The 72,089-nt window shown below is 37.9% G+C and overlaps 1 pseudogene; it reads left to right on the top strand.

The window, feature by feature from the left end:
• The first annotated feature begins 54,725 nt into the window (after positions 1-54,725).
• Positions 54,726-69,680, top strand: LOC132608122 (probable disease resistance protein At4g27220; annotated as a pseudogene).
• The last annotated feature ends 2,409 nt before the right edge of the window (positions 69,681-72,089 follow it).

Raw genomic sequence — 72,089 nt, 5'->3', positions numbered from 1 at the left:
GGACGCGCTGGTTGCTCGTCGTGTGTCTCCAACTCTCCATGCCATTTTTATATATATTAGATGACCCGTGCCCGTGCTGAGCACGGGTGTATGCCCGACATTGCTGGTCTTAGAGCAGAACAAATTTAAAATAATAGCACTCATATGAAAGTCAGTGTATTACAAACCAATCTGCTATAATTTAAATTTTACAGTAGAACACAAATTCATACAAAAAAAGTTTCACTTAGAAGGGAGTAGCCACTTCATAAATTTAAACACAACACATCAACTATTTATATGAGCTTGTCTATAATCTAGTGATTAGTCAATCAGAACTGAATGTTTCATGCTTCTAGAAATCTTTTAGCAGCATCAACTAATGTTGCACAAATAGTTTCTTTCTGGATGACTTCAATGGTAGACCTATCAAAACCAGCACAAGTAACACGAAAAAAACAAAAAAAGAAATCATCAAACTTGAAATTGAAAAATAAGCTCAACCTTTTAAGTGAAAGCTTGATCACCCTTTTATTCCAATCAACAAAATCTTACATTGAAGTTGAAGGCAAGAAGCAATCTAAATCACATCTTTATATTAGACGCGCGCGCACACACACATATATAGAGAGAGAGAGGGGGAAGAACATATGAAGTTTATGATCATTCAGATAAGATCGAAAATTTCTCTCAACATTATATCAAAATAAACCTGCTTAGTTTTAAATTGTTTACGGTTTTGGTCCACAATTTCAACTATGTAAAAAATTTGATGTGCTAACGACACACACCAAATGCATCCTACGCTTAATAATCATTCATTACTAATGCAATATTCCATACCTTACAAATTCTTCAAAACAGGTACTCAAATACCCTAGCCGACAACCCCCAATTTACACTATTATCTTCGGGTGCCTCCTTCAATATTTCCAATCATGGTGTGTGTTTTTCCACTTCCAATCTATAAAGTTCGAGTCTTTTTAACATTTCGATGTGAAAATTGGGCAGTGCTGCTGAAAGTAAATATTGGAGATCTTAAGCAATATAAACTGAGCAACATACTTGGCCTGAGACAAGCACGCAACTATTGTAGTCTCCCATGCAATTTTACACTGTAGGTACTCCAGTAGCTTAAGGAGATGTAGCAGCTCTTGTCAACCTAAAGAAATGAAACGAGACCACAACAAAATACATGAAAAAGTTAAGACAATAGCCAAGAAAAGCAGACCTGAGTAACATTCTCATCTGCAACCATGTCAAATGTAAAACGTGATTCTGTATGCGAGTCCGGAGCCTAAAGGATATAAAAATACACGGTCTTTACCAAAAGGGAATGTCCAAAAATCAATATACCAAAAGGGGTATATCGTGGGCTGATCCACGATATACCCCAATTTTTTTTTTCCGTGTCAGACTTGTCAACGAAAAACAAAAAAAAAAGTTTAATTGTATAAAATTGTATAACGTGGATCAGTCCACGTTATACAAGTTATAATTGTATAACGTGGACTGATCCACGTTATACAATTTATATATTGTATAACGTGGATCAGTCCACGTTATACAAGTTATAAGGTATGGACTGAAAAGTGGATAATGGGTTTCTGATACAATTTCTAGTAGTGTACTTCTCCCATATCTTCAAATAGTACTTGATACATAACAAAAGGTGGCTTTATACAAAAACACTTACTGATTTCTTTCTTCTCCATTAGCTCCTTGCCGCGCCATAAAACATGTGCGACCTGGTTCCCTTCTCTAAATCAATGGCGGATAAGCGGATTCCCCAATTTCTTTAATTACCCAGTACCTGCATTGAGATGTGAGATTGTTATTGTTATATCCTGCATTTTCGAACGTCGAATTATTTGTAAGCTGAGGTGGGGCCCACACATCAATATTTTTTTTGGGACATGTGAAAAGTTATATGAATCGTATATGTAAAGTTAAACACAACCCGTGAAGGGCCCTGGAGCCAAATCAAAGTGGAAGCCCTCCAAACGAATATTTTTAAGAAAACGTTTTCGGATGACCTGACTTGGAGGGGCAAAAACGGCATTATAAGTTTAGAATTTGGGAAAATGCCCAGAGATAAAAGTTGTAGATAATTGAAATAGCTTTCCAACGGTAGGTCGTGGGCTCCCAGGCGACGTCGGTACAAGGAGATATGGACATTTTAAGGCGGAAAGGTCAAGCTGGGCAGTGAAATGGGCCCAACCCGATTCCAATCCGGGTCAGGCCCATTTCCTTATTATTTAAGGGAGTTTTCAGCCTCCTCCTCCACATTTCAGATCAGAAAAGATCCAAAAAATTCCATTAGAGAGAGAGAGAGAAAACTTCAAGGCTAAGAAGATCATTTTGATCAAAATCCGAGCTCCGAATCCCGAAGCTCATGAAGAGAAAAACGTTGTACGTTGCGTTGCCTTCAATTTGAGATAAATATTAGTCTTGGGGGATGATATTTTCGTGGTGGATCTTCTGATAAGGTATTTATAAAATTCCTTTTATGTTATTAAAGTGTTTATTTAGAGTTTTAACGAATTAGAACGGAGAAAACAGCATTATAAACTCGTTTGTTGTTTTGTTGAAATTTATGGGTGAGGGGCTGTTTTAATTGAAATTGATGGACTGATTTGAATTAATATTTTGGTTGTTTTAATCATGGATTATGTGAGGAGAGTGAAGGAACTTAATGGTTATTAAGTTGTTGTAGGAAAACATACAACTTTGTTATGGTTTATGTAAAAATGGAAATGAAAGTATCAAGAGGAAAATTATGATTATTGTGGATGAATTTGGAAGATGGAAATGTATAATGAATTTGTATGTTGAAGGTTAGGAAAAATTGGAAAGTAGTGGCTTAATGGAAAGTTTGAATGTTCGCATACCTTATGAATATTGGGTGAAAATGGTATGGATGCTTCCGATGTATGTTGTAATGAATTTGGTGGGTGATGAATATCAAAATAACAAGTTTGGTTCGGAAATGTAAGTTTGAAACGAAAGATGTGTCGTTATGCCGAAACGATGGCTAGTGATGCCATAGTGTGTGTTTTAATGTCTGTTGTTGTTTTTGCTGTTGTTCTGGGTTGTTGTGTAGTGAATTGAGCCGAGCTAAGTCTCGGGGATGTCTTATATACAGAGGAAATGCTGCCGAAATTTCGGTAGGCAAACATGTGTTAAGTTGGATTATTGAAAAGTTTGAAACTAACAAATGGTAAACTTGACAATTTCTAGATTTTGGACGAGATTGGGATCGACGCCAAGCGAGCGTAAGGCGCTATCGAGGTATGTGAAGCATTTTCCTTTGTTCCTAGGCATGTTCTGGATGTGATAGGCTCGGCCGCGAGCCTTAAGTACGACTCCGTTCCCCGGAATTCGAGACGGAAAACCGCTCCAATTCCTTCAATTCAATTGAAGCTATTTTCTTACAAATTGCCTTTAAAGTGATTTTTTGTACAAAACTCCCCTAAACGGAGTCGGAACACTTCCAAACGATTATGGATGACCTCATAAGGTCTATTAGCGATAATTTACATATGTTGCCTCGAGTTGGTCCGAGGCGGGCCCGCAAGGCCCGATATCTTCTGTAATACTTTAAATACTTCCATTTTGTCCGATTTTCTCAGAAACCATCTGAACTATTATTTTGATTATGATACAACTATTTTTATGAAATTCTTATAAAATAACTTCTGAACATCTGAGAATCCGATTCTGATAATATTCTGTCGTGCCTTCCCAAGTAGGATATAGGCGGGTACTATGCATACTATCCGTATACTCTGATTTTGGCTCGCCGTTTGGCACCCTTTAGTCTGATTGAGTCTGTATGTATGTGTTTTCCCATGGATCTGTTCGTGGCTGTCTCAATGCATTCCTTCACTGCGTCCCGGGCCAGGTTCTGTTATCGTGCATATTTCTCTGCATTGTTCACCGCGTCCCTCGGCGTACGGGCCGGGATCTGTATGTCTGTATGATACTATGATCTGTGTATGGGGATGGCGGCCAGGATGGCATATGATCTGATCTGATTCTGTCTGTCCACCGCGTCCCGTACTAAGAGGGCCGGGTTCTGTTTACCGCGCCCCCAGACAGGGCCGGGATCTGTATGTCTGTATGCATGTGCCATCAGTATGTATATAAACACATGCCTCTGTATGATTCAGTATGATTCTGCACTACTCTGCATGCATAATTCTATCAGGTATACTTCTGTCTGTCTGTCTGAACTACGACTATGTCTGTATGTCCGTATGGATTCTGATTCTGTATGTCCGTATGGATTCTGATTTTGTATGTCCATATGGATTCTGATTCTGTCTGTCTGGACCATGATTATGTCCGTCTGTCGGGACTATGACTCTGTCTGTCCGGCTTATGAGCCAGTCTAGTATATTTATGCGCTTCCGGTCCAGATCATGATTATGTTTGATATATTTCTGCTTTACATACTCGGTACATTTTTGTACTGACCCCCGGTTCTTCGGGGGCTGCGTTACATGCCCGCAGGTACAGGCGCACTCGGTGACACGCCGCCAATCTAGGGCACAGGTTCTGCTATCTTGAAGAGCTCCTTTTGATTCGGAGCATGTACTTTGGTATATATATCTTTTGTTTTCCGTATGTTCTGTATGTATGGAAGTTCTGGGTACGGCGGGGCCCTGTCCCGTCATATGATTCTGTATGTCTGTAGAGGCCTGTAGATAGATGTGTGGGTTACGGGTTTCGTCTGTATGTTAGCCTTATCGGCTTATCTGTAAATGTCTGCATGTTCAGGTATATATATATGTTTGCGCGCGTGCCGTATCTGTATCGGCCTACTTCTGTAATATCCGTTTGAAAAAAAAAAAATCTGTACGATACGAAATTCGGTCAGGTAGGTATGTACGGGTACCCAGCTAGGGTGCCAGTCGCGGCCCACGGGGTTGGGTCGTGACAGAAGTGGTATCAGAGCGGTTAGTCCTCGGAATGTCTACAGGCCGTGTCTAGTAGAGTCTTGTTTATCGATGTGTTGTGCACCATATCTATAAACAGGAAGCTACAGGGCATCTAGGATGTTACCCTTCTTTGAATCTTAGATCATGCGATAGAGCCAGCTGTAGGATATGAATTCCTTTCGACTAACTTTTAATTTCAGCCAAAGGACGGCATCGACAGAAGGCAATGGCTGATGATATTGGAGGCCGCACAGTACTCAGGTAAGCAATAATATGAAAGCTGTGTGTCGGAGAAGTTGTTTGATGTGTGGTAGAAATATAAAGCTGAAGATTGAACAGAAAAGTGAACAGGAAGGAGCCTCCGATGTTGTTCGAGTTGGGCATGTGAGGTAAGCCTCGACATCTGTATAATTTTATCTGTAATTGTTAGCCCCGTGTGGCTACGAGACGACATGATATGATGTATATATATATGCGTATATGTGTTGGCCCTGTGAGGCATGGTTGGTATTTCTTGTGTACAGGTTTCGGATAGTAAGAAATACAGAGAAACCTCTGCCCAAATTTTTTTCCAGAGATATGGAAGTAAATATATATAAAGTAAGTACAAACAGGTTCCGCGATACTTGTCGGAATTTAGTTTTCTTCTGTCGGTGGTTGGAGAGCACCTTATGGTGATATTTTATCAGATTTCACCGACTATTTGGAGACGGAATTCGTGGGACGAAGACTTAAATCTGTGGCCTGTCTGTAATTGTATGTATATGTGTATGAAAGTGAATATCGGAGATCCAGCAATATGGTAATTGTGCAACTTAGCTGGGGGTGGGACCCACTACAAAAAAATTTCCGAAAATTTGCTAAGACCCCGAACTGCCCTAAAATTATGTGACAAAGGTCCTGCAGGGCAATTGACGAAATTATATCAGCCCTAACGCGTCAAAATGCATGAAAGTTTCGGGGTTAAGCGTGCTCAAGCCAGAGCAATTCTGGGATGGGTGACCCCCCTGGGAAGTAATGCAAAATTTTGCACAAGTGTAAGTATGATAGATATAAATGAAAATTTGGGGTAATCTAAAGGAAAAGAGAATGTGTGGAGTAATTAGTGCCCTTACAGGAGTCGCGCAGAACGAGGCGGACTAAATGGGCAAAAAGAAAAGGTGCAACACCGCTCGGGAAATTGAGCGGATTTGAATAACAATCAGAGACGTTCGCCAGTAAGATACTAGTAAATATATCTGTATGTGTGTATGTGTGTGTGTATAATTTTCGTTTGGTGCCCATATGGATCAAGAGCCGAGTCCCGACAACTAATGTTGTGATAGACGAAAGGTTTTACTAAACCGAATACATGAAACGACGCGGAGACGGGGATTCGAATGTCATCAAAGGATAGAAAAACCCCTATTCCATTATAACTCGGTCTGGTATGACGATGTCTGAAAAAGAAAATGAGTATGGATAGTAGGAAAGATGAAAGATAAGAAGTGTGAATAAGCGGAATCTTTGAAAAGGTCGATAAGCGACACGTAAGACGATTTGTATGATAACTTGGCGAACAAGTTTACAAATAAGGGAAATTTTCATAAAACACTGGAGCCTTAATAGGAGTGATCTGATTCTAATTCAGATCCTATCTGTTATACTTCTGCACCCCCGATTCTGATAAGGCTCTGCCTATTACGCCTCTGTACTTCTGAACTCGATTATGTTCCCGTCTGATAAATCTTTGTACATCTGATTCTGAATACGTTTATGTTTGACACACCCCTATACGATTGACTCTGATTACGAATCTGTCTGACACGCCTCTGTGTGTCTGATTCTGGATATGAATCTGTCTGATACATCTCTGTATGTCTGATTTTGATCACGCGTCTGTCTGATACATCTCTGTATGTCTGATTCTGATTACGACTCTGTTTGATACATTTTTGTACGTCTGATTCTGATTTCGAATCTGGCTGATACCTCTTTGTACGTCTGACTCCGATCTCATGTTTGTCCGACATACTTCCGTACATCTGGCTTCGACTATGAATCTGTCTGATATGCTTTTGTGCGTCTGGCTCTAGTTATGAACCTGTTTGATGTAACGTGAAATTATGATAACGTTGTAAGGAACCGAGAAGTGTGACAAGAGGTGAAAGATGCTGATAGCAATCGTAACGTTGAAAGGAATTTTGAAAGAAAGGAAGGAACCTCCCCGAAGTGTCACGAGGCCCGCTAAGGTCAATCGAACATTCGAGGACGAATGTTCTAAAGGGGGGGAGAATGTTATATCCTGCATTTTCGAACGTCGAATTATTTGTAAGCTGAGGTGGGGCCCACACATCAATATTTTTTTTGGGACATGTGAAAAGTTATATGAATCGTATATGTAAAGTTAAACACAACCCGTGAAGGGCCCTGGAGCCAAATCAAAGTGGAAGCCCTCCAAACGAATATTTTTAAGAAAACGTTTTCGGATGACCTGACTTGGAGGGGCAAAAACGGCATTATAAGTTTAGAATTTGGGAAAATGCCCAGAGATAAAAGTTGTAGATAATTGAAATAGCTTTCCAACGGTAGGTCGTGGGCTCCCAGGCGACGTCGGTACAAGGAGATATGGACATTTTAAGGCGGAAAGGTCAAGCTGGGCAGTGAAATGGGCCCAACCCGATTCCAATCCGGGTCAGGCCCATTTCCTTATTATTTAAGGGAGTTTTCAGCCTCCTCCTCCACATTTCAGATCAGAAAAGATCCAAAAAATTCCATTAGAGAGAGAGAGAGAAAACTTCAAGGCTAAGAAGATCATTTTGATCAAAATCCGAGCTCCGAATCCCGAAGCTCATGAAGAGAAAAACGTTGTACGTTGCGTTGCCTTCAATTTGAGATAAATATTAGTCTTGGGGGATGATATTTTCGTGGTGGATCTTCTGATAAGGTATTTATAAAATTCCTTTTATGTTATTAAAGTGTTTATTTAGAGTTTTAACGAATTAGAACGGAGAAAACAGCATTATAAACTCGTTTGTTGTTTTGTTGAAATTTATGGGTGAGGGGCTGTTTTAATTGAAATTGATGGACTGATTTGAATTAATATTTTGGTTGTTTTAATCATGGATTATGTGAGGAGAGTGAAGGAACTTAATGGTTATTAAGTTGTTGTAGGAAAACATACAACTTTGTTATGGTTTATGTAAAAATGGAAATGAAAGTATCAAGAGGAAAATTATGATTATTGTGGATGAATTTGGAAGATGGAAATGTATAATGAATTTGTATGTTGAAGGTTAGGAAAAATTGGAAAGTAGTGGCTTAATGGAAAGTTTGAATGTTCGCATACCTTATGAATATTGGGTGAAAATGGTATGGATGCTTCCGATGTATGTTGTAATGAATTTGGTGGGTGATGAATATCAAAATAACAAGTTTGGTTCGGAAATGTAAGTTTGAAACGAAAGATGTGTCGTTATGCCGAAACGATGGCTAGTGATGCCATAGTGTGTGTTTTAATGTCTGTTGTTGTTTTTGCTGTTGTTCTGGGTTGTTGTGTAGTGAATTGAGCCGAGCTAAGTCTCGGGGATGTCTTATATACAGAGGAAATGCTGCCGAAATTTCGGTAGGCAAACATGTGTTAAGTTGGATTATTGAAAAGTTTGAAACTAACAAATGGTAAACTTGACCATTTCTAGATTTTGGACGAGATTGGGATCGACGCCAAGCGAGCGTAAGGCGCTATCGAGGTATGTGAAGCATTTTCCTTTGTTCCTAGGCATGTTCTGGATGTGATAGGCTCGGCCGCGAGCCTTAAGTACGACTCCGTTCCCCGGAATTCGAGACGGAAAACCGCTCCAATTCCTTCAATTCAATTGAAGCTATTTTCTTACAAATTGCCTTTAAAGTGATTTTTTGTACAAAACTCCCCTAAACGGAGTCGGAACACTTCCAAACGATTATGGATGACCTCATAAGGTCTATTAGCGATAATTTACATATGTTGCCTCGAGTTGGTCCGAGGCGGGCCCGCAAGGCCCGATATCTTCTGTAATACTTTAAATACTTCCATTTTGTCCGATTTTCTCAGAAACCATCTGAACTATTATTTTGATTATGATACAACTATTTTTATGAAATTCTTATAAAATAACTTCTGAACATCTGAGAATCCGATTCTGATAATATTCTGTCGTGCCTTCCCAAGTAGGATATAGGCGCGTACTATGCATACTATCCGTATACTCTGATTTTGGCTCGCCGTTTGGCACCCTTTAGTCTGATTGAGTCTGTATGTATGTGTTTTCCCATGGATCTGTTCGTGGCTGTCTCAATGCATTCCTTCACTGCGTCCCGGGCCAGGTTCTGTTATCGTGCATATTTCTCTGCATTGTTCACCGCGTCCCTCGGCGTACGGGCCGGGATCTGTATGTCTGTATGATACTATGATCTGTGTATGGGGATGGCGGCCAGGATGGCATATGATCTGATCTGATTCTGTCTGTCCACCGCGTCCCGTACTAAGAGGGCCGGGTTCTGTTTACCGCGCCCCCAGACAGGGCCGGGATCTGTATGTCTGTATGCATGTGCCATCAGTATGTATATAAACACATGCCTCTGTATGATTCAGTATGATTCTGCACTACTCTGCATGCATAATTCTATCAGGTATACTTCTGTCTGTCTGTCTGAACTACGACTATGTCTGTATGTCCGTATGGATTCTGATTCTGTATGTCCGTATGGATTCTGATTTTGTATGTCCATATGGATTCTGATTCTGTCTGTCTGGACCATGATTATGTCCGTCTGTCGGGACTATGACTCTGTCTGTCCGGCTTATGAGCCAGTCTAGTATATTTATGCGCTTCCGGTCCAGATCATGATTATGTTTGATATATTTCTGCTTTACATACTCGGTACATTTTTGTACTGACCCCCGGTTCTTCGGGGGCTGCGTTACATGCCCGCAGGTACAGGCGCACTCGGTGACACGCCGCCAATCTAGGGCACAGGTTCTGCTATCTTGAAGAGCTCCTTTTGATTCGGAGCATGTACTTTGGTATATATATCTTTTGTTTTCCGTATGTTCTGTATGTATGGAAGTTCTGGGTACGGCGGGGCCCTGTCCCGTCATATGATTCTGTATGTCTGTAGAGGCCTGTAGATAGATGTGTGGGTTACGGGTTTCGTCTGTATGTTAGCCTTATCGGCTTATCTGTAAATGTCTGCATGTTCAGGTATATATATATGTTTGCGCGCGTGCCGTATCTGTATCGGCCTACTTCTGTAATATCCGTTTGAAAAAAAAAAAATCTGTACGATACGAAATTCGGTCAGGTAGGTATGTACGGGTACCCAGCTAGGGTGCCAGTCGCGGCCCACGGGGTTGGGTCGTGACAGAAGTGGTATCAGAGCGGTTAGTCCTCGGAATGTCTACAGGCCGTGTCTAGTAGAGTCTTGTTTATCGATGTGTTGTGCACCATATCTATAAACAGGAAGCTACAGGGCATCTAGGATGTTACCCTTCTTTGAATCTTAGATCATGCGATAGAGCCAGCTGTAGGATATGAATTCCTTTCGACTAACTTTTAATTTCAGCCAAAGGACGGCATCGACAGAAGGCAATGGCTGATGATATTGGAGGCCGCACAGTACTCAGGTAAGCAATAATATGAAAGCTGTGTGTCGGAGAAGTTGTTTGATGTGTGGTAGAAATATAAAGCTGAAGATTGAACAGAAAAGTGAACAGGAAGGAGCCTCCGATGTTGTTCGAGTTGGGCATGTGAGGTAAGCCTCGACATCTGTATAATTTTATCTGTAATTGTTAGCCCCGTGTGGCTACGAGACGACATGATATGATGTATATATATATGCGTATATGTGTTGGCCCTGTGAGGCATGGTTGGTATTTCTTGTGTACAGGTTTCGGATAGTAAGAAATACAGAGAAACCTCTGCCCAAATTTTTTTCCAGAGATATGGAAGTAAATATATATAAAGTAAGTACAAACAGGTTCCGCGATACTTGTCGGAATTTAGTTTTCTTCTGTCGGTGGTTGGAGAGCACCTTATGGTGATATTTTATCAGATTTCACCGACTATTTGGAGACGGAATTCGTGGGACGAAGACTTAAATCTGTGGCCTGTCTGTAATTGTATGTATATGTGTATGAAAGTGAATATCGGAGATCCAGCAATATGGTAATTGTGCAACTTAGCTGGGGGTGGGACCCACTACAAAAAAATTTCCGAAAATTTGCTAAGACCCCGAACTGCCCTAAAATTATGTGACAAAGGTCCTGCAGGGCAATTGACGAAATTATATCAGCCCTAACGCGTCAAAATGCATGAAAGTTTCGGGGTTAAGCGTGCTCAAGCCAGAGCAATTCTGGGATGGGTGACCCCCCTGGGAAGTAATGCAAAATTTTGCACAAGTGTAAGTATGATAGATATAAATGAAAATTTGGGGTAATCTAAAGGAAAAGAGAATGTGTGGAGTAATTAGTGCCCTTACAGGAGTCGCGCAGAACGAGGCGGACTAAATGGGCAAAAAGAAAAGGTGCAACACCGCTCGGGAAATTGAGCGGATTTGAATAACAATCAGAGACGTTCGCCAGTAAGATACTAGTAAATATATCTGTATGTGTGTATGTGTGTGTGTATAATTTTCGTTTGGTGCCCATATGGATCAAGAGCCGAGTCCCGACAACTAATGTTGTGATAGACGAAAGGTTTTACTAAACCGAATACATGAAACGACGCGGAGACGGGGATTCGAATGTCATCAAAGGATAGAAAAACCCCTATTCCATTATAACTCGGTCTGGTATGACGATGTCTGAAAAAGAAAATGAGTATGGATAGTAGGAAAGATGAAAGATAAGAAGTGTGAATAAGCGGAATCTTTGAAAAGGTCGATAAGCGACACGTAAGACGATTTGTATGATAACTTGGCGAACAAGTTTACAAATAAGGGAAATTTTCATAAAACACTGGAGCCTTAATAGGAGTGATCTGATTCTAATTCAGATCCTATCTGTTATACTTCTGCACCCCCGATTCTGATAAGGCTCTGCCTATTACGCCTCTGTACTTCTGAACTCGATTATGTTCCCGTCTGATAAATCTTTGTACATCTGATTCTGAATACGTTTATGTTTGACACACCCCTATACGATTGACTCTGATTACGAATCTGTCTGACACGCCTCTGTGTGTCTGATTCTGGATATGAATCTGTCTGATACATCTCTGTATGTCTGATTTTGATCACGCGTCTGTCTGATACATCTCTGTATGTCTGATTCTGATTACGACTCTGTTTGATACATTTTTGTACGTCTGATTCTGATTTCGAATCTGGCTGATACCTCTTTGTACGTCTGACTCCGATCTCATGTTTGTCCGACATACTTCCGTACATCTGGCTTCGACTATGAATCTGTCTGATATGCTTTTGTGCGTCTGGCTCTAGTTATGAACCTGTTTGATGTAACGTGAAATTATGATAACGTTGTAAGGAACCGAGAAGTGTGACAAGAGGTGAAAGATGCTGATAGCAATCGTAACGTTGAAAGGAATTTTGAAAGAAAGGAAGGAACCTCCCCGAAGTGTCACGAGGCCCGCTAAGGTCAATCGAACATTCGAGGACGAATGTTCTAAAGGGGGGGAGAATGTTATATCCTGCATTTTCGAACGTCGAATTATTTGTAAGCTGAGGTGGGGCCCACACATCAATATTTTTTTTGGGACATGTGAAAAGTTATATGAATCGTATATGTAAAGTTAAACACAACCCGTGAAGGGCCCTGGAGCCAAATCAAAGTGGAAGCCCTCCAAACGAATATTTTTAAGAAAACGTTTTCGGATGACCTGACTTGGAGGGGCAAAAACGGCATTATAAGTTTAGAATTTGGGAAAATGCCCAGAGATAAAAGTTGTAGATAATTGAAATAGCTTTCCAACGGTAGGTCGTGGGCTCCCAGGCGACGTCGGTACAAGGAGATATGGACATTTTAAGGCGGAAAGGTCAAGCTGGGCAGTGAAATGGGCCCAACCCGATTCCAATCCGGGTCAGGCCCATTTCCTTATTATTTAAGGGAGTTTTCAGCCTCCTCCTCCACATTTCAGATCAGAAAAGATCCAAAAAATTCCATTAGAGAGAGAGAGAGAAAACTTCAAGGCTAAGAAGATCATTTTGATCAAAATCCGAGCTCCGAATCCCGAAGCTCATGAAGAGAAAAACGTTGTACGTTGCGTTGCCTTCAATTTGAGATAAATATTAGTCTTGGGGGATGATATTTTCGTGGTGGATCTTCTGATAAGGTATTTATAAAATTCCTTTTATGTTATTAAAGTGTTTATTTAGAGTTTTAACGAATTAGAACGGAGAAAACAGCATTATAAACTCGTTTGTTGTTTTGTTGAAATTTATGGGTGAGGGGCTGTTTTAATTGAAATTGATGGACTGATTTGAATTAATATTTTGGTTGTTTTAATCATGGATTATGTGAGGAGAGTGAAGGAACTTAATGGTTATTAAGTTGTTGTAGGAAAACATACAACTTTGTTATGGTTTATGTAAAAATGGAAATGAAAGTATCAAGAGGAAAATTATGATTATTGTGGATGAATTTGGAAGATGGAAATGTATAATGAATTTGTATGTTGAAGGTTAGGAAAAATTGGAAAGTAGTGGCTTAATGGAAAGTTTGAATGTTCGCATACCTTATGAATATTGGGTGAAAATGGTATGGATGCTTCCGATGTATGTTGTAATGAATTTGGTGGGTGATGAATATCAAAATAACAAGTTTGGTTCGGAAATGTAAGTTTGAAACGAAAGATGTGTCGTTATGCCGAAACGATGGCTAGTGATGCCATAGTGTGTGTTTTAATGTCTGTTGTTGTTTTTGCTGTTGTTCTGGGTTGTTGTGTAGTGAATTGAGCCGAGCTAAGTCTCGGGGATGTCTTATATACAGAGGAAATGCTGCCGAAATTTCGGTAGGCAAACATGTGTTAAGTTGGATTATTGAAAAGTTTGAAACTAACAAATGGTAAACTTGACCATTTCTAGATTTTGGACGAGATTGGGATCGACGCCAAGCGAGCGTAAGGCGCTATCGAGGTATGTGAAGCATTTTCCTTTGTTCCTAGGCATGTTCTGGATGTGATAGGCTCGGCCGCGAGCCTTAAGTACGACTCCGTTCCCCGGAATTCGAGACGGAAAACCGCTCCAATTCCTTCAATTCAATTGAAGCTATTTTCTTACAAATTGCCTTTAAAGTGATTTTTTGTACAAAACTCCCCTAAACGGAGTCGGAACACTTCCAAACGATTATGGATGACCTCATAAGGTCTATTAGCGATAATTTACATATGTTGCCTCGAGTTGGTCCGAGGCGGGCCCGCAAGGCCCGATATCTTCTGTAATACTTTAAATACTTCCATTTTGTCCGATTTTCTCAGAAACCATCTGAACTATTATTTTGATTATGATACAACTATTTTTATGAAATTCTTATAAAATAACTTCTGAACATCTGAGAATCCGATTCTGATAATATTCTGTCGTGCCTTCCCAAGTAGGATATAGGCGCGTACTATGCATACTATCCGTATACTCTGATTTTGGCTCGCCGTTTGGCACCCTTTAGTCTGATTGAGTCTGTATGTATGTGTTTTCCCATGGATCTGTTCGTGGCTGTCTCAATGCATTCCTTCACTGCGTCCCGGGCCAGGTTCTGTTATCGTGCATATTTCTCTGCATTGTTCACCGCGTCCCTCGGCGTACGGGCCGGGATCTGTATGTCTGTATGATACTATGATCTGTGTATGGGGATGGCGGCCAGGATGGCATATGATCTGATCTGATTCTGTCTGTCCACCGCGTCCCGTACTAAGAGGGCCGGGTTCTGTTTACCGCGCCCCCAGACAGGGCCGGGATCTGTATGTCTGTATGCATGTGCCATCAGTATGTATATAAACACATGCCTCTGTATGATTCAGTATGATTCTGCACTACTCTGCATGCATAATTCTATCAGGTATACTTCTGTCTGTCTGTCTGAACTACGACTATGTCTGTATGTCCGTATGGATTCTGATTCTGTATGTCCGTATGGATTCTGATTTTGTATGTCCATATGGATTCTGATTCTGTCTGTCTGGACCATGATTATGTCCGTCTGTCGGGACTATGACTCTGTCTGTCCGGCTTATGAGCCAGTCTAGTATATTTATGCGCTTCCGGTCCAGATCATGATTATGTTTGATATATTTCTGCTTTACATACTCGGTACATTTTTGTACTGACCCCCGGTTCTTCGGGGGCTGCGTTACATGCCCGCAGGTACAGGCGCACTCGGTGACACGCCGCCAATCTAGGGCACAGGTTCTGCTATCTTGAAGAGCTCCTTTTGATTCGGAGCATGTACTTTGGTATATATATCTTTTGTTTTCCGTATGTTCTGTATGTATGGAAGTTCTGGGTACGGCGGGGCCCTGTCCCGTCATATGATTCTGTATGTCTGTAGAGGCCTGTAGATAGATGTGTGGGTTACGGGTTTCGTCTGTATGTTAGCCTTATCGGCTTATCTGTAAATGTCTGCATGTTCAGGTATATATATATGTTTGCGCGCGTGCCGTATCTGTATCGGCCTACTTCTGTAATATCCGTTTGAAAAAAAAAAAAATCTGTACGATACGAAATTCGGTCAGGTAGGTATGTACGGGTACCCAGCTAGGGTGCCAGTCGCGGCCCACGGGGTTGGGTCGTGACAGTTATATAATGGGGAGTTAGTATTGATGGTATTTAAACACCTCAGTGGAGTCCGTTTCGATCTCCACAGGACAAGGTTGGTGGTCAGTTGCTAGTTGAAGTCCCTGGACAAGTGCTTTAAGCTCCATTTCCATGGTTAAGAGCATGAGCCCGAGTACAGAAACCCATTATCCACTTTTCATTCCAATCTTGTATAACGTGGACTGATCCACGTTATACAATTTATATGTTATACAATTAATTTTTTTTTTTTTTCGTTGACAAGTCTGACACGGAAAAAAAAATTTGGGGTATATCGTGGATCAATCCACGATATACCCCTTTTGGTATATTAATTTTTAGACATTCCCTTTTGGTAAAGACCGTGTATTTTTATACCCTTTAGGCTCCGGACTCTTCTGTATGCCCTGTCCAAGTGATTGTGTGAGAGCTTTCTTCTCATGCACATTTACGTCCTTGTAAAGATATCTCAGAGTTACTCAAGGAGCGTATTCTTACAATAACTTGCATAAATCAGCCAAACAAAAGAAACCTACCTCATGAGTTCAATTAGAAGATATATAGCCAAAAAACTACACTATATAGGTTTTGCCAAACACCACACAATCAACTTTTATTTGACTCTGAATATTTGGACCATATCTGAGAATATTTTACTTTTTAAACATCCAGTTTATCGAAACTCTTGTATAAATTTTGAATATACAAATTTGTATTCATAAAATCAATGAAATGATGGTATCCTAAATGGAAACTAAGATTATACTATTTTGACTCTTGCACCAAATTGAATAATTCTTTGGAACTTAAATTTTTGAAATTACAACTACACCTCAATCCCAACAAAATTAAGGAAAAGGAATTCTAGCTTACCTGGAATGTTCACTTAACTAATAGAACATAAACACCTAGATACTCACTCATTCAAGTGGAAACAAAGTTTAACGAAATTATTCTTATTTTCTCAAACACCAAGTAATTCCCCCCCCCCCCCCCCCCCGGCCGTCTTCTCTTTGTCCTATTTGGTTTATAGTTACTCTTCAGAGACAGAATAACACGTACAAAAAGATATTTAGCTCCATTACGTAGGTTCTCTCTAACATAAGATCAGGGAGCTAATAGATTCCAAAAGATGATCACTAAATTTTAAGTATGATTCATATGCATTGTGCTTTAATCAACTATTCATGACAGAGGATAACCTTGCTCTCTAGAAAAGAAGACCACCAAACATTGCTCAACTGGCACAAATCATCCTAGAGAAAATCAGAAAAGACAATCCATTTACCCCAAGGAACTGGGCAGAAATTACCTCTTCGATGAATAATTCTGTCCTAAATTTTCTTAAGGTTAAACTGCTACGACAAATCCTTTCCCGGGATGTATGGTGGAATAGTAGAGAGCAGAAGTAGCCTTGGTAAATGCCGAAATGCTTGGCACAAAAATAACTTTGAGAAGTAAATACATGTAGAAGGAACATTCATATTTCCTACGTATCACTGCTCTACAAAACCTCTTTGTCATTTAACGGAAAGATTTATATGCATTCTGGTGGACTCCACAAGAATCCACCATCTGTAAATAAAATCAAGCAAGTCAATTGACAAATACTTGCGTAAAGTTCCTTGGAAAGCATAAGAATAGCCTCCACTCAAATACTATCTGATTCCCCAAACCTAGAGTGAGACTAACAAAGCTCCACACCTCATTTTCTTAAATGCCAATTGAGACAGAATGTATATAGTGCAGTCAACCTGGACATGTTAAGCTTAGAAAATAGAACTACTTATTAATCGGTCAATTTTTTACCCAAAAATGCTACCATGATAGATTCTATATATGGAAGTAGTTAACTTTGTGTGTCGAATCAATCATTAAACTCGTCATATCGTTATCCCACACAAATCCTCGATGCACGCCTAACTGCAACCAGTACATTGACTTTTCAAAGAACTTGTCAACATGGTTGAGTAAATTACTTCAATTTACTTGCTAAACTACTGAAATATTTTTTTCTTGACTGTCAATTTTCTTTTTCCATCATATCATTTTAGTCTTTTAACGAATTCAGAGAAAACTAAAGAGGAAAAGACCGAGAGACTTGTACCTGTCATAACACTTGTAAATTGTATTCTATTATTTTGCCTGCTCCACTAAATGAATCTCCCCGACATTGCAACTTCTCCAAATCATCTTTCGAAATGTCCCCATCTCTGACAACAGATTTAGCGAAATTCCACTCTACTTAAGAACAACTAAATATATGAACAAGAAGCAATAAAATGTGTCTCAAAACTATGACAACAGATCCTAATTAAATCAAGATTACAAGGTAAAAGTACCTTATGAATATCTAGAATTATATAAGTTAATCAAACGACGCATGATAGGTCATAGTAATTAATTTAAGTAATAAAAAGCTAGCGTAAACTTGTTTGTGAACAAGAAGATTTTCACCAAAAACTGGTTAGGCAACTTAAAATCATGGAAACAAAATATCAGTTGCCAATATAATTGGTATGAGTTTTTCTTTCTTTTGTTCAGTTAGTGAGCAACTGAGTTTTCATGGCACAAGTTTAACCTCTTTCCTCTTGTTTCTTCTTTAATGAGAAGCTGAACAAGATAAGCAGCTCCAATTCAGTCACTATTTAAACCTTTCTACTTTTTGAAATTAATGTTGAGATCGAAATAACAGGGCGTCATGCTGAAGCTTATAATTGCAAAATCTTGAACGGCGATAAATAAGACGACAAAGAAAAGTATACTAAAAGACATAATATTCTAATAAGGTTTGGTCAATTGACCTACATATTAAAAATAATATAAAAAAATATAAAATTTATTGGGAGAATTATCTCTCCCTAAACAAGACTCTTCAATGACTACATTGTGTATGCTATTGTGTTCTAGTTGTGGGAAGGAGGTCTTCAATTTATAGATGTTCAAAACTTTTTCTCCAAGAAAAGGGATACTCAAATATGAAAGATTTATATTTTCCTTTTGGAAAAAGTAAAAGCAATTATGGTAATATTTTGAATTTCCTTCAAGAGAAAAATAAACTCAAATTTGGTAAGAAAATCAGGGCAAAACCCTAACAGATCTCCCCTTTTGGCCTGAATTTTCTTGACAAAACTTGATCCACTTTCTTCACATAATCTTCATCACTGCTGCTTGCTATGGTTAAAAGGATATATGGGTTAAAAATTTGAGTCTTGTGCGTTAAAAGTGAACACAGGTTGAAAGTGGAGCTCATGCGTTAAAAGTGAACATAGGTTGAAATTGACCTAAGCGTTTAAAGTAAGGATTGAAAATTTGAGCTCATACGTTAAAAGTAAGCATGAGTTAAAAGTTGTTTTTGTTTTAAAAATATGCAACAGCAGGTTGTTGAAAATATGATTGAAAATTGTCTCCACATGTAGTACTCCAGATATCTTTTTTTTTTTTTTTGGGACAAAAATCATCATTATCGTCAAATTGGCTGCATCATGATATGAATCTGCCTTAAACCTGTCTTCAAGCTCTTTGTGCCGTTAGAGCTGATACCACTTGTTGAGATCGAAATAACAGGCGTCATGCGGAAGCTTACAATTGCAAAACGACAAAGAAAAGTATACTAAAAAAACATTCTAATAAGGTTTGGTCAATTGACCTACATATTAAAAATAATATTAAAAGCATAAAATCTATTGAGAGAATTATCTCCTCCTAAACAAAACTCTTTAATGACTATATTGTGGATGCTATTGTGTTCTAGTTGTGGGAAGGAGGTCTTCAATTTATAGATGTCCAAAACTTTTCCTCCAAGAAAAGTGATACTCAAACATGGAAGATTTATATTTTTCTTTTGGAAAAAGTAAAAGCAATTATGGTAATATTTTAAATTTCCTTCAAGAGAAAAATAAAGCTCAAATTTGGTTAGAAAATCAGGGCGAAACCCTAACAATTAAACATCGGCGTGCTAAAATCAGAGGCGGATCTAGGATTTGGAGTTTCCAGGGCCCACATATTTGAACGTAAACATATTACAATTTACATGGTTCAAATAGAGTATACATTTAGTTGGTTTGATTTATTTACGTTTCGGTTCGGGTTATTCGTCTTTTCATTTATATAAATAAATCGATCAAGCAAAGAAATTTACGTACTAATTATGATAACTTGGAAAAAAGTATAATTATTCAATTGGAGTATGTATTTTGTACAAGAAAAAAGGGCTTGGTAGCAAAAACTTATATACTAATAAAAGCAAGTTTAGAGACGTTTTTCAACTCATCATTTTTCATGAAAATTGACTCATTCAAAACTATATACAATTATCCTTCTACCAAAAGATTATCTAGCAAAAAAAGAACTTTCATCTTTGATAAAATAGTAACTTATTCAAGAGTTTCTATTTTCTAAGTCTCTAGAAAATACATTTACCGGAGTTATGCTCCCGGAGAAAAATAATAATTTTCTATCATCTACTAATAAATCATCGAAGGAGTTCGGAAAGCACATCAGTGAGGAAGAAAACCTCTATATTTTATGTTTAATGTTTAAAGAAAAATGAGAAAAAATATTCAAAAATGAATTAATAAGACCAGAGAAAAAGTTAGTAGAACTAAGCAATTAAAGAAAAAGAAAGAAGAAACAAAGGAGAAACCCCTGTCTTAGTTGTGGTTGTCCTAACTCCTAGATGCTAAACTGCTATAAAATAAAGCTTATATAAAAAAAGTGTGCTAACAGTATTCGAACTCCTGCCACTAAGGTGAATATTCAACGCATTGCCAGTGGCACCACTCACCTTTTGGCGACCCGGGTGCCAAGTAAGCTGTTTACCCTATGTTTTCTATATATACATGTGTATGCTAAGTCTCGACCAAAGTTAGCGAGTGTCATGACACTCCCTCCCATACACATAGATCCGCCCCCGCTAAAATAACAACAATTTGCACACAATACTATATTTGACTGTTATCCTATGATGTTAACCAATACTATGGCTGGTCATGTTCTCTTCTAAGCTTCATATCTTCTCAGAATTTCAAAGGTATAAACAAAATTTAAAAAGTAACTGAGCTTACCAATAATGTTTAGTGCTCAACCTACCATATAGAAAATGCTACCTGCAAAGTCCAATAAAAATCAAGTATGAAAACAGGAGTTACAGAAACACACGAATCTAGAAAATATAGACAAGTCAATGGAATAACTCTAGTTCAGTGCAATTTCAATCAATTCACATAAATAAGGAAGGAATTATAACCTCAACCTTAATCCAAGAAAAAATGGGTCATAACATTAGACAACTGTAGTAGAGTTCATATGTCGTAACATGCAGTTAAAGAATAAGATTTTATTGTACAACAGGCGATGGCGCAGAACACATAACATGCAGAGGGGAAAAACAATATGACGTTAGAGACTTAACCTGAAATGTGAAAATCATCCAGTGACGTTACAGGGAAGATTAGGGTTCAGATTTTACTATGAAGAAGATGACCACACTATTACAGACCGAAACCTTGAAATTAAAAAAGGAAGAAAATCAATTACCTCCAAACGCAAGCATCAAAATCTTAGAATGTTGTACAAAATTCCCTCCATATGGAAAAAAATATGGAAGTCTAAAACCAACAGAAAAAAAAATTAAAATTTAAATTAAAAAAACATGGTGTATACGGTAAAAATCGGATACGCGTTAAACCGGTGAGACCAGAAACCGAAGGAAGAAGGGGACAAGAACATGCACGAGGACTTTCATTCTGAACCGGAGGAACGCTTGGACCGGAGCCAAGGAAGGGCATCATTTGATCCGGTTTCTTCATGGCCGAGTTGGTCGTTGTCGTTGGTCCGTTTGGTCGTAGCCATTAGTCCGTTTATTCGTGGTCGTTGGTCCGGGAGATCCGTTGCGCGAGTGCCACGCGTCGATAACGTCCTGCCATACTCAACTGCCAATCGTACGGGTGTCAGACCGTACGGCCAACCTAACCCAACCTAATCCAAGTCAGAGTTTTTCTTTATTTTTAGTTTTCTCTTATTGTATGGAACCCATGAGGCAACACTATACATAAGGGCCATTGCCCACTTTTAAGGGGTTGTCTCCCTCATATCAAGAACTCTTGTAATTGTAAAAATTATATAAACTCTCTCTCAAATATCTGATTTCGGTCCGCTCTTGTGTTTATCTCTTAAATTTATTCAATCAAGCAACACTCACATATTAGCAAATACACAAATCAATAGCAAACCACCGATTATCAATTGCTTCTTCATAGTATACTCATATATTTCCCTTCTCTATCAACTAGATTCAAGGCATAACCACATATCCTATACCCCATTCACAAATTTAATTGATTATCTAAATTCGGGGTAAACAGTTTAGCGCCCATCGTGGGGCTAGGATAATAGTGGTCTTTTATCTTGATCTCTACCTTACCCATCAAAATCGAAAACATCTTCTGTTCGTCACTGAAAAAACGGACTAAATGGCTGACAGTGGGCAATCTGGTCACGTCAACAACAACGAGATCGTGGCCGAAAACGAAGGTAGCGGTCCACGAGGATTACCAAACCCCGCTGATTCTAACCCCGTTAATTCGAGGGAAGGCCTCAACCATCAAAACACCATGGACCAGGAGAATGCCGCCCAACCGGCTACCGACCCTTTAAATACGCACAATTCGATTACTTTATCCCGGACTCAGGGCCGGAAAGAACCGGATACCCCGAATGATAACGTTGACTTACGTTTAATCTTTGAGATGTTGCAGGAACAGAGAGCGGCGATTGCCGAATAGGGAATCGCAATAACCCGGTTGCAAAACGGAGGGAACAAAACGACCTCGGAAGAGGCAAAGGGTGTTGCTGAACCTAGATAAGATGAGGCGCGGATGGTTGAGAGCGATGGGTCCGGAGCTGGTCCTCCACCGAGGCTCTGAGAATGCTCGAAACTTTGGTAAAATGGGTAGACTCGACTGAGAAGAGGGTGGAAACATACAACTCTCGGGTAGACCAAATCCCGGGGGCTCCGCCTTTACTGAAAGGCCTTTTCCTCCGAGTGAAGCTCCAAAACTAATCCCGAAGAGGTTCAAGATACTGGATATCCAGAAATATGACGGCACAACGGACCCACACGAACACGTGACCTCATACACATGCCCTATAAAAGGCAATGATATGGAGGAGGACGAAATTGAATCGGTATTGTTGAAAAAGTTCGGGGAAACTCTGTCAAAAGGAGCATTAACATGGTACGACCATCTGCCCGAGGATTCGATCACCTCTTTCGAAATGCTCGCCGATGCCTTCATCAAAGCTCACGCCGGTGCCAAAAAGGTGTAGGCCCGTAAGGCCGACATTTTCCGTATAGCCCAAAGAGACGACGAGTTACTGCGTGAATTCGTCAACCGATTCCAAAGGGAACGGATGGAACTCCCCCCCGGTTCCAGAAGAATGGGCTGCACAAGCTTTCACAAAGGGGCTCAATGTTCAGAGCTCAACGGCTTCGTTCAAATTAAAGGAAAGCTTGCTGGAGTACGAGGCTGTGACATGGGCTGATGTCCATAACCGATACGAGTCGAAGATTCGGGTGGAGGATGATCAATTCGAGCTTCCCCCGGGGCCGATAAATATGAACAAAAGTTTTGAGAGACCAAGGAAAGGTTACGAAACGAAGGCCGAATCGTCGAGGGAAAGGTATCGGCCATACTCTCATTCGGAGAAGCCAAGCTTTAGGTCAGAGAAATCAAGGGCTAGCCCAAGCCATTTCTCCGGTCGGGGTAATAAACGGGTCGAGCGCCCGTCAAACAGTCGGGGTCTCTCATTCAGGAGCGATGCCGGAAGCTCTGCCGGTAACAAGGATTTACAAAAGAAATCGGAGTACAACTTCAACGTCAGTACCTCGGGCCTCGTCTCGGCTATTGGCCGTGTCCCGGATGTAAGATGGCCAAGACCTCTAAGGTCGGATCCGGGCCAACGGGACCCGAGCATGGTGTGTGAATACTATGGAACCCATGGTCACAGAACCGAGGATTGTTTCTAGCTAAGAGAGGAGGTAGCCCGGTTATTGAAGAATGGTCATCTCCGAGAATTACTGAGTGAACGAGCCAAAAGTCACTACAAGGAAAGGGAGGCTCATCGAAGGGCCGAGCCAGTAGAACCCCAGCATATAATCAACATGATAGTTGGGAGCACCGATGCCCCTCGAGGGCCGGTGATGAAACGGGCCAAGGTTTCTGTTGTTCGCGAAAAGCGCAGCCGGGATTATTTACCCGAGGGTTCCATCTCTTTCAGCAACGAGGATGCAAAAGGCATCATTTAACCGCACAATGATGCATTGGTAATTTCTGTACTTATCTTTAAAACTCAGGTTAAACGTATTTTGATTGACCCAGGTAGCTCGACCAACATCATCCGGTGGAGAGTGGTCGAACAGCTAGGGCTGCTAGATCAGATCGTACCGGTAGCCCGGGTACTCAGCGGGTTCAACATGGCGAGCGAAACCACAAAGGGGGAGATCTCGTTGCCGGTGAACATCGATTGCACTATCCAGCAAACGGTGTTCTATGTAATCGAAGGGGACATGAAGTATAATGCATTGCTAGGTAGACCTTGGATACATAGCATGAGGGTCGTGCCCTCAATATTGCATCAACTGCTGAAATTCCCAACCTCGGAAGGGATAAAAACCATCCAAACAACCCGCTACAAGGGAGATGTTCGCGGTCGAGGAAACCAACCCCAAAAAATCGGTTCACCAGGAAGCGGATCCAACCGGAGGAGCGAACACCAAATAGCAATCAAAGCACACGGGTTTGGACCCGGGGTATGAAGAGGACGATTTCGATGTACCCAGATCATTCGTCAATCCGAATGACTCGGATGCAACCAAGTCGACAGTAGAGGAGCTGGAGCAGATCGTCTTGTTTGAATACCTACCAGACAGAAAGGTATACCTGGGCACGAGGTTAACCCCGGAGCTCAGAAACAAGTTAATTGAATTTCTTCGAGCTAACGCAGATTGCTTCGCATGGTCCCATATAGATATGACAGGTATATCACCGGAAGTAGCAACTCACAAGCTCAGCTTAGACGGGAAGTTTCCCCCGGTGAAGCAGAAGAGAAGGCCCATGGCGGAAGCAAAACACGCCTTCGTAAAAGATGAGGTAACAAAGCTTTTAAAAATAGGTTCTATCTGGGAGGTAAAGTACCCGGACTGGCTAGCTAACGTGGTAGTGGTGCCCAAGAAAGGTAATAAATTTCGAATGTATGTTGATTACAAGGATTTAAATAAAGCATGCCCGAAGGATTCATTCCCGTTGCCTCACATCGATAGAATGATCGATGTGACGGTCGGGCATGAGATGTTAAGTTTTCTCGATGCCTACTCCGGGTATAACCAGATTCGGATGCACCCGGAGAATCAAGAGAAAACATCCTTCATCACCCGATATGGGACTTACTGTTATAATGTCATGCCTTTTGGACTAAAAAATGCCGGTGCAACTTACCAACGCCTAGTTAATGAGATGTTCGAAGAACAAATAGGGAAAACAATAGAAGTTTATATTGACGACATGGTGGTCAAGTCCCTGGAAACAGAGGATCATTTAAAACATTTACAGGAAACCTTCGACGTGCTCCGCAAGTATAACATGAAGCTCAACCCGAAAAAATGTGCCTTCGGGGTAAGGTCTGGCAAATTTCTGGGTTTCATGGTGTTATGTCCCGTATTTTCGTATAACGGGAAATCAAGAAATAAAGAAGACTTGTGTGTTGAGGAAATATTTTGATTTTGGTGAATATGAATATGTTGGTTATGGAGTTATTAATGTCAAGACCTCGGGGAAGGCCGAGGGTAAATTCGGAATTTTAGAAATTAGTTTCGGGAATTACAAAACGGGACGTTTTATGAATTGGGCCAAGAAATTGAACAAAGAAATTGGGCCCAAGATTTTGTGGGGTGGCCGGCCACTTGGTTGGCCCAAGCCTATCTTTAAATGTCATGTGCTATGCACATGACACTTAGTAGTGGATATATATGATATGGACTTAACCTTATCAAGATCAAAACAAAAAAAAATCTCAAGAACACCATTGAAGGTGCTCTCGGCCGAAAAAGAAAGAGAAAGAAAAAAAATAATTCGTGGCTTGTTTCTAATCCAATCACCTAGTCTCTTTTGGAATGATTGATGAGTTCGAGGTGCTCTTCGTGGTGGTACAATTAGTTTGACGAGAGGACGACGTTTGCGGCGAATCGGAATTTAAAGAAAGAGGTAAGATTTCAATGTTTTTATGTTATGAAAGGGATACATATGTGTTAGTGATTGAATTAGCATGAAGATTTTGGAATGGTGTTGTGTTTGTGCATGGTGTGTGTGTGTATAAAGGGTGTGTTTGGCCGAAAGTGAGGGAGGTGAAAGGCCTAAGAATTTGAGCTTGTTTAGTTTGAATAATGTGTTGTTGTGGTCATTATGTTGTAAATGATTGATTAAGGAAGTGAGTTGGTATTAGAAAATAATTTTTGACGTTATCGGAAAGTGTATACCCTTGGTATATTTGTGTATATCATAGTATATTTATGATACTAAAGACTTTGAACATGATTTATGGTTGATGATAATGAGTTTGGAATGAAACGACGCAAGTTAGAACGTTCGTCGTAACTTTTGGTGTTTTGAATGAAAATTGGAAAGTAGTGAATTTTGGGGATGTTTGTATGTGGTTTGGAACTTGTTTGTTATGTAGTGGGATAATCTTGAATGAATGAATACAATAATGTGGATATGAGTTGAAATTGTGAAGTTAGGAAATAGGATTACCAACTTATGAAATAAAGTGCAATTGTGAAGTTGGTGTGTTTGATTGTGATTCGTATTGTGTAATGATGTTTGGGCTGTTGATGTTGTTATATTTTGAGCCGAGCTAAGCCTCGGGGGTGTTAGATTTATAGGGGAAGTGCTGCCGAAATTTCGGTAGCCAAATATAGCCCAAAGACTAGAATGTTAATTCTCATGAATAGTAACTGGTAAAAGTGACCATTTGCAGTTTCTGGGCGAAACGGGAATTTCGATTTGAGGAGCGTAAGGCGCCAACCAGGTATGTAAAGCCTACCTATCATTCTTTTGGCATGTCCTAGATATACTAGATTAAGATCGGCCCCTCGGGAATAATCCTACTCTTGGAAATCGAGGTTCAAGTTCGAGCACTATTCACTCAGCGCGATTGAACCCTCTTTGTCACATTTGGTTAAAAGAATGTTCGTACCTCCATAACTTGTGCTGTTGTGTCCGAAACTCTTCGAAACTTTTGTAGATGGCTCTATGGAGCCGAAAGTCTGTGATTTGTGTCCGCCACCTCAATTTGACTCGAGGTGGGCCCGCGAGCCCCGAGGCTCCCCTTATTCGGTTTGTTTGATTCATTTGTGTCCGTTATGATCCGCAACCGTCTGTTTAGGACCCAAGGATGTGTTTGAAACTTTCTATGCCATTAATGTACGTTCTGTACTTTGAATGATGTGAGATTTTCGGAAAATGACTTATGAACAGTTTTCTTGCGAATTTGGCAGTCTGGAACTTCGTAACTTTTATACGCATACTTTGATCAGTCTGATTCCTACTCCGATCCTTCGGGCGTCAGTATATACCTCTACGTAAACTATATGTTAAGTCCGACAAATTATTTTTGATATGCATATGATTTCTGCGCTACTCTGTTCGTGCTGTCTGCTATGATTTCGTTCGTCGGTACCCGGGCCGACTTTGTGATCGTGCGCACTATAATATATTCGGGAGTTATGATGTGTTACGGTTTCCGAGGCCTAGCCATAGGGCCGGTTACCGTTTATGGAGTTATGATGTGATATGGCATTTGATACGTTCTGATGATATGATGTGTGTGTGATATGATGTGTCTGGAGATTGTACGGAGATTTGAAACCTTCTGGAGTTATGATGTGTTGTGGCACCAGCGTCGGGGGGTGACCACGTTCCTAAACCCTATACATGATTTGATTTGCATTTGTACATTCGCCTCCCGCACAGGTTTGCTTTGTTTGCGATGTTGGTGTGTTGGTTCTTTCTGACTCCAGCTGTGTTTGTGATTTCTGTACCTTCTGCTTTACATACTCAGTACTTCTCCCGTACTGACCCCCGTTTCTTCGGGGGCTGTGTTTCATGCCCGCAGGTACAGAAGCTCGTTTGGGTGGTCCTCCAGTTTAGGCTACTCATTCTGCTGTGTTGGAGAGCTCCCCTTTGATCCGGAGCCTACTTTGGTACATATCTTTGTTTGTGTCTGTATTCTGTATATTTGGATGAGTGGGTACGGCGGGGCCCTGTCCCGTCCTATGTTCTTATGTTCTGTTTTGTCTAGAGGCCTGTAGTCAGATTTGTGGGTCGTGGGTCCGGTGTGTTTGCATGTGAGTCTGTTTTGCATTCTTAAGCGGCCCGTACGCTGCTATGGCCAAGTCAGCCTCTGAGTTTGTATGTATGTGTATGTACTTGGGGGCGATGTGCATTCCGCCACCCTTCTGATGTGTGTGTGTGAAATTTGGCGATGTATATTCCGCCTCCTTTCTGATTTGTGATTTGTCTGATCTGTACGGGCGACTGCTTAGGATAAGTGTTCGGTAGAGATCTGATTACGATGTTGAGTTCGAATAACGTACGTTGAGTTTGGTCGAGTCTGATTACGATGATCTGGGTGTGAGTTCGTTTGGGGTGTCCCGGAAGGGCACCAGTCGCGGCCCACGGGGCTGGGGCGTGACACATGGTGTCAAACCGTGGGATCGAAATCAACCCGGACAAGATCAAGGTCGTCGAGGATATTGAGGTGGTGAATAGCGTCAAAGGAGTACAGAGGCTCATCGGAAGGATAGCGGCGTTGAGTCGTTTCATATCGAGGTCCTCGGACAAGAGTCATCGTTTCTTCTCCTTGCTAAGGAAGAAGAACGACTTCGTTTGGACATCGGAGTGCCAAAGAGCTTTACAATAATTGAAGAGATACTTGTATAGCCCCCCGTTGTTGCACACACCAAAGGCGGACGAGCCGCTTTTTCTCTACCTTACTGTCTCCGAGGTGGCGGTAAGTGGCGTTCTGGTCCGAGAAGAATCAGGTACGCAATTCCCTATCTATTACGTAAGTAGAACTTTGGGGGATGCGGAGACTCGTTATCCCCACTTGGAAAAATTGGCATTAGCACTGGTAAGTGCTTCTAGAAAGCACAAGCCCTACTTTCAATGTTATCCAATATGTGGAATAACTACTTACCCCCTGAAAAACATCATGCATAAACCGGAATTATCGGGTAGACTAACTAAGTGGGCCGTCCAAATTAGCGGATATGATATCGAGTACAAACCTCGAACGGCCATCAAGTCCGAGATCTTGGCCGATTTTGTGACATATTTCACCCCGGTTATGGTCCCCGAGGTTGAGAAAGAGCTTCTGCTAACCTCGGGGAAAGCCTCGGGTATTTGGTCGCTACATACGGACGGAGCCTCGAACTTCAAAGGTTCCGGGCTAGGAATCGTCCTTAGAACCCCGGCCGGGGACGCCGTTCGACAGTCTATTAGAACTGCTAAATTGACTGACAATGAAGCTGAATATGAGGCTATGATTGCAGGTTTGGAATTGGCCCGAAGTATGGGGGCTGAAATAATCGAGGCAAAGTGCGATTCGCTCTTGGTCGTAAACCAGGTGAACGGCGTCTTCGAGGTCAAGGACGAACGGATGCAGAGGTATCTTGAAAAAATCCAAGTGATACTACATCGGTTTAAAGAATGGACCATGCAGCATATACCGAGGGAGCAGAACAGCGAAGCCGATGCATTGGCAAATTTGGGATCCTCGGTCGAATGGGAAGAAATCAACCCCGAGACTACGGTGCACTTGTTGAACACGGCGATAGAAAACGGACATGCCGAAATAAACACAATGGGTTTAACTTGGGATTGGCGCAACAAGTACATCGACTACTTGCGTGATGGAAAGCTCCCGAATGACCCAAAAGAATCACGGTCATTAAGGACCAAAGCTGCGCGTTTCTGCTTGGTAGACGGTCAATTGTATCGACGATCTTTCTTCGGCCCCTTGGCTAAGTGTTTTGGTCCCGAAGAGACGGAGTATGTGTTGAGAGAGGTGCACGAAGGAACCTGTGGCAACCACTCCGGTGCTGAAGCTCTGGTTCGAAAGATCATCAGGGCCGGTTATTACTGGAACCGGATGGACGAAGACTCGAAAAATTTCGTCCGGAAATGTGACGGGTGTCAGAGACATGCTCTGATGATTCACCAGCCCGAGAATTTGCTGCATTCGGTGGTTTCACCTTGGCCTTTCATGAAGTGGGGAATGGACATTGTCGGTCTGTTACCATGGGCACCAGGTAAAGCCCGTTTCATTCTGTTTATGACTGATTATTTCTCTAAGTGGGTTAAAGTGCAAGCCTTTGAAAAAATCAGAGAGAAGGATGTCATTGACTTCATATGGGACCACATCATTTGTCGCTTCAGCGTCCCTGCTGAGATAACCTGTGATATCGGACCCCAGTTCGTGGGTGGCAAAGTCAATGATTTTCTTGAGGGATTGAAGATTAAGAAAATTGTATCAACCCCGTATCACCCGTGTGCAAACGGATAGGCGGAATCCACGAACAAGACAATAATCCAAAATCTGAGGAAAAAACTTGAAGCGTCAAAGTATCACTGGAGGGAAATATTACCGGAGGTGTTGTGGCCATACAGAACCACATCAAAATCAAGTACGGGAGAAACTCCTTTCTCGTTGGTCTACGGGGCTGAAGCCCTTATTCCCGTAGAAGTTGGTGAACCCACTCTCCGGTTCAGCTATACTACCGGGGAGTCAAACGAGGAGGCCATGGCCGTAAAACTCGACCTCACGGATGAAGTTCGCGAAAACGCGTTAGTCCGTATTGCAGCCCAGAAGCAGAGAATGGAAAGGTACTACAACCGAAGAGCCAGTTTTCAGCATTTCCAAGTTGGGGACTTGGTGCTTCTAAAAGTTACCTTGAACACCAAGAATCCCAACGAAGGAAAACTGGGTCCAAACTGGGAAGGTCCGTATAAGATAACCGGGATAACGGGCAAAGGATCGTATCAGTTGGAGTCCATGGATGGGCAACGGTTGCGCAATAATTGGAACGTGGCTCATCTGAAAAGATACTACTGTTAAGGTATGGACTCCCCATGTTTTCTATTTAACCTGGACTCCCCGTGTTTTCTATTTAACCTTTCTCTTTTGCAGAAAAATCGAGAGCCGGATAGAGTTAGAATTTAGGCTTGAAAACACGTGTTGCACTCTTTTCCTTAGTGCGATTTTGTCCCAAAAAGGGTTTTCCGACAAGGTTTTTAATGAAGCAAAAAAGTACAACGTGTTACTCAACGAAGACGAAGACAGACGCCCGGAAACTCGGGGTCACACCCAACGAGTGGGGACTTAATAGCACTCACCCGATCTTGCAGCTCGGATAAGAGCTAGGGGACTATCACACCCACTCCGAAGTTTACCCTGGTTAGGTGAAACCGGAGGCCGCCCTCAACAAAACAAAATCGGACCTTCAATATTAGGTTCCGATGTAAGGACCAAACGATCAGAACGAATTGTGTCCACATAATATTTGCTATGGCAAAACCAAGAACCGGATCTTCTACATTAGGTTCCGATGTAAGGACCAAACGATCAAAATGAATCGTGTCCATTTAGTATTTGCTACGGCAAAAGCGGAAGGGAAAAATTCATTCTCATGTACACAAACACTTGCAATGCAAAAATTATCGAAAGTTTAGATAAACGATATCTCGGATGTCTTCCTGTTAAAACAGTTCACCCCGGTGATAACCGCCGTATTTCGGAACTATTTCATTCACACGCCCTATACCGGGCACTACGATCGAAATTCAACAAAGGCAACAAGGTCATAGCGAACCGAGCCAAAATCGTTAACTCCACAAACGGGGACTTTTACATCAAAATCCGGCTAAGGCTGAGACTCAGGTGTCCGAAATATACCGGCCCTAAAAATAGCCGAAAATACCGGCCCTAACAACGCCCGTCGTGATTCGGAGACGTCCAAATTCACAAAAGCGTAAGATAAGTCCCATGGGCAAACACTCCATAAAATTCCCGGACGACATATACCGGAGGAGGAGAAAAGCCGATAAATAGGCACAGTCAGAAATAATGACTCCTTAAAAACGAACCGACAATTCGGGCGGAAATCATAACAAACATTCATTCGAAGAAAAGAATCAAGGAAAATACATGTTCTATTTATACAAAGGATTTTACATCGGAGTCCACTGCGAAGGCAAAAAATAAAAAGGCTAAGTACAGGCCCTAGCCTATCCGGAATGGCTGGAGCCGGAGTGTTCAGACACTGTCCGCTCAGAGTCGTCGGAGTCATCCCCGAGGGCACCCTTAGCCTCTTCCTCTACTTTTTTAGCCTCGAGAATAAGGGTAGGAAATCCGTAAAGCCATGCTCGGCTTGCTCAAGAGTGATCCTTCGAGACTTTCATTTTTCGTACTCGGCAGCGATAGTGGCATGAGCCTCGGCGGCCTCCACGCTCTTCAGAGCTTCCTCCAAATCAGCCTCGGCCTGGGCTAACTTTGCCGCCAAAACATCCCGAGCCTCTCTGAGGACATCTTGCATGTGGATGGTCGACTCGAGCTCGGCCTTGAGGACGTCATTAGCATCGGCCGTCTCCTTAAGCTCGGTTTTCAAATCATCGCATATCTGGGCCCTCTTCTCCGCCTTCTCCTTGAACACCCTCGTGCGCTCTTTGTACCGGGCACTCTCAGATTCGAGCTGCCGGTTCCTCTCGGCCAAGCTCGCAACATCAGACTTCACCGAATCCAGCTCCCCCCGGAGTTGAGAAAGGGTGGTTTCGAGCTCATCAAGCCTCGAGGAAAATTGAGCGTTATCTCGGCTAAGGCCGATCTTGTCCGCTTCGAGACTCCAATTGTATTCAACCATCTCGGCCAGCTCACCCTTCAATCGACGGTTTTCAGCCTTTGTTGCATCGAGCTCGGGTCGGAGGTTGGAAAGAGCAACTGCTCGGTTCAGCTCCTCCTCCTTCTCCCGAAGAAGGTGCAGATATTTCTCCATTTCCCGGCCTTGGGCATCCAGTTGGCCCTTGAGATCGTCCACCTCTTGCTGGGCACGGACGAAGGCTTCGTTAACAAGCACCACACTCTGCATAAAGAAGCAAGTCAAACACTTTTCATAAAACGAGACAAAAATTCTCAAGAAAAGCATGCAGGGACAGTTGACAAAACTTACCCGATTTCCCGCGTGCATACCCTCATTGATGAGGCACTGCCAAGAGACCCCGTTTATCTTTCATTTATCCGAGTCCGAGATAAGGGGCCTCAGGTAGTTCGCCACGCCCACCGGGCGAGAGAGAAAGCTGCAATCCTCGGGAACGGTGATCATAGCCGACCTCGTCCTCCTCGGCTCCACACTTGGGGACGGAAAGGTTCGGACCAAGCTATCCCTAGCACCGGACTCGGTGACCCGACCAACCGCCCTCGTGGCTCGAGGGATCTGGAGATGTCCGAAACCCGCGGCTTCCCCGGTTGCATGAGGAGTGATCGAGAACATGTCCTCAAACTCATCCGGCCTCGAAGCCGGAGTTGGAGAACCTGGAGCGGCCTCAACAGCTTCAGCAAAGACATGGGGCTCTATAGTTGCAGTTGTCTCATAGTCGGGCAACGGGCCAGTGACCGTTGGAGCTTCGCTCTCGGGGGCAGGCTCGGTTCTTTGATCAGCTTCGGCAGCAACCGCCCCCCCAGATCTACTTGCCCTTTGCATGGGGGTTTCTTCGGAAGAAGTTTCACCTGAAATGTCGACGAAATCAATCGACCTTAGAGAAGTCGGGTAAAGAATTTCTTCCGCACGTGTGGGTAACGCCGGAACCAAAGGTCCTTCTACGGCTGAAGGAAGGGGTGAAGCGGTGATACCCTCTTCCGGAACAGGAGCCACGGAAGGGGCCGTACTGATACTCCGAACGAGGAGCTCGGGCTCTGCTTCATCCCGTAAAGTCCTAACGACGCTCCTCGCCCTTTTCTTTGTTTTTTGCCCTTTGTACGAGGGCTTTTTTCTCTTGGCGGCGGCAGCAAGGATGCGAGATGCACCCGCCAAATCAAACTCGGGTGCCGACGTTGCGGGTTCGGCTGAAGACTCCGACCTTGGATCCACCGAGCCCTTAGGTAAACCTGAAAAGCGAATGTGTTACAGAAGGATAGAAGATGCGACAAATACGGATGGAAGCGAAGTATTACTGTGGTTCTGGGCGACCCACCGGCCGCGTGACAGGTGACCCCATGACCGGTCATCGTGGGCATGTTGGCTGAGGAGAGCAGTAACCCAGTCGTGGAGATTCCGGATGACCATAGGAATCTAACCCACGACTAATATAGATAAAAAGACAAGTAGTGAGAAAGTGGAACTGAAGTTTGACAAAACATACAAAGGCAATTATTAGAAGGGTTCAAACTTACGCTTATTGTTCCACCTTTCCGGAAAAGGCATGTAATTGTCCGGAATGACGTTCGAGGTCCGCACCCGGACATATCGCTCCAACCAACCCCTGTCTCTGTCTTCGTCCATTTTTGAGAAAAATGAATTCCGGCTACGCTTGGCAAGTTTTATTACGCTACCCCGGAACAACCTCGGGGAACATAAACGCATCAAGTGGGCCAGCGTGAGCTCCTTTTCGGCATTATTGGCCAGCAGCCGGAGGCAAGCCACGACCCTCCAAACGATCGGACCAATCTGTGCCAAGGTTACGTTACAGGTCCGGCACATGTCTAAGATGACCGAATCGACCGGGGGATCGAGCTTGAGAGTGAATGGGTAAGTGTAAACATACAAGAAACCTTCCCGGTGATCAGTGACTGATTCTCTTGGCCCGGGGGCAAAAACATGGACTGAACGGGTGTCCCACCCGCAATCAGCCCGAACCAAGTCGAGTTTTTCCTCGGTAATAGACGAGGGATACCGTCTCACATCAAATCCTCTATCGGATACCGGGGAAGGTTTCTCGACCTCAAAATCTTTGTTGAAATTGGGTTTGGCCGGTATAATGTCCGAGGCGGTGGGCTCAAAGGTGTTCTTTGCCTTAGGTGGAGAAGTAGGCTCGGTTCCTTAAGACGAAACCGAGGGAATATGTGGTCTCAGACATTTGGAGATTACGAAGGAATACTTGGCAAAATTCGAAAGAAAAGTTAAAAGGTGGAGTAAGGAAGCAGACAGGGAATTAAAAAATGGCAGAAAATGTGAGGAAGAAGCAACAACGTAGAAGAGCAACTATTGAAGAAGTTGGTAAAATCATTTCCTTTTTTGCGTAGTACAAACAACTAATCAACAAATAATGAGAGTTGAAAGATGAGAAGTAGAGAAGTGAAGAACTTCAAAAGAGAGAAAGTGAATGGAAGAGTCGAAAATGTTTGAATGGAGAGGTGAAGAGCCTTATATAGGCATGGGAATGGAACGGTTACCGATGCCATCCAACCAGGGGGAGCCACGTGTCCCATAATTAATGAGGAATGACCTGAAGCGACGTGCGTTACGGCGGTTGTCAGAGTTAACCATCCGGAATAAGACACGTGGCCGAAGAAAAGGGGACGTGACGCAACTGTTCCCGCCAAAATGAAGAGTTAACAACGGACAAACGGAGTCGCCGATTTCTTGATGCATCCACTTCCCGTTACTCCGATAAATCTACGATCTGGGAAGTGTGGGGACTAGCTGTATACGGTAAAAATCGGATACACGTTAAACCGGTGAGACCAGGAACCGAAGGAAGAAGGGGACAAGAACATGCACGAGGACTTTCATTCTGAACCGGAGGAACGCTTGGACCGGAGCCAAGGAAGGGCATCATTTGATCCGGTTTCTTCATGGCCGAGTTGGTCGTTGCCGTTGGTCCGTTTGGTCGTAGCCGTTAGTCCGTTTATTCGTGGTCGTTGGTCCGGGAGATCCGTTGCGATTGCCACGCGTCGATAACGTCCTGCCATGCTCAACTGTCAATCGTACGGGTGTCAGACCGTACGGCCAACCTAACTCAACCTAATCCAAGTCAGAGTTTTTCTTTATTTTTAGTTTTCTCTTATTGTATGGAGCCCATGAGGCAACACTATAAATAAGGGTCATTGCTCACTTTTAAGGGGTTGGCTCCCTCATATCAAGAACTCTTGTAATAGCAAAAATTATATAAACTCTCTCTCAAATATCTGATTTCGGTCCACTCCTGTGTTCATCTCTTAAATTTATTCAATCAAGCAACACTCACATATTAGCAAATACACAAATCAATAGCAAACCACCGATTATCAATTGCTTCTTCATAGTATACTCATATATTTTCCTTCTTTATCAACTAGATTCAAGGCATAACCACATATTTTATACCCCATTCACAAATTTAATTAATTATTCAAATTTGGATAAACACATGGAACAATTGAAATGTAAGTGACCAGAAGAAGGCGAGCCTCAAGTTGAAGAGAATGGAAAAGAAATAAAGACTGATGAAGAAGAAGAAATGGTAAAATTGGGTGAGGCCCTTGAAAATCAATAGGCTGCAACGTGCTACAGCACGTGACCTTGAAAAAGAAATAAGGGGGTTGAACTGAAAATACCAAAATGCCCCTAAGAGATGATATTATTTCGGAAGTACCCTTCGTCGTACAAGGGAACTTCCACTTATTAACCGTTTAAATAAACAAATTAAATTTAAATATTATAGAAAAACCTTGTTTCGACATGGCTGTTTTCCGTCTTTAAATTTTGTTTTAAGGGCATTATAGTAATTTTAGTTCTTATGCTATGCATAGCTGTACCAACGGGTCAAACATCTGCCGGCATCTGGTAGTCACCGCTATTTACGTGTCCATAGAATAACTACCGACTGCATCACATATGTGAGCTTTTCATCTTTGTCCAAAATTTTCTTCAGCTTTATACCCTCTTCCAGATTTTTCGTTTCAATCATCTTCTGCGCTGGGTCTGGCATTATTCAGGTTAATTACTCTTTCCGCTTACTTTTACTTATCATGTTTTGATTTTTCACGCTATTTCAGAAACAATGATTAAAATAGATATTTTACTAAAATACCCCTATTAAATGGTGTATAATTATATGGGAATTGAAAAAATGATTTGAAATGAATAATAAATGCTAAGGGTAAAACAGATTTTTTTTTGTCTTACCTTGAAAATTGACAAGTAAAAAAAAATTTATAAAAAAAATAGTGGACAAGTAAAAATGAAAACAAGTGCGTAATCAGTGAATAAACCGAAAGGAAAGAAGAGACCTTTCTCGCTCAGCGCCTAAAGCGCACGCGAGCTGGTTAGATGCGTGGGACAGAGGGCTCGTAATACCTGCTAGCGCGGCTACGTAGTGGAAGGGAAGGAGCCTAAATCGAGCCTAAATCGACCCGAGTAGTATTTTCTTTCCCGCTCTTGTCTGTTAGATCTTCCTACACCTTCCTGTCTTTCATACTTCTATGGTGGGAATCATCTAGATCAATTTTGTTCCCTCTTTTCTCACGTACCATTGTAGCCCAAATCTTCCAGCGACCTCCTTTTCAATGATGTGAATATGTGGTGAACTACATGTGTCAAAATTTGCTTTGCTTTTGGAACTTGTGAGCTGTTCTGTTTTAGTAGCCGGTTTTTTCGCCTCTAAAAATTAGGAGAGCTAAAAGAGAAGTTTCTTATTTAGCATTTTGAAATAGTGGAAGAATCTGAGTGTTATGATGTTTCTTCTTCAGCATCTGTAGAATAGATATGTGGAGCCTATTATCTCGGGGCTTTCGAATTTCCTTCTCAATGTTTTACTTTCTAAATTTGATTTTTTACCTTTGCTTACTGATTGCTTTTATTTTAGTTCGTTATACTTCAAGTTTCATCTGTTTTTCTTTTAAAATCTGCTATATGGATCCAATTAAATAATTATTGGGATGTTGTGTTAGAGATTAAGGTGTATTCTTTTTTTCATTTGGTAATTTGTTACACTAACATTCATTCAAGATAGTTTTTTCAGTTTCTATGGAACCAAAGAAGCAGCAGAAGAAAAATTCAGCAGAAACAGCTAATAAAGTTTCATCTAATCGTTGGTCTACCTTTCAACTTTTGCTGCTTGAAGTTCTCTCTCTTTTTTTTTTTTTTTTTTTCATTTGGTAATTTGTTACACTAACATTCATTCAAGATAGTTTTTTCAGTTTCTATGGAACCAAAGAAGCAGCAGAAGAAACTTTCAGCAGAAACAACTAATAAAGTTTCATCTAATCGTTGGTCTACCTTTCAACTCTTGCTGCTTGAAGTTCTCTCTCTTCTTTTTTTTTTTTTTCAGCAGTACTTCATTAAAGTAGAGAGAATTGAAGAAGTCTAAACAAATGGCGAGTTTTGGGGTCCATGCTACCATAGGATATTCTTCTTTAAGGCAGAAAACTATGTTCTGTGTTAATGAAGAAAACTAAAGGGTATCTTTTGGATCTCTGAAGAGAGAGATGAAAGAATGAATGTTTCTGAACTAATGTTATGTCTATTGGAAATAAAGTCCACTTGTTTTTTAATGTCCTGAAAATAATTTTGTTCATGTCTGGAATTACTCTTGAATTCCTTCATGGCTGATACCATTATGGAGATTTGTTTCCACCTATCTATTTTTCTTTGTCCGACATCAATTTGTTGTATGGGTGAACTAAATCTCATTAGAGCGGAATGAGTTTTCTGATTCTGAGATATTTATTGCATATTGCTTATCATTGTGGTGGCACGATATAATCTCTATGAGAAGGGTACTCATAGATAGGTATCTGATTATAAACCCGTCAACCGGTTCGGGTTAACCGGTTCAAACCGGTAACCGGACTGGTAAAACCGAAACCGGTTAACCGGTTGCGGTTAACCGTATATTAACTACCGGTTCCAGTTTCTATTTTTTTGGAACCGGAACCAGTTAAACCGGTCGAATTAATTTTATTTTTTTTAATTGTAGCCATTGGGCTGCTATATATAGTTTACTTAAACATATATATATATATAATATATATATATATATATATATATATATATATATAAAAGTTATAAGTATATATAGTATACATATAACTTAAACATATATATATATATAAAAGTTATATAACCTAAGTATATTGATATATATAAGTATATTTTTACTATATTTTAGGTGTATGTAGTATAACTTAAGCATATAACTTAATATATATATATATACACGTATATGTTGTATTGCTGTTAGCCTGTTAGTCAGTAAATATATAAATTTTACTTATAAACTTATATAACATATGTAAATATATCTACAATATACTAATAAATACTATAATATATATATATATATACTATACAAAAAACAAAAACAAAAAAGGTTTTGGACGTGTTTGAACTGGACTGGTTCCGGTTTCGGATTTTTAACCGGTAAACACTCAGAAATTTTAATTCTAAACATTCTATGATTTACTCCCGAAGTAGCAAACACTCAGAAATTTGTTCCCGAGGTAGCAAATTTTGAGCTCTACTATTGTCTTTACATGTCCATTTAATTATTGTTTATCTCTGACACCAACAGTGTTTAACTAAAATTTCATTTATGATACCAGCAGTATCTAAGTAATATTTGATAGTACAAAATTAATGATTAAGTGCTCCAGAAAAGCTAACTATTTATCTAGAAGATCATGGCACTAGTAGTGTCCAAACAATATGTGATTATAGAGAATAAATTAAAGGCTCCTGAATAGCTTATATAGTATTATGTCATTTGTTCTAGAGTGTAATATACAAAGGTGTTTTGATCGAAACACAAGTTGTAGTAAACCCGAAGTTTACTAAAGTAAATGACTATCATATTGAAACTATAAATGATGGAGGATTAAATATCTTCAAAACCAAATTGGGTAAGAAATATGTATGTGAATGGTTATCCTCTTTATTATCCAAATTGTACTACACAAATATAAGCATAATGAAATCACATGTCATGGTAAACCAGAAGTTTATTGGTACGAAAAAATAATAATTCATGTCATAGTAAACCAGAAGTTTACTAAAACAAATAACACATGGCATGGAAAACTTGAAGTTTACTGGTATAAATATTTTTATTAGTCGACATGAGCGATTTGGCCATCCCGATTCAAATATGATGTGCAGATTTAGTATTTGACATGTATTTGAAGAACTAGAAGATTCTTCAAGAATTTATTTGTGTTGCTTGTTCTCGTGATGAGTTGATTATAATAACTAATGTGGGATTGAATTCCCTAAATTCTGAAAATATACAAAGGTGAATATGAGCCCGTTCACTTGTTATGTGATATCTTAAATAGATGCATCGATAAGACAGTCACATGTGCGTTTATTGTCAGCCCACAGTTTGACATATGCAAAGTTACTTGCTCAAAATGATTGAGTAGAGAGCACAATTTTCAGATTATGTAATCAAGACAATCCATCTTGATAATGCTAGTTTCTATCCAAGCTGGTTTAAATGCCTCCACTAAATAGCTAAAATATTGCTTATGAGAACAAAGCCTCATGTGTTGGTCTGAGATATTATATATACAACATCACTTGTATGTTTCAGACCAATAAATTATGAGAAATTCTCCCCTCACAATTGGTTCAGGGATAGGAATCAGATATTTCCATCTAACAATTTTTTTTATGTGTGGTATATGATTAATTAATCTACCATGATGCACAAAGATGGATTCCACCAAAGAAGATGTGATATATTTTAGTTTTCTAACATAAGGGGTAGCAAATAAGTAGCAAGGAAATATGTTGAAAATTATCATTAGTATGATCCTCATTCAAAAAGTAACTCAAGTTAAATGCTATAAGCATTTGCTGACCCAAAATTAGTTTCATAATTTAGCTGCAAAATGCTCCTATTAATATCAATGTCCCTGAAGGACAAAGTATACAACATGCATAAAGCATGGTAGATCAATCAGTTCCAAATGAAATAATCCTTGAAAGGGAAGAGGAGCAAATGATCAAAATGGTCATAATAAGGAAGGCAATATGCTTTGGAAGAGCATACAACATAACACTTCATGAAACCTCATGAGAGGTTTAGGAACATAAAATAATGGAAGTAATGAGATCTCAATAAGTATGTCACATTGTGAATCGATGCAAATGATATATCATCGACGATATCTTTAGTACAATATAGTGCAATATTGTAAAAGATAGTGAGGATCTAAATTCTACGTCTATTAAAGCATGCTAATGTAGAAATTATTATCAAGTGAAATGAGGCATCTTGGTAAGCGCAGGGGCCGATCTACAGTAGCGGGTGTGGGTTCTCGGGAATTCACATCCGCTAACGTAGGTCCAATTATTATATTGAAAATTATAGTCAAGTATAAGTATTTTTAGTTTGGAACCCCTAACTAAATGACTGATGGTTCAATGGCAAAGAAGGGGACACTTGAAGGGGATTTTGTCCAGATGTATGGGGGATCGATTCCCGTTGGAATCATTTTTTTAATTCAAATTTGCTTCTTCTTTTTTTTTTTTCCAGCAAAAGAGTAACCCACGTTTTTTTTTTCCAGATTGCTGTGATTTACTTGTGGGACTACACTAGGTATGTTGTTGTTATAATTATTTTTTTTGGGAACCCACAACCTTAAAATCCTGGATCCGCCTCTGGGTAAGCGTAAAACTTATTAGACCTGCTATCCAGATACTATAAGATGTCACATCATTTAAATAGAAATAGATGTTGTCACAACCTATATGAATTACTTGACAAAATTTATTTGAAAATTCTTTAAGAATTTTAAATGTCTGAAGCCTATATAGGTTCTACAAATCTGTTCATAATTCTTATATGGATTAAATCAACCAAGGGGAATGCGATTTTATCATAATGAGTATTCACTGACTAAGGGTACACATGACTCTACTATCCTTATATCTTTATGAGTGTAAATTGATTACTTGAATATTATTCGAACTCTTGAAGAGTTCCCAGAAGCAATATATTATTTGCTGAAAGAAGTTGAAATGAGAAACTTGCAGAATTCTTTGGTCCTGAAGTGTCATATCTTTATGCAATTGATGCATTTATCTATTTTGCTATGACTATGAGGGATTATAGTCATACGATATTATTCTACATGACAATCAAATCATATAAAGATAACATTTGTCCATAAAGAAAGTCAGGAATGCACTTGGAGTGATTTCAACAATATTATATGCCGATGCAACTCTATTCAAAGATTGAAGATGTAGCAACATACATAACGCAACTAAAGAGTGGATTCATAAAAGGACAAAACATACTTCACCAAAGTTGTTCTTCACGCCGATCTTCAAAAGAATAGTAATATCAACGTGCAACAGATTCCAAGTGATAATATGATTGATTTGTTCAGCAAATCTCTGATAACTGCAACTTTCAAGAATATGGTGCATAAAATTGGAACGGGAATATTCAAGTTTTTGATTGATGTTCTCATCAGGGGGAGTTAATATGCGCAATACCCTTTTTCCCCTAGCCAAGGTTTTGTCCCATTTGAGGTTTCCTGGTAAGATTTTTAATGAGGCCACCAAAATGCGTATTATTAGAAATGTGTACTCTTTTTCCTTCGCTAGAATTCTTCCCACTGAGTTTTTTCTAGTAAGGTTTTAATGAGGCACATTCTCTATCAAATAGTCATCCAAGGGGGAGTGTTATAAATATTATTTATTATTGTGGATGTCTATCTTTAGGAGAAAATTTAGGGTTTGTGACTTTGGAATCAAGCTACTTTCTCCTAATAAATAGAGAGGTTCTATTCATTGTATCGAAATCCCTAACAAGAGAAATAAAAAGAATTCTCCTCAATATTCTTCTTGTCACTTAAATAGCACTAACAACGAATAAAAGATAGAAACATTAATAACAAGAAGACAAATTATCAGACATTGCTTGTTGAATGTCTTAAAAAATCTCTTCCGCAAGAGTTTTTGAACTTTTCAAAGCATCGATTTTCTGTTTAATCTATGAATTTCTCTATAGCAATGATGTCTCTAGAAGAAAATTACATACTTTATCATTATATTGTTATAAAATCTCCTTTTTAAAAGGCTGTGCAATGTCGTCCCTGCAAGTGTTAACACTAAATATTTACAAATGGCTATCTTGAGATAGATATAGAATATGCCAACAAAAGGAGCTTAGCCCGCATTAGAGATATAAGAAACAATCATACGAAATTAATTAGAAAAATAATGAAAATAACTCTAATACAGACACGGCATGGAAATAACTTAGTGACGTTTGTGAATATACTCTTTTTCCTAATCTTCGTAGACACAAAACTAAATTCAAATATCTTAGATTACAATTTAAGGATTGTTGGTCCGGCTTTTGAAGTTTTAGAAATTAGCTAGTATTCATAAAATAAATAGTACACCAATAACATGACTGTAATGACTTCACAAAAGGAATAAATTACCTTTCTTTAAAGCCCCTACTGCCCCTGCACTGAAGTTAGCAACTTACCAACTTGTGTTTACCCAAAAAAGAAACAAACAAACAGTGTAGATAGTTCAAACCATTATAAGCAAATTATTTTGTTAAACCTCGTCATACACTTCCTCTCTGAATTGGTGATGTCTTGAGCAAACGTCACATCGACATGCTTGGTCTACTACTCTCCAAGACCTGATGTTGAGAGCGAATAAAAAGAAGGAGAAAAAAAAAAAAGAATAGACCAAGAAAGTCAATGAGTAATAATTAACATGAAAAAAAAAATGGAGGAGCACGCTCCAGCAAAATCCACTCATTTTGGAAACTTAAATGTTCAATATATTAATACCTTAGAAATTAGCACACCGTTTTGTTAAAAAAAAAAAATCAGGGGAAGAAAAAATATCAAATATGGTTGGTTGTTAACACTTGAGCAAGAATTCCAATATCAGCTATGAAGATTTTGAATGATTTACACATCACACATCACACAACATTGACCAGCACCCTTAACCTCAGGCATGGAAGAAAAATGTAATTTCGGATCTCCTCCAGAAGTCAGTAGAAGGCGCACTAAAACCTTTGTTAAGAAAATTGTTGATGAGTTTATGTTTTGACTCATAAATCTACACACTTTTGTAGCCGACAGTAAATTAAACCACTCATTTAATACTTTCTATATTTAAAGAGTTCAACCTGAAACATTTTCCTTTTAGTTATCTGCTACGTGGTGCGCATCAAATAAAGATAGTAGAAATAAGGTTAGTATTTGGTTAAAGAAGTTGAATGTTTTAAAAGATGTTTAAAGTGTAAACAATGCGTGAATAAAAAATTGTGGAAGTAGGAGTCTGTTATTGGTAAAAGCAAACATCTTGATATGCCAATCACGAAGTAAAAGACAAGTGGCCCAATTCCATCCAGAACTCCAAAACGATGTACTCCTTCTCACACTACTCTAGATCGATAAACGCAGCCAAAGACGCTAACTTTCTTCCAAATTTCAGCCGAGGCAACATAACAAATTAAGGGGAAAAAAGGGAGTTAAGTAAAAGAGAAAAGAAGATGCCAATACGGAGAAGAGGAACAGTGGCCACCACCAGTAATGTAGTATATCATCGAAGCGTTAAGGTTCTTGAAAATTCAAAAATTGAAAAAGCGAAAGCAAATAGGATGGTTGGAGAAGAAGAACAAACTATTGGTTGTGATGGCAGAAAGATAGCGGGCATTTAAAAATTTGCAGAAAAATATATATACCAAAAGTATGGTATATCCTATTATTTCAAACCTTATTTGTGTGCCGCTTCATCTTCTTCGTAAATCGCCTCAAATTTCTCTTAATTAACTTCCCATCAAATCTCTCTTAACCTTAAGGTTTGGTTATATTTAACTGATCACTTAATTACCGACATAAATATCCAAAAAGTTTTCTGGAGTCGAAGGTAGCCGATGGTTATTTTCTAATACTGACTGTTCAGATTGTATTTTAATATGGTAATAAATCAAATAAATCGGAGAAAATTCCAAAAAAGGGAGGAAATAGATAAATAGGATTCCTGGTTTTCTAGAGCGTATCTATGTCCTGCAATTATATATATACTAGTGATATTGACTGCGCTTCGCGCGGTAGGTATAAAAATTAGTGAAATTTTTAATTACTCTTTCTATAAACTTAGTCAATATAGAAATAAACTTTGGGATAAAATATTTTTGGGATTAACTTCGAGCTCGTCAGTTTCGCATAAACAATATATAACTACAACAAATATCATTAACCATAGATCAAGAGCAAATTAAGAATGTGAGAAAATAAATAGGGTGGTAACCACTAAAGCAATGTCTGAGCTCACATTTCAGATACGGGAAAGGGTCAAAAATACTCTTAACGTATGATACTAGCTCACAAGTATCCCTCATCCGCATTTTGATCTAAAAATGCCCTTCATTCTTATTTATGTTACTAGTTTCTACGAATGTGTATTGCACGTTAATAATAGCACATAGATGTTCAGACGATCAACATTTTGTGTTGAACAATCGTGCTTTTATAAGTCTAACTCGTCCTAAGTGAATAATAATCATTACTACAAAACATGAATTAGTGACGAATAAAGTTAAATATGGAAGCTGCTATTTTGAAAGTCTGATGTACATATGTAAACCGTGTTGAATATGGTGCAGTGAGTCAAATTCTTTGTGCTTGAAATATGTCATCTTGCTTCTGTGTTTGCATATGTCCACTCACTGATGTAGAGTCTTTCCTCGAGGAGTTTGCTTTATATTAAGTTTAAAAGGAGCAGTTTTAAAACCTTAGTATGTTTGGTTGTCTGTTTCTTGGTTACATGAGGAGTATGTTTGTTCACCTTTACTTGTCTAAAGAAAGACTAATCTGAATTCTAAATTGTTTGTTGTTAAACACCATGCTTAGTTTGCAAGTCTGATCATTATAAATCTCTACATGTCCCCATTCAGTGTCCAAACTTGCCTTGTTTGATTTCATGAAGTGTTATTTGCACGAGGATCTTGAGACTTTATGTTTACTGGTTAATGTAAAAATGATCAATTGTATGCTTCTGTGATACCTCTATGAGAATGTGAACCCATTCAATGTTTTGTTTAACTGAATGTTTAAATGTTCATGTAAACAAATTTTTGAATAAGCTGGCACCTACATGTCCTCACACCTCATTATGTGTTGATCCGGAATATAGTGTATATCATTCTGCATCTTGTGTGTCTTCTTTTCCAAATTTGCCTTTGTGTCTTTTAAAAGTGTCATGAAGATTGATTAGGACTGAGTCCTTTCTGTGAAGGCTCAATGGTTATGTGTTTGAACATAGGTTGTGCATATGGAAAGTATACCAATGTATACCAAATATATACAAGCACTGTATACCTAAGGTATATATATGAACTTGTATATCTGGTATACATATGATATACCACTTAGAAGAAACTCCGAATTTTAGGCTTTGTATATTATGCTGGTATATCTTGGGCCTAGTTTTATTTGAATATCCATGTTGGGCTTATTTTGTGTCTTGATCGTGTATCTTGCTGTATCTGGGCCTCATTTAGCAATATTCTTCTTCGTTGCATTTGGGCTAGTTATACTTGTAATAAAGGATGGGTTTTAAATTGGGCTCTGCTTGTATTGTTTGGTTTAGTTTAAGGTTTGTACCTTGTATTTTATACCTTGTTTGTTTGTATTCATGAATTATATACACTTAATTAGTTTTGTACTATAGTCTGAACAGCCTCTAATCCTTATCCTTTTATATGTCTCATGTGAAAAAACACCGGACCACTCAGGCTATTTCCTTGCATTAAACCCGTTGGGCCAAAGGCCCAACACTATTCTCGATCGAGTCCGATAAAGAAAGAAAGGGAAGCTAATATTTGCATAAAAGCCCAACCATGAGTGAAAATAGCTAACTGGTGGGCTTAGGTAGGCCCACCAGCCTAACTTTCTCTTTATATTCATTTTTATGTATATACATGTAACCTGTGAAAAAAACACTTGAAAATGTTGGAATCCATATGGATGCTAGAATTTAGGAGACGCTTAGTATTTTAGGAAGTCGCCTAAATATTTCAAAACTCGGTAATATACATTTACATGAAAATTGACACTTAATTTCTTTTGATAAAATTCTAAAATTGGTTTGACATTTAGAATAGGCCGACTAGTTTTAAAGTGGTTAAGTAGTAATGGGTTTGGGCCTTATGCCTTTTGCAACTTAGAATAACTACCTTACACAAATAACTACCTTTTAACAGCTTCTAACAAGTTATAGCTATAAGTTGAAGATTTACAATTCGTAGCTGCTTTTGGTTGTATTTTAGTTGTATTTCGCGTTTTTGAAATACAGTGAAATATAGCGAAATACAGTGAAATACAACGTGGCTGTTGAATACAAAAAAGGCTATATTTATGGCAATAAAAATCTTTTTCAAATTATATGGTAATTTGTATTAATGGTTCCATGATTCACGCAAACCTCATGAGGTTCCATTACAGCTAACGTCTCTCTATCAAAATCAGTGTTTTAAAAGGCAGTTCTGGGACTCACCTCGGGGCTCGCCCCGGGGCGGGGCACTAGCAAAATGCCCCAGGGCTCACGTGCGGGGCTTAATTCCTGCGAGGCTTACGCATTAAGCACCCGATTATACGCCTTAAACACGTCTAACGCCCAACGCTCGGGGCTCGCCTAACAGTTCTTACACAATTATATGTTAAATTCCTTAATTAAAACCGTTGACCCTCATAATTCTTTAACAAATGATTGATACTTAATAATTTTTCATTTACCGAAATAAGAAGATTGGGTATAACTCAAATAACAAGTCGTAGTATTGCATATTTACTATATGAGAACATCGTGAGGGTGAATATCACTTAATATTTCTTTTAAGACTACATAACTGAATTGTGAATTTTCACTTGTCATTGGTCTTTTGTCCTATGTATCAAATTATCATATTTTATTATTTCTCTATTTGAAAGTAATTTTATTTTTATTCATGAAGGAGTTACGTTTCAATTATAGTACTGATAAAGTTGTTTATAGGGAGATACAATGAATAGAATGATAGTAATATTGTTTAACAAATTGTGATTTTTCATTGTTTGAAAGTTTAGATGTTAGAGTTGATTTGCATTTCATAATAGTTTTTATTTCATTGTATTGTTTATACTTGTAAGGTTATATATATATATATATATATACACTTTTCTTTTATTTTTTATGTAATTTTACCTATTTAAAAATATTTATTATAATTATATTATTTTATGAAATACAAAAAATTAAATACCCATGGGGCTTACGCCCCGTGCCTCGGGGCTTACGCCTCACCGAGGCATATGTAAAACGCCCCGCCTTACGCCCCTGCCTTTTTAAACACTGATCAAAATCACTCCATTCAAAAGTTTTTTGCTGGTTTTTGTTGTATTCGGTTGTATTTAGCGTTTTTGAAATACACGAAAATACAAAATTTGGCAGATTAAAAATAGGCTGTATTTATGGAACATATTTTCTTCTTTCATTTTAAACGGTAAGTCAAATTAAATCAACCATGTATCACGCATAACGGCTGAAGTTCCATAATAACCCACGTTTCTCTCTCCAAATTACTCCATTCCAAAACTTTTAGAAATACTTCCAAATACAGAAAAATATACACTCGAATACAATGAAATATGGTCGATTGTTTAAAAAATATAAATTGTAGTATGCGTATATACAATGGAATACAATGAAATGTATCAGAAACTGTGTCGTAAATTAGAAATACATTGAAATATAGCGAAATATACTGAAACAGTACATTGAAATATACTTAAACAGTACATCGAAATATAACGACATATACTGAAATATATAGAAATATACTGAAACACCATAACCACAAACCCTACCGAACCACCACAACAATTGGAAAAACCCTCCTCCTTCCTCCGCCGCCTTTCTTCCGATCCACCATTCTGCTTCACTCCAAAAACCCTACCGAACCACCACAACAAACTGGAAAAAACCTCCTCCTTCCTCCGCCGCCTTTCTTCGACCCACCACTGTCCCCCTCCACTCCAAAAACAATACCGAACCACCACCAAAAACCATTAATACATGAAGCATATGGAGTTCAGATCTGAAGAACTAGAACCTTAAGGCTTTTTTCGAGTTTCGAGATGGAGATGGTAATAATAGGGGTGGTGGTGGTGGCGGTTCCGGTGAAACCCATTGCTCTCTCTTTTTCAGATCTGAGTGTATTCTCAAATATGAGTATATGTACACTTCAGCCGACTGTCGGGCATATGTACACTTCAGCCAACTATCTCACACATATGGATGAATGAAAGTACTGTATCAGAGAGGGCTCCTTGAGCCCAATTCAAAATGGTCTCCATTAGGCGCATTATTCGTTTTGCCGAGTGTCTGGTTTGAGGGGTTACTGAATATGAGAAAGCTAGTCTTTTTAAACGATATGTGGGAGTTCTGCCGATAGAAATTGCTTGTCTATAATAATTTTAATTGGATTAGTGGAGGATTGAATATAGGTATTCGAAATACTAGTTTGATCTTTGAATGATAGAGTTTGGTTGAGGGGTTTAGGTTCACGAGGAAAGGGAAATGGTGCTTTTTGATCAAAGTAAAGAATAGAGAGGCGGCAGTAAGGGGAAGGAGAGAGAGGAGAGAGAATTTTTTTTAGGGTTTGGAGAAGATGATAAATCTTAAATGTGTAGTGAGGGAGAATAGAGAGGTAGATGTATTTCAAAAGTTATTGGACCAGTTATGAAATGTAATTTTGGAAAAATAAAGCTACAAAAATTAAATAAAAAATAAGATAGTTATTATTCATAAATAAGTCTTAGAGGTAGTTATGGCAAGTAAAATTTCCATTTAATAATGGAAATGACCATGTTTAAATCGGTTTTGGGCCTCCAGCCCGATATAAAAGCTTCAAAACTGTCTATTGGACCTTAAGATTGATTTGGGCCAAGGAAGACGGAAAAAATGAATTTGAGGACTGCTTTTGTAATTTCAAGTGATAAAAGGCATTCTTTAAACTTGGGTTAACTTTTGAGAAAAGAGACCACAAAAACCAGAAATTTTTCAGAGAATAAAGAGAACTTTTATGCTTGACTTGGATTGATTTCGGAAAAAAGGAGAGGTGAGCTTTTGGGCCTAAAGCCCAAACTCTGAGGACAAAAATCAAAGGGAATTCTATTTGGACCATGGTTGAAGTAAGACAGAATTTGGACTGAATATAAGTTGATTTATGGAGCTTCAATTGAATAAAATTGGACCTAATAAAACTTCTACTTTTATTTATGTATATGTATAAAAAGGGAGATATACTCCATATATATATATATATATATATATATATATATATATATATATATATATAACATATTAAGTACTAAACTCATCTTATTAGGACTAAAATAGTAGTGACTCTACTCGGGAGAAATTCCGGGTGTGTCTTAGTCCGACAATAAAGTGAGTTGAACACTTATATAGATTTTTAAACCCAAGACCCCCTTTTTTTCTAAGGGGACTTTTTTGCTGAAATTTCGAATTTTATGATAAATGAATGACATTTTTGAGGAAAATTAAACACTTAAGCAAATATATACATTAATCACGGATTAAAGCTCGTAGGTCAACTGTATTCTACGGATACTTAATACTAGAGTGTTTAAAACCTTCCTCAGGGGATCACTAGAACCCTTACCTCAAACTTTGATCAAAAAATGATTTTTCTCTTACTTGATAAACCCTTTTAAATCCGGTTTTTCTAGTTTTCCTTAAATAAATTAGGTGGCGATTCTAAAATACTAAAATCCAATTAGAGCACCAACAGCCTCTTAGTAGCTTTTATGCGCCCGCGTAAAAGTGAACCGTAACAAACCGTCTGGACTTAAAATTAATTAGGCTCTGTGTTAAGTATAAAATAAATATTTATAGATGCCATGTTTTTATTGTGAAAATCCATTTTTGGTACAACCGGATAGAAATTGAAATGATTTTATAAAAGACAAAAGCTTCTTCTCTGTTAATTCAAATGCAGCCTCAAATTGGTGTCCTGAAAACCCATTTTTTCGAAGAAAGGCTACTTTTGTTAGTAGAAAATGAAGACTGATTTGTAAAGTAAATGTTTTTTCGGTGAAAACATTTAACCAAACTCCAATCTAAAGGGTAAAACTCGCAGAAATATAGATAACTAATTATCTGTTCAATTTTCCTACGTCTAAATGTCATATTCCATGTAAAAAGAAGTAGGTAGTCTTGTTAACTAAACTCAGGCCCCAACAGTTGGTCACACAAAATACAAATAAAGGTTAGTCACATGGAAATATTAATCATACCAACGGGCAAGCAAAGATGGCAACTTAAAATGATAAAAGTCATTTCCGTCTTTCATAAGGAATAGCAATGTTCTACGATACGCCGCTTGGGAAATTTAAGATCGTAGACGGGGGATGAAGTGCGGACTCCGTGAACGGTGTCGTTAAGTCTCAAAATGAAGCTCTTTTTTTGGTGCAGTGAACGGAACGTCGGAGCCTCAAACCTACTCTCTCGTTATGAACAGATGCAAAACTAAAGGCGGATGAGTTCGAATACCTTGTTTCGTGGCTAAAGTTCACCAAGAAAAAAAAAAAAACTTTGAAGATGATGAGAGTATTTTCAAGGTGTTAAGTGGCGGCTAAAAAGTTCACCCCTTTTGCTGAAGATATAAGTTATATTTATAGGAGGAAAAGGCTAGGGTTTGTGGATTCTTGAGCGGGAAATCAAAATAAAGTTTCAAATAGCCGTTGGCCATGGCAGAAGTGATATAAGTAAGCATGAAAAAGCTTCTCCCTTTGTTTGTCTTCGTGTAGGATTTCAAAGATTCTTGTGATTTTTTGCATAAATACTCATTAATGATCTTTGACTTTTGATGAGAGAAATCAAAGAGGAAAGAGAGAGGATTCAAACGTTTACACAAAAATGGAAAAAACAATTTCCTGAAAAGGTTGAGATTAATTGGACTTTTGTGGTCCAAGAGAAGAAAGGGAACAAAGAGGGGAGAAAGAGCGGTTCTGTGAGATGGGAATTAGGTTTAGGATTGGGCTATGTATTTGGGCTGGGCCATTTGTTTGGCTAAAACTTGTGACCTTTTCCTGCCTCAAAAACATTTTCTTTGAGCTTCCTCTTCTTAATAAGTTAATCATGACATAGTTATCACACATACAATACAGATATAAAATATTAACGAAGTAATAATATTAGTGATGGTTGTAGTAATTAGCGTAAAGACAATTATAGTACTAATGATATTGAAATTATGATAATGAAATATAGTAAGAGTGATAATTAATGTAACTACAATAATAATGCTAATATTGATATTGATAGTAATAATAATGGTATTACCAATATAGTAGTGTAGCAAAAATAGTAATAATCAAAGTAATATAATTATTAATGACTAGGAAGTGTAAAGAAACTAATTAGAGGAAAAGTGGGACAAAATTGGGTGTCAACAGCGTACACTGGTCATCATGCCTTAACTTAAACAACAAATCTTGAATATTAGCATAGTTCCAGTAGACGGGCATAGCGGTCACGCCTTGACAGTTAAGTGCAAAATAAAAAGCCAACAGGTCGGTTTACGATCACAATTGTTGCAAAAACAAAGCGCATGTCAAAGCGTGGAAGTTAAGACTGAAAGGAACAAATCTATGATCATCATTAAACGGGGAGCAAAAAGAGCTTGTACCCTCATACAAAAATGTTTAAAGGCATGCAGGCCTTAGAAATCCCAAGAGAACGAAGAACGAGAGTTCAAAACTAAAAATTAAAGAGGCATACAGGCCCTGAAGTACTCACTAAGAAACAAACTGAGGTATTCACTAAGAAACAACCTAAAGTATCCCCTAAGAAACAACTTGAAAAATCTGCAACACCAAAAACTAGTTATCTTCCCAAGGCATGCTAGGGAAAACCTCCGAACTAACGTCCAGAGGCTCAAGACTTAGAAGGCTAAGCCGGCGGGGGAGCATCTTCACCATTAGAGGAATCGGCGTAGGCATCGAAGGAAAGAGGCGCTTCATCATGAAGATAGTTCATATCCGCTTCAGTTGCGCCTAAATCCACCTCTGCATCTATCAGAGCCGAAGAAACATCGATTCGTCCCTCCTCGATGCGTTGCAAGACCTCGTCAGGTCTGGAGGACGGTATGATCCCGAAGCAAGGAGACCCTCCGCCACTCGGCCTCTCGGCGAAGCACCATATGCTGGTTCAAGGCTCTTGGCCGGGCACAGGAGTTTCAAGGGCTTGTATCAGCCCCCGAACAGTATCACGCTCAGCCTTCACTCGATCCAATCTATCCCAGAGCAACCGACGAGTCGTAGCTATAATTCGGCAGGTATTATCCCAAGTCGCCAGAACTTGCTTGGCCTCGTCCCACTGAAGCTCTAAAGTGGTCCTCATAGCCTGAAGACCTCGATTCTCTGTCCGAAGCTGGGCGAGGTCGTCCCGGAGTCGGTGGTTCTCCTCCGTTAGCCTTTCCACATCGTGGGAGGAAGAACGAGGGGCACTCTTAAGAAGCTCAAAGGCAGAGGAGACGGTGGCTTGACCCCGTAAAGGAACGAGTAGACATAATTAATGCATGCGTTCATTCAGAACATAACCAACAAGATGTAAATGATTCGTGATACCTAAAGAAAAATGCCCGCCAAGTGAGTCAAGGAGGCCTCCAAACTAGAGCCTGAACTAGCAATAGAGAGAGGTGGAGTGAAGGGGTCGGCGCCTGCACCCTCGCTATGGGTGGCAATACCTCCTATGCCCCCGGGCTGGCCTTCACTGACCTCGGTACCCACAACAGCCTCAGCCAAAGGGACCCTTGCGCCCCCGACCTTGACAGCCTCTCCATCACTGTCCGCAATGTCGATCATCCTCTGCATCTCTTCCCTTAAGCATCCATTGAGTCGGCAACACATTCTTACGTGAGTGCCGATCCACCCGGTGGAAGATGCCCCCACCTCATCCGGAAGCACTCGCTTCCTGGTACTTCTCACTTCTGCAGCCGCTTCAACGCTACGAGCTCGGGCCTCCTCTCGAAAAGGAACCTTCCTGATAGAGGCTCCTCGAGCAGGAAGACCTAGCAAGTATGAAAAAAGTCAGAGAAATATCACTGGATTCAAATAGTAAGAGAGTAAGGGAAAACGAAAAATGCTTACCATGACTTTTGCCTTTCCACCTATCGGTGGAAATGCCTCTCCAATTCCACTCGGTCACCTTAGAGGCGTGAAACACGCTCATCACCCCAGTCAAATATATCGGGCAAGGGTTCAGGTACGACTAGGGCCACTGAAAAAGCATAGAGAATTGAGTAAAAAAGAGGGACACCTGAGGGAAAGAGGAAAGATAATGCAAATAATGAAAAAAAAGATACTCACGGGCATTGTTCCATCGCTTCCGAAGAGGGCCGTGAACGGGGTCGTGAACATAATCGGTGTGTACCATCACAAATCGGTTGCACCATCCGCGATCGTGATTGTCTTTAACACTTGTAATAAAGCCCCGGGAGCCTCAATAAGCTAGATTTATTATTACTCATGAAGCACTCGGGGGAATAGAGATGGATAAGATGATCCAGAGTGAAAGGGAGGTTAGCCCAGGTCGCTAGGTACTGCAAGTAGCGAACTACTCTCCAAGTTTGGGGGGCTAGTTACCCGGGACAAATGCCATACCGGCGAAAAAATGCCTCAATAATCTCGTGGATTGAGAGGCCAAACCTGATGGTAAAAAGGAAAGTGTAGACCAAAGACATACCCGAGATATGGTAGGTAATACTAGCAGGAGGCGGAGATACGTTAACCTCAGGCCCCCATTGGTAGTCAATGTGAACTTGGGGGATGATGGAGTCATCAATCAAAGAAATAATACCTTCCACATACTCAAATTGAAGGTTGGCACGGAAATCCCTCTCAAAATTAAGATTGGAGGGAATAATGTCAGATGCAAGGGAACCTAAGTCTACCATTAGCATGGTAGAAGAAGAAAAAGGTTGGCGAAGGAAGGAGACTGCCGAAGTGGACCCTCTCTACTCTCGCAGGCTTGCAAAAGTAAGGTCAAAAGATGAAGATGTGGACGATGAAGACAGTGCGAAAGAAAAGGTTTAGAAGGTTGCAAGACAGGGTTTGCACAAAGGTGATGAATGAGAGTAAGGATAGGGAATATGGGCGTGATCACCCGCTTAAATAGCCAGTAGGCGTAATCATTAACCTCGGGGAAAACAGCGGTGTGCCCTGTCAGTGAAGCGTCAATCGGCATCTTTGAAAGAGTGCCGTCGAATAAGTGACTAGGTGCATTAAGTGCCTGCCTGACGAAACGTCTGACCCAGGGAAAAGATGCGACGTCTTGATTCCCGTGAAACGTTTTGGGAAAGAGCGAACTCTTCCACTTCCCGTGCTTATGAAAATGTACTGGGTAAAAGATGACACTGAGCAAGTTGGCATACCCGGAGACCATAGCAACTCGGGGAAATATTACAGTTGTCTCCCATTTCAGTCAAATCCCGTCGCATCCACCCAGTCCAATCAGAGCGCCATAGCGCACGTAGGCAGGGTGACGTCCACACAGTCTTGTCATCATGACTTGTAGGGTAGGATAGCCTAGTTTGGGCCTATATAAACAAAGGGTTGAGGAAGAATGAAGGGAAAGCAAGATCTGAGACTTGCCTCATCAGATTGTAACATTATCATATAATTATGAATGGGGAAAATTCATGGGAGTTGGTCCGGAAGCATTCTTAAGATCATTTTTCTGTTATTCTTATTACTTATTTGTCGTGGTTATGCTTGTCATTGCTCCGAACCGGGCTCACAGATAAAATTCTCAAGATCGAATACGTCCCAGTTGTCTTCAAACCCTTAGAAAATAAATCTCTAACTGATTTTTTGGTTAAACCCGATTTTACCAGAAAACAACACGACTACCATTTTGTTTGAATAATAATTTCTCTAATTATTACAATTTAAATATAGTTAAGCCACCGTCATGTACCATTACTCAAGTAACTAGTAAACTCATCCGCGCTTCGCGCGGTTGATAATAAGACCGTTAAACTTCAATTTATTACATATAAATTTTCTTATCATTTTATTAAATCTTAATAAAATGTAGGTATATTTACAAAAGTATTAGTAGCCTTTATATTTTCCTGAAAGTATTTTAGTAGATTGTAATTTAAAGTACTCGTTCCGATACATCTCAAGCACAATGCCTTTAGAATCATCAAACATACTGTAAGTAGCATGTGTACATCAATAAGTGTTATCTAAGTTAATAAGTAAATTCGTTTATAATTAATGACTCACCTTGATACACATTATCGATGAGTCTAAATATTTGAATCATGCATAATAATACCTCTCTTAATTTATAGAAAGAAATCAGGCGATTATATAAGCAAATTAATGATGTTTTGGTAACGAAAATGTACTTGATGATAATCTTTTCCATTTACCTAAATCCGGATGATATCTAATATCATATTTTATCATAAAAAATATCATTCAATTAGAAAATAAAAAACCAGTATATTAAAAATAATGGAGCATTTTTTTAGCTTCTATTATTGGTATCTCCTTTTCATGCCCTTTTCACTTCTACCAGTAATTATAGAGCTATATATGAGGAAGGCTCTAATTTGAATTAAATAAAAAAAAAGAGTAATTACGTGTATCAAAATGACATAATAGTAAGAAAATATACATACAGGTGAAGAAAGTTGACACGATACCTTTTATAAGACCATCTCTATTACTCTTGCATAATGATCATTAAGTTTGATCGGTCATCTCCAGCCCACTTGGCTTCCTTATATTTCTCGAATTTTCAACTCAAATTTTGAAAAAAGTTATGATTCTTAAGATGACACAAAATAATACTCTAATATTTTGAATTTTGAAATTTAATCGTTTGGTAACATATTGACAAAGAATTTGGAATTTTGTAACTTTCTTACACGATAATGGTTAATTTACATTCTAAAGAAATAGGGAAAACATCTACCTATTCTAAGAGACACGTGGTTAATATGAATGCGAGAATGTAGAATATAACATCTTCCAAATAGTCGTGCCAGTGTGGTCCATGCTCAACAACAGAACTCTTTACTCACTTCTAGTGTCATTATCATATTCATCCAACAGTTTTCACCTCCATCTTCCTTCAATAATGCCTTAACTCCTCCTCCCATTTAAGACCCATCTCCTCGAGGATGTAATCCCGTATTCCACACCTAATTCCTAATAATGTTGTTGCTTGCAATAAAAGATATGTAATATTAATTAATTATTTTCCACACCACAAACACATATAACTATAATTTATTTTGCTTGTGACATTGTAAAATGTGAATATTCAGCCTTCAATTTTTTCCTCATGAATAAATATGAAAGGGTAGAAGTAACCTCTTATGACACTGCATAAGCATTAAATTTTTGAAAGTAGTAACTGTCAATTTGAAGCACACAGTAACGATTATTTTGGAAGACAACCATTGGTAAACCTGGTGACTTTAAATTTTTGTTCTTTCTTAAATGAAAATTATGATTTAAAAGTAAAAAAAATTGAGAAAAAGGATAAAAAAGTTTACTTGCATGTGAGATTTTCAATTATCAATTTCATATAGATATATGAATATAAATTTCTTGGCTAAGTACACATGGTTGCTTGTCGTAAAATTGGCCGATTATTTATGAAGAGATTTTGAAAGTGTTCAACCATTAAAATTTACCAAGAAAATAGAAGAGGAAGAAACATGAAAAATATTTAACTACCTTCTTATTAATTATCCAATTCAATTAGAAAACGAAATGAACCCAAACAATTAGGATATAAATAATAAGCAAATTGATTATAGAATAAACTGTTAAGAATATGAAAAGAACCAGCAGAAACAAATTACAATTACAATATTATCAACATATATAACTTGCGCCACTAAATACTAAACAATTAATAAAAGACGGGGAAAGAAAGAAATAATAATGCATTATTCTATAATGTAAAGAACACGAATTGAAGAGCTACAAAAGGATGTTGGATTCACATTCTGGGACCTAATTAGACAGGAAAATACAAAATTACTGACAAACAAAGACTTTAAATTCAAGTATTACAGTAAACGATGATAAACGAAAATGAAAAAACAAAATCGTGTTTCAATTGATTCAAACTAACCTTTCATGGTCTAGAGTAAATCCAGCTTATGCATCGCATAATATGATAGGATTCATCTGATAATCAACTTTAAATTGATCATATACAATATTTTATTTTATTTTATTTTAAAAAAGTGAGCACTATGAAGTAGAAGACGAACCTGAACATGATCAATGATGTCGATTGTGGCTTTTGTACCCTTTCATTCATACATGTGAAGAGATGCGGGTTTTATAAAGTAAGTTTTCAATTTTTAATATAATTAGCAGACAACTTTGATATCTCAAAAGCTCTTGAACAAGCACGTGAATGAATAATTTAATCACCATTAACCTCAAAGGAAAAACAAAAACCATCTTCCCAAAAAATATGCAAAGCCTTAATGCTGTGCTTGTAAGAATTGAAATTAAAATAATCAAGCAATGAAGTGTGTAATTACCACTTACCAAATCAAAAGCATATAGAGGAAGAAAAAGGAGGTGCAAGAGGCAAAGTTTAGTGGATTGGTTGCTGAAGAAACCACACTCTTAGAGTCACATTGTTTCTACGTTTTATGTTATTTCATTGCATAAATGATCATTAAATTAATGACACTGTCTCTTCGGCTTTCTAAACTGATAAAGAGGTGGGTTACATTATTAAGAAAATGTAATTAAGACTTTTGCATATTCTAATATAGTAACATATAAATAGGGGGAAAATAAGGAAAATGTCAAAAAAAGGAGAAAATAAATAAATAGGATTCTAGGCCATAGAGAGGTGTTACATCACCTTGTTTATCCCTAACTTTATATTATATATAGATATAGATAGTTTAAGCTTAAATTGTTCTTCTGGAAAATCAAAAGTCCCCCAAACCTGATCATCATCTTAATAGCATTCCACATTTATCTTTCCTTTAAAAGCAACGTTTCATTTTTTAAATCTTTATTTGGATTATATCTATATTTTTGCAGAAAAATATTATTAGAACTTTATTGAAGGTAAAAAAAATAAATTGTCATTCAATTTTATAAGGGCATTTTATTATTTTGACTTTTCACTTGAGATGTTCTCACTTTTAATATAATATATGATGATATGATTCTAATTTTGCAAATAAATTAAAAAGAACCTTAAAGATCAAACCTATATTATTAAGTTTCTTATGAATTAAGAAAGAATAATTCAAGAAAAAAGAAAAAAGAGGGAGAAACCTTTTCTATTCTCTAATAATTGTGATGAGAAACATGATTTGAAGTAAATTAAAGTGCCATTACTTTATTTCTTATTCACCAATTTACTTTTAGTGTCATAAAAAAATATTTAATTGAAGGTTCCTTTTTCTTTAGATGTTTTATTATATTTTGATACCGGTACTTGTTCTGAGTTTTAGAGCCGGTCTCCAACTTTAGCTCCCGTTTGGCCATAGATTTTGGAAGCATATTTTGAGGATTTCTTTTCAAATTTTTGTGTGGCCATAAAATTTTGATAGATTTTGAAAACAAAACTTCGAATTCCCAAATTATAGCTCAAACCTGTTTTTGGGCCAAGATTTATGTTTTGGGCTTTTCAAAACTTTTAAAAACTACCCCAAACTTTTGTATTTTATAAAAAAAAAAAACTATCTATTTATGACCCAACTAATTCATCTACCATGTCCCTCCATTAAAGTCATATCTATCATGTTTTCGCAATTAAAACCGTCTCTTCTATAAAGTGAAGATTGTTCGTACAATGTGAAAAGATTATATTAAAGAATAACTAGTTACTACCATTGTTTTTTCCCTTGCACGGATGAATCTTTGTATTGTAATTTGAATTGTAGTAGGTAGTAAGTGTGTTATTAACAATTGTTATTAAAATATCATGTTCTGTATAATTTGGAATTAGCAAGTAAATGTTTTTGTATGGTTGAGTATTCTTGATAAATTTTAGAATTTATGGGTATAAGTAATGTTTCATGTTTTTCAAAACAAAAAGTGAAATATGTTTTGAAAAACTATGATCAAACACATTTTCAAAACTTGAAAAACTTCACCCAAATCAAAATTTTCAAATTCTTTTTGAGGGAATCTATGGCCAAACGCTAGCTTAAATTTTTCTAGTTAAGCCGTCGTATGCTTTGAATGAAGTTTCTAGAAATTATTCACTGATGACAATTGATCTTAGTTTTCTATATTGACTAGTGGCAGACACCGGTAACTTAGTCAAATTCCTTCTTAATTTTTAGGAGCAAGAAATTTCTTAAATGCGAAAACACCAAATAATATGGAGGGGACGGAGTAGTATTTTAATTTCTGCATATGCATTTCGGGGTGAGTGGGGTCTGTGTTCTCTTTTAATTGGGTTTGTATTTATTAAATAAAAAAAATAAAAAATTACCCATCGAAAATTGTATTTTCCGGCAGTAGTAATTTTTGTGTTTGTAGGGTGAAAGTTTTGTGATGTTTATGTTAGAAAATATGGTTATGCGACTTTGATGAAAAAAATTATACTCCCTCCGTCCCAAAAATATTATTTTAGTTTAACTTGGTACGGAGTTTAAAGAAATAAAGGAAGACTTTTGAAATGTGTGATCCAAAATAAACTTTAGAATTATTTCTAAATATAGAAATATATCAATCTTTTTAGAATAAACTAATAAAAAAAGTAAGAAAATATTTTTGAGACGGAGGGAGTAGCTATATGACTTGTCTCTTTAAGTCCTCTCCCAAGAATCAAAGCTCTTTGAGAGTGTTTTATTTTTATTTTTATTTTTATTTTTATTTTGGGAAGGTTACTATTGGTGATTTGTATGTGGAGAAGCAAAGGAAAAAAAAATGGTACTTTGATTAATACATACATTTCTGCAAAGATGCTCTGAGGCATTTAGGGAAGAAAGCAGCTTTAGATACATCTTTTTAGTTCCCAATCACACAGCACCACAGGATCGGAATCTCACATGAGAAATGACGGGTCTTTTGACCAAACATTTTAGGAAATACTTATATCTTTATGTTTAATGTTTGTTCCATCCAACGATAGGCTTATGCATGGTATTGATAAGGAAGGAAACGAATAAACAATTCATTTGGTGGAACTTAAATACTGAACAAGAATAGAATATAGAATTAAAAGTGGGTAGCTCATGGTATTCTTTATGCGATATGTCAGCTTTATTTCTAACAAAATTAATATATTGAAGCTTCATCTTGAACTTTAATTAAAATAAATCAACCAATGCAGATTTTGTCGTGTAGTTCGATATAAAGTAAGTAAAGGCACAATAATTGAGGAGCTCTTTTTATCTATAAAAAATGACTTTCCCTTCACCAAATAGTATTTAATTTGAGCTCTGCAGTCTCCATCTTCCTTGGTGATAAAGACATAATCCAGTTAAAATCTCATATATTTTGGTTTTCTACCGAAATTTTTTCTACTTTTGATTGGTAAATCATTTGACCTATTGCATTAGTTTCCTTTGATGAATGAATTGGTTACTATTTTTTGTTCGTGCAGAGCAGAGGTAGCAAAGTTAAATTTCACCGTTGTAAGTTTTTTCTTGTTCCAGCTCTGATCAGAAAGCAGCTTAGCCTTTCAACGACGTGAAGGTAACCTCATATATTTACCATGTCTCTCTATCTATCTATATATGCCTGTGCTGAAGTAATATGGTAGGCAAATTCAGTCATTCTTACCACATATTACTAGACCTAGTTTTTGTTGTTATTTGCATATTCATCTCACCAAATTGATCTGGGATCTATATGGGGAAAGTAGAAGACAAACCAAGAAAAAAAGCTGCTAGAATATACTGATTGTTATTAGTAGTTGAAGCTCTACTAAATAGAAGACAATAGTTTGATTCTTATGAATAATTGACATATAGTTCCTGCAATGGTTTCATTTCTAGTAACAAGAATTAGTTGACTGTTATTCTATTTGATTTCCTGCTTAAGTGACAATTAGTTGCATACATAAAGATAAACAACCGTAAACTGTTTGAAGAGGTAAATTTCATATATACAGAAGTACCTAAACTAAATTTTGTAACTAGAATCTAAACTATATCTATATTATTGAGATGAACAAGGAGTCCTTTCTATTAAATAAACTGGACATGAAAAATATAAATTTTGTGATATACGGGCAAGAGTTGTGCAAAAACTAGTAAACGAGAATTGATTTATGCAACGTTAGGTGAATGCTCATTACCGTACAAAACACAGCAGTCAGCGGGTCAGTCCAAAAACACAAGTGGGCTTGGAAAAATCTACTCGTTTTTTTCTATCCTTGCACAAATAGTGTAAATATACTTTTTTCGCTAAAGATTTTTTTTTAAAAAGTTATTTAATTTATTTTTTAATTAAAAAAATGTCATGTTGCTTTAAAAAAAAGTCTACTCATTTTTTTGAGTAGACATATTTTTCTAACGCCACATAGTAAATTTTTTTCTAGTGGGTCGGGTCTGGTTCGTTTTAAAAAAAATCTCTGTGGCTTTAAAAATAAGTCTACTTATTTTTTTAAACTAACCAGACCGGATCCACCAGGAAAAAATTGTCATATGGCTTTAGAAAAATATGTCTACTAAAAAAAATGGGTAGACTTTTTTTTTTAAAGCCACGTGGTATTTTTTTTAATTAAAAAATAAGCTAAATAATTTTTAAAATAAATTTCTTTAGCAAAAAGGGTATATTTGCACCTTTTTGTAACGACACGGGTATAGTTTCACCACTTTTATAACGGGTATATCTGCTCTAAATCGCAAAGTTGAGGGTTATATTTATACTTTTTTCCTTGTGATTATGGTTCAGTCATCATCTTATTCTTCAAGTTTAAGTTGAGCTTCTTTTTCTTCTACTTCTTACAAATATGAACAATGAAATAAAGTATTCATATCAAATTACATTAAGAAATTCTCATTCTCACCACAAGTAAAGAAACTATTATCAAGGAAATTTTAGCAACACAAGCATTAAGGCCTGAGAATTAAGAAGTCTGAGCTTTTAAAACTATGTCTGAATAAAAAATATTCTGACAAGGTAATCATTTTAAAATTAACAAGTCCAAACATAGTAAAATCATGTCCGGCTAGATTATACAATTTAATAGTTCATATTCAAGTCAATCACTATTCAATTGTTATAGACTGTGTGATTTAAATGACAATTAATATGCTTTATTTAGGACCTAGTGGCAGGACTCCCCGAATGGTTCATATTCAAGTCAATCACTACTCAATTGTTATAGACTGTGTGATTTAAATAACAATTAATATGCTTAATTTAGGACCTAGCGGCAGGACTCCCCGAATGGTAACAAAAAACACTATCACAGTGAATACGTCTTGAGTTTGCACCATCCATCAACGTAATAAGATAAATTGATTGATTTAGTAGCTAGGGTATTGGACTTGGTATTGAATATATGGGCTTATGTCTATAGGTAGCGATAAATATAAGGTATACCAATTTCAGAATTCTAAATTTTTAAAAATTAAATCCTAAATCCAACCCAAAAATCGAACATATTTGGATTTCGATTTTGACGAAACTTTTCACTTATCAACTCCATAAAAAGGCAAGCGAAAAATTTAGCCACTTCCATAACATTCTGATGTCAATTCCCATTTCACAAAGTTTGTCATATAGATTTTAACTATACAGAAGAGCCGGTTGGCTCACTTTTTCGTCGTTAGTCCATAAAAAAAAAAGTGTGGGCCCCATATTAAACACAAACTAATATTTTTTTTAAAAAAAAGTGGAACCCACCATCTCCAAAGTCACGGGAAAAAAAAAGTGGATCCCATATTAACAAAATTCAGCAATATAAAAAAAAAGTGAATCACATATTAAAAAAAACAAACAATGACAAAAAAAAAAGTGCATCCCATATTAAAAAATCAAACAATATTCATGTAATTTCCAAAGTATCTCATTAAATCAATAATGATGGGTTCATTGCCACATGCGTATCAACCTAATAGTGGGAGCAAATGGAATTATTGTACAACAAAAAATATAGACCCCATATTATTGCTTTTCTTCAAAAGGTTAAATAGCCAAACCATACAATTTTTTTTATTTTTTTATATTAGCCTGAGATGTAATATAGATATTAAACTGTTGTATTTGCTATTCCGCCATGTTATTTCTTTGTTATGTTTACTAAAATAAATATACTTAAAATACTTATATTTTACTACTATATAGAAGAACCGGTTTATAAGCAAGATCATCGTTCGTCCTTTGGTCCCACTTTTTTATTTAAGGGCAAAAAAATCCTTTGTGGTCCCACTCACTTTTTTTATTTAAGGGCAAAAAATGACATTTTATACTTTATATTATCAACTCTTCTAAAAAGTAGATAGAAATACTTTATTATATTTCTATTTTTCTACTATATAGAAGCATCGGTTTACTCATGCTTCGTCGTCAGTCACTCTTAAAAAATAAAAATAAGGTGAACCCCATACTAAAAACACCAAGCAATATTAAAAAAAAAAGGAAAAAAAGTGGACCCACCCTCTCCAAACTCATAAAAAAAAGTGGACCCTACCCTCTCCAAACTCATGAAAAAAAAAAAACCCCATATTAAAAAAAACAAGCAATGTAAAAAAAAAAAAAACGTGCACCCCGTATATTAAAAAATTAGACAATATTCATGTAATTCCAAAAGTATCCCGATCAAGTCAATAATAGTGGATTTATTGTCACATGCGTATCAACTCATTAGTGGGAGCAAATGAAATTATTGTACAACAAAAAACATGAACCCCATATTATTGCTTTTCTTCAAAAGGTTAAGTAGCCAAATACATACAATTTCCTTTCTTTTATTATATTAGCCTGATATCTAATCTAGATATTTAACTGCTGTATTTGCTATTCTGCCATGTCATTTATTTGTTATGTTTACTAAAATAAATATACTTAAAATATTTATATTTTAAAATAAGATAGAATTTAATTACTTTTTCATTTTTATTCTTACTCTAATAAATGTGAAAAGAGATTAATATCAAATGAAGATCAAATAATGAATAAGATAAATTAGTCAAATTATAATACTAATTGACGTTTCTTTAAAAAATCATGCAAAAAACAACATGACAAGTAAAATGAGCTAAACCGAGATTATTTATTAAAAATTAAAAAACAGTATTTCTTCGTTTAAATAGAAAATCAATTTCTACTTTGTTTCGTTTTAGATGTAAAATTAATTTAATAATTTGAATTAGAATTATCCAAATCAAAATTTGATAAAAAATAATAAGTATTTTACACATTTAAATTAATCGAATTAAAATTGAAAATATCAACTGATGCTTAAATATTGCTATTCTTTTATCTCAAAGAGAGGAAAATAGTTTCCTTCTAAACAAGTCTTCTCTTTTAAAAAATATTAATAAATTTTTGCCTACTTTGTATTCGTAGCAAACACGAATATAATAAAGTTTTAGATACGGAGCACAAACTACAATGTTATATTAATCGTGTTTTGAACATAGTATATATATATATATATATATATATATATATATATATATATATATATATATATATATATATTATCACTATCCAAACACAACTACATACACATAGATACACTATAATCCAAAGTGTTGGGCCCGTGCTCATAGGCCGATCTAGTTTTAATTAGAAATTCCAGGACATCTTTTTATCTAATTAAAGTATTATAAAGAAAAGAAATAAAACATTAAACTCTCTAGTCGCTAGCTTTAGGGGATGAAGGATCTTCGGCAGCAAGTTTATCCCGAACCCCATAAGACACAAAACATAGATTTATTTGAGAAAATCTACTATAATTTTCACAAATATTAAATTGAAATTCAAAATTTTAAAAGTACAATGAGTTCAATAAGAGGAAATGATCTCCTATGCTCCTTGACAATTTAAATATAAGAAAATGACTTATAATATCTTGTGTATTATTTTTGTAGATCTCATATGTTATTTATTTCTGGTAAAAAAGGTCATAATAAAAATAACAATTATAATGGTCTATAAAACCGAATATGTAGTTTAGTGCTAGAAACTTTAAAGATTTAAGCCATCAAACTTAAATCCTGCATTCGCCTCTGGTTGCATATTACTTTCGTTGTTTTTTCAAATTGTACTCCTAAAAATATGTTCACACCAAATTTGATTATAGTACTATTTTTGAAAATTATAGGAAGATAGAGTATCTATTTACTATTGGATTTTTTCTGGTAATTTACCAACTTCTGAATTTTTTTTGTTAGTACTATAGTGATGGAGGCATTATCATCAATCATCAAAGAGAAAGTATGGGATCCATACATGGGACTAGAGGAAAAAACAGAAATCCTTAGAAGTAAGATGAAAGTGTTGATCAGTCGTAGTAAGGATGTCATGTCTGAAGCAAAAGATGCAGAACAACATTCAAGTAAGAAACGGAAGACAGAGGTCGACAATTGGCAGAGCAACGTACAAACACTAGAGAATAAGTTTAAATGCTTTGAGCAAGAAGTAGAACAGAGATCTAAGTTTTCACGCATAGGGTTGTCGAATCGTGCCAATAAAATTCATAAAGAAGTGGAAGATCTCCTAGACCAAGGTAAATTTTCTGAGGGGATTTTGCTCAATATAAATGAAGAAAAAGTGCAGCCTTTGGTGACAACAAACTTGAAAGGCAAAGTATTTGAGCAAAGTCTAAAGGAGGTGGTAGAGTACTCTTTGAGTGAAGTTTCTAAAATTGGCATTTGGGGGATGGGTGGTGTGGGCAAAACGACCCTTGCCAAGCATATCTATAACTATCTCCTCAAAGAATCAAGATTCTCAGGTCATGTTTATTGGGTCACTGTATCACAAGATTTGAGCATTCCCAAAGTGCAAAGAAACATTGCCAAAACGTTCGGTCTAGACCTTTCAAGTGAGGATGACGAGGAGAAGATGGCGGCCCAATTGTTCGAGAGTTTGAAGAGGATTAAAAGCTTTGTGCTCATATTGGATGATGTATGGACTCATTTTGATGTAACGAAGGTAGGAATTCCCTTGGAGATTGGTGAGGGTAAAATGATCATAACTAGTCGATCAAGTCAGGTGTGTGACAGGATTGGCTGCCAAAAGAAAGTAAAAGTAGCAACTCTTTTGATGACTGAATCTTGGGAATTATTTGTGGAAACACTTGGTCACAGTGGAGATCTCCCAATGGAAATAGAAGAAATAGCAAAAAGAATGACAAAGAAATGTGACGGATTACCACTGGGGTTAATTACTATGGCTGCAAGTATGAGAGGAGTGAATGATATTTTTGAGTGGAGGGACGCATTTGAAGAATTCACAGAATCTTGTATGCAAATGGAGAATATGAATAACGAAGTGTTTTCCGTTCTCCGCTTTAGCTATAATCGGTTGAGGGAGCCAAGATTACAGAAGTGTTTTCTTTATTGCTGCTTATACCCTGAAGACTTTCAAATTGAGAGAGATGAATTGATTCGCCGTTTTATTGTTGAAGGATTGCTAGTTAGGAGGAACAACAGGAGAGCAGAATTTGATCAAGGTCATGCAGTATTGAACAAACTGGAAAGGGCTTGCTTATTAGAAAGTGTTTCGAATTATGGAGGAGAAAGAACATGTGTGAGGATGCATGATTTGGTGAGACAGATGGCACTGCGTATTGCAAGAGATGAATTTAAGTGGATGGTGAAACCTGGAGCACAATTGCGTGAAATACCCGAGGAGCAAGAATGGTCAGAGGACTTGGACAAGGTTTCTTTGATGGAAAATGATATAAAGGAAATTCACAGCCCTTATCCAATGTATGTCCTCGGCTTACAACTTTTTCATTGCGAGGAAATCGTAGTTTGAGTCAAGTTGTAGATCCTTTTTTGGTGCAGATGCCTGATCTACGTGTTCTGGATCTAAGCTACACCGCAATACAACAGCTGCCTAGTTCCGTGACAAATTTAGCAAGTCTCTCTGCATTACTGCTGCGATGTTGTGCAGAACTTCGATTTCTACCGCCGTTGGACAAGCTTAAGAACCTCACTGAATTGGACCTTTACTTCACAAATATCAAGGAAGTGCCCCAAGGCTTAGCAAGCTTGGTTAATTTAAGATGCCTGGACATGAGAACAGAGGAGAAACCATTTAAAAAACCAGTTGTAGATATTTTAGCTAGGCTCTCTAATCTTCAATTCCTCTCGATTCATTTTGCTATACGAGTAGAAGATTTACAGGGGATGAGAAAACTAGAGGTATTTCACGGGGTGTTTGTTGATGTTTGTAGTTTCAATGGATTTGTCAAACATCGACAATCTTGCGGGAGGCCAAGTTTCTTTGAAATTGCTTTAGAACCGAAACAATCTTCCAGTTTGGGTTTCAATTTTATTCGTTACGATAATAAAGTGATTCTAAAGGACCTGGTTCTCACCGGGGACAATGTAGAGATGCTATGCTATGATAAAATAGAAGAAGAGCGAGATGTGACTCTTCTACCACTGGACACTCAAGAGTTAGTAATTGACCACTGTGATATTCTCACCTTAGGCAATAGCTTGTTAGATACTATTCCATCTTTGATTCAGTCCAAAGACTTGAGAGCAATTCATATTATTAGATGCAGAGGTCTAGAGTTCTTAATGAGGTTATCTTGTTGTAGCTCAATGGGTGAAAGAATGATGGGAGATCATGAACTGACATTGCGCTTGTCTTGCTTAGATGAATTCAGTGGTCTTGTTAAGTTGGAGTTAGGAGAAGCTTTGCCTGCAGTTGGAATCTTTCCCCATCTTTGCAAGCTTCAAGTTTTTAGTTGCAATAAAATGAAGAAGCTAATCCCTGGGTGGTTGCTGCAATACCTCCTAAATCTGACGGAAATAACTGTAGACGGCTGCACGGAAATGGAAGAGATAATAACAGAGGATGAAGAAGAACAAGCAAAGCAGTGCGCGAGCTCAGCCTCATCATCATCTCCTTTTCCTTCAAATGAAAGCAGAAGCATCAAGGATAATGAGGTTGTTCTACCAAAGTTGCAAAGTGTTCAGATAAATTGTTTACCAAAACTCAAGAGCATATACGAGGGAAGAATGACTTGTGGTTCTATTCAGCGTATAACAGTGTTGTCTTGTTGGAAGCTGAAGAGACTTCCATTTACTCTTCCTCTTCTAAACGGGCAGCCATCAGCTCCTCCAGCTCTTCAAGAAATCTCCATGGATCATGAAGCAGCATGGGAAGCTTTGGAATGGGACCATCCTGAGTACAAGAGTGTCCTCCATCCTTTTTTCAAACCCAGGTGGTAGAGTCAGACCTCAGGTACATATTTTCTCTTCTTTTCTAATTTCATTATTTTGAATACTAAATTCTGTAGCTTTGGGCTGAAGCAAATATATAAAGACAAAAGCTGCTACTTACTGAAATTTAACAACTGATGCGCAGAACTCTCATCTTTCTAGGATCGTGCCGTGGTGGAGATGAGCAGCTGATGGGTCATTGATCTTTCGCCATTTTTGCAGTGACAAATATGTTATCAGAGGCAACTTTAATTTGGGATTCAAAAATTTATGTGGTTTACACCAAATTGGGAGCTATGCGTGGCCCCCTTTCTTCTCGTATATTGCGGAGCACTCTCTTAATTATGGCTTTAGTTTTCTAGCTTTTTCAATTTTTCTTGGTGGTTGTAATTGTTTTGCTGTCTCAGTTTATATTAATCATTAATCTAAGGAGTCAAAAGTTGTGCAAAAGTAAAGTGATAGATTTTTAGGTGAAGTCAAACTCCTACATAGTAATTTATATAAATTGTAAAATAATTATAGTATCCGATTCAAATTCTCTTGCTTTGGATCGGATGGGAAATACTCACGTTATTTAATATGTTGCTTGAGTATGAATAAGAACAAAATATTAATTAATGAAGGGTTTTCTTATTCAAAAGATTATATCTTGAGTATAATTTCAAAAGTTTAGTTGATTTCAAACTCCTAATTATTAGGGAAAGTCCTACATATTACGATTCTATCCAATGCCACATAATACTTAGATGATTTTAAAAGGGCATAAAAGTCTATCAATATTTAGAGGATATTGTCGTCGTTCAACATTTAGTAAAAATTATTCGTGCTTTTAATATATGTAGATAGATAGCCTAGTTTTTACGAACGTGCGTTGCACGTTACTAATAGCACATAGATGTTCAGACGATCAACATTTTGTGTTGAACAATCGTGCTTTTATAAGTCTAACTTGGCCTAAGTGAAGAATAATCATTACTACAAAACATGAATTAGTGATGAAGAAATTTTGTAGCTAAACAGAAAGTTATGTTGTTGATCCTGATTGCAACGAGTTATCAAACTTTTGTTAGCTACGAGAAATATAGCGATGAATTAGTGACGAAATTTATAGCTAATTTTAATTTTTTTTAGTAAATAATAATAATAATTTCACGTGAATAAAAGAATTTTCAACATTATGTTTTGAGTATGTAATTTTATAAAAATCATATGAATATTATTAAACACTGTTTGAGTTACGAAAATTCTAAATACTGATCCGATTCAACTTGCTCAATAAAAGAAGCGAATTTGTTCGACAAAAGTCCTCAAATGTGTCTATTATAATTTTTGATCGTTACCTCGAATGCCTTCTTGTTTTTGTTTTGCCTCTAACTTATGAAGTTATTATGATTCCGTCCTTATTTTCTTTTAGGATTAATTTGTAGAATATAAGTAACATTAAAAAGTGAAATGATAAGATTGTAATATCAATGTTTCTTTGGAGTCGTGCAATTTTTTATTATTGTTGCTTTTGGTGAGAAAGACTCTAGCCTTTGGGGTTATTTTAATTTTTCAATTTTTTAGTTGAAAGCGTCCCATAATAGTACATATAAACATATATTAAAAGCTTTATCTCCAAACATGCAAGCTAAAAGCAGTGAATTAATAAATCCCAACTGCGTAGGCAGACTCTACCATTGTGAACCAAGAATCATCATCATATATAATACTAAATCATAAGAGAATTTTCTTTTAAATCAATATGCATAAGTACAAGCTAATTATATTCCTAAAGAATAACATAAAATGGACGATTAGAACAAGCAGACTGTTAGATACAGAAGAAAAACGCTGAAAGATGAAGATAATAGGTGGAAGTTTACAATCAACAGTGCTTGGGATATTATGAGGCATAAGAGTCACATACAGGAGGACTTCAAACAATTGTGGATTAAGGGAGTTCCTTTTAAAATTTCCTTCTTTCTGTGGAAGTTATGGAAATGGATAATCCCTACTGATGATAATTTGATGAGGATTAATATTGCCGTGGTCTCTAGATGTTACTGTTGCAGAGTTCCTCAACAAGAAACTATGCAACATTTATTTTTAACAAGCAATTTTGCAGAAGGGGTATGGAAGGTGTTTTTAGAAGCAGCAGGACTACATGTAAACAGAGTCCAACTACACCAAACAATCAGAGCTGTATGGTCAGTAGCTTGTGGTGACATGATCAAACCTATTGTTCAAGCAATACCAGCAATGATTACATGGGAACTGTGGAAAATGAGAAATACCATAAGACATGGAGGTAAGGTGAGTTTTAGAAAGGTGGTGCATGAAGTGAACAATAATCTATACTATCTTACCAGGATGAGATACCCATCGTTACAAAATGTACCTTTTCTGTGGCCTGACCTAGTTAATTGTCTGGAAAGAATACAACCCCGAATAATTACTAAAGTTGTACATTGGAAGCTTCCATATGCTAGGTGGTTTAAGTGTAATACATATGGGGCTTCAAGAGGGAATCCGGGACCTAGTTCTTATGGTTTTTGTGTGAGAAATTGGCAAGGGGACTTGGTATATGCTCAATGTGCTGAAATAGGGGATTCTACAATTGTAGTAGCTAAAGCTAAAGCTATACTGCAAGGCTTGACCTACTGTGTGGAACATGAACTCCATCCATTAATTATGGAAACAAATTCATTGCTTTTGAAGAAAGTGGTGGAAGAACAGTGGCATATACCATGGTGCATTATCACTGAATTGGAGAGAATTAAGAAGCTGATGGAAGGATTCAATGTGATAATACAACACGTCTATAGGGAGGGGAACAACCTGGCAGATTTTTTAACTAACATAGCTTTTGATTTTGCAGGTATATCAGAGTTTAATTTATTTTCAGAACTGCCTAGTGCAGGGAGGAATATACTAAATTTGGATAAGCAACAAGTTCCTAATC

Source organism: Lycium barbarum, chromosome 8 (assembly GCF_019175385.1).
Source record: "Lycium barbarum isolate Lr01 chromosome 8, ASM1917538v2, whole genome shotgun sequence".
NCBI lineage: Eukaryota > Viridiplantae > Streptophyta > Magnoliopsida > Solanales > Solanaceae > Lycium > Lycium barbarum.
This window is presented reverse-complemented; position numbering and strand designations above follow the sequence as displayed.